The sequence below is a fragment of the Haliotis rubra genome, unplaced genomic scaffold (genome assembly GCF_003918875.1).
Source record: "Haliotis rubra isolate DU_JTF1 unplaced genomic scaffold, ASM391887v1 Scf27, whole genome shotgun sequence".
Lineage (NCBI taxonomy): Eukaryota > Metazoa > Mollusca > Gastropoda > Lepetellida > Haliotidae > Haliotis > Haliotis rubra.
Genome location: NW_025766780.1, coordinates 3,508,065 through 3,580,153, shown reverse-complemented (window position 1 = coordinate 3,580,153; position 72,089 = coordinate 3,508,065). Strand labels below are relative to the sequence as shown.

The 72,089-nt window shown below is 40.5% G+C and overlaps 3 protein-coding genes across 3 annotated transcripts; all 3 read right to left on the bottom strand.

Annotated features, from left to right (window-relative positions):
- Positions 1–16,401: 16,401 nt before the first annotated feature.
- LOC124280605 lies at positions 16,402–42,945 on the bottom strand. Its single transcript, XM_046716585.1, has 6 exons — positions 42,780–42,945; positions 24,843–25,193; positions 22,901–23,269; positions 21,754–21,915; positions 21,129–21,241; positions 16,402–18,711 (listed from the first exon to the last, which is right to left on the bottom strand). Exons 1-6 carry the CDS (start codon positions 42,838–42,840, stop codon positions 18,322–18,324), a joined length of 1,446 nt encoding a protein of 481 aa, XP_046572541.1. The 5' UTR covers positions 42,841–42,945; the 3' UTR covers positions 16,402–18,321.
- A 783-nt stretch (positions 42,946–43,728) lies between these two features.
- Positions 43,729–46,582, bottom strand: LOC124280545. Its single transcript, XM_046716493.1, has 4 exons — positions 45,952–46,582; positions 45,534–45,716; positions 44,995–45,101; positions 43,729–44,598 (listed from the first exon to the last, which is right to left on the bottom strand). The coding sequence occupies exons 2-4, from the start codon at positions 45,694–45,696 to the stop codon at positions 44,065–44,067; spliced, it is 804 nt and encodes a 267-aa protein (XP_046572449.1). The 5' UTR covers positions 45,697–45,716; positions 45,952–46,582; the 3' UTR covers positions 43,729–44,064.
- Positions 46,583–54,893: 8,311 nt separating this feature from the next.
- LOC124280548 lies at positions 54,894–59,176 on the bottom strand. Its single transcript, XM_046716496.1, has 5 exons — positions 58,893–59,176; positions 56,803–57,164; positions 56,214–56,360; positions 55,789–55,901; positions 54,894–55,066 (listed from the first exon to the last, which is right to left on the bottom strand). The coding sequence occupies exons 2-5, from the start codon at positions 56,939–56,941 to the stop codon at positions 55,004–55,006; spliced, it is 462 nt and encodes a 153-aa protein (XP_046572452.1). The 5' UTR covers positions 56,942–57,164; positions 58,893–59,176; the 3' UTR covers positions 54,894–55,003.
- Between the last annotated feature and the right edge of the window lie 12,913 nt (positions 59,177–72,089).

Below are 72,089 nucleotides of genomic sequence, written 5' to 3'. Positions count from 1 at the left end.
GCGCTAATAATTGTTACAGAGAAGTTCCTCCATACTTGGTAAAACATGTTGACAAATCATGTCCCCACAACCCATGCTCCACTATACTGCTTCAGCTGCGTGATAGCCATGTGCATGGAATAAGCAGTCGATATAGAAATGTCTGTGTGATTTCTTGGACAATGTCCAATGCAGGTGTAGGCTGGAGGTGAGTAAGGGAGGGAGCATACCCCATTGTTACATTGTAACTGGGGAAAACATGTGCCTGCAAATATGTAATAAGTCGGATCAACGTCACCATTGCCCTGCAGGCTGACTGTTGTTGATCAGTTGCTACCAGCAGTTAACAACCTTAATATGTTCATTTGTGTTGTAAGCCTATTGCACAAGTAAAACTCAATTACTTGTGAACCTGCACTGTAAAGAATTATGACCAAGACAATATTTCCACATTAGCATATGGCAGTACTTTGAACTTTTAGTTACTTGAACCATGTAGCCCTAGGTTTCGTCCCTTGCTTGTTCCAGAATTCAATGATAGTTTAGCTCCGTTTCATGATTTGCCATCAGTTCGGGTTTCCCATTCACGTAACACTGAAACAGATATATGTGGAATGTTCTTTCAAAACTGCCATATATACAATTGACTGTATTTGTCAAATTTCGCCCTCGACTTGTCATTTTATGCATGCTTTGTGTTATTCGGGTTAAGAATATCTCTCATTGTCAAATGTGCACTATCCAATTGTACGCAAGAAAGATGATTGTCTGTCTACATGCCCCCTACATAGGTACATATACTCCTTACCTTAGTACATTTTTAAAGTTGTGAAAGAAATTACGGTGTCGAGCGGGACAATTCAGTTGCTGAAAACATTCCCCGAGTTTCTATAACTGAAAGAGACGGAGAACTATACCAGCAAACGTCAAAGGAACTACATCACACTACAACACTAAACAGTAGTAAACATGCATTAATGTCTCTTTTTCTGACGTATACTCTCACACAAAATGCCAACTGTACAAGCGTCTCTTATAATGCGTCTGGGAGGTAGGTATAAATGATCTCGTAACTATAACATAACATCTCTTATAATGCGTCAAGGAGGAAGGTTTTAATGATCTCGTAACTATAACATAACATATTATGGTGGTTCCCTGATTTTGAGTATGTATATTCGCCTCAGAGAAGACAGTATCAGTATCCACTGTTACCAGGTCGTAAAACAAGGATCTTCACGGTCAAGTAACCGTTACGCCTTTCTCGCTCATCGCTGACAGCTCGGCCCCCATCAGGAAATCTTTAGGGCTTCATGATGTATTTTGGTGTTCGTAACAGTTTTACTTATGTCCTATGTGTGTGCAAGCTTATTCATGTATTGAAGACACAGCAGCAGGACTATCTGGTACTGTTAGATATTTCTATTGTATTTATACACTGTTACTGTCCGTGTCGTTACTGGGTGGTCAGGTATAATCTCTGTTTCGCAGATAAGTATCGAGGGGTCTTTTTAATCTTGTACTGACTTACTTCTGCTGTTTCTGAGCTCATCGTATTGGCTAGTAATAACCAGTGATCACTGGATAGGTCATGCTCAGGAACCTTTTTATTGTCGCTAGTCAATTTACTCTTCAGCTCAAGAGCATGTGTGCTGTAAAAACGTTATTTGTTCCGTCAAAGTTCTTTTTTCCGTAATACTTGGGTTTCCTTTAGTTGTATACTCCTGACTCAAATAATCCAAAAGATTATGGGCAGGCTGTCAGTACCTGTATTTGTTTCTCCTTAATTACCCGCGCTGAGGTTACTCGCTCTACAAATTAGTAATAAGTGGACCCAGCCGACTGGCTATATATATGGCAAACAATGTACTGTAAATAACGTGGCTACCTATGTAGAAATGTAGGATTCAACTCTGGAGGAAATAAAATAGATAATTTATTCACTCACTGGTCCAAGCTAACTTATATGGCTGTCAATGCATCTTGTCGATTGTCCTGTCAGAGAACGCTTGTAGCCGTCTTTCGTAATAGCGGCTACACCTCCTATTGCTCACTGTTAGCTATAATCAAACTGTGAACCTTTACCACTTTTTCTAGTGTTACTTTATTCGTGTTTAATGACACCTTGGTCTTAGCAACGCAACGCTTTGGACCCCCTGCCTCTCAGAACATGTCGTGAGTTCTTAGGACTACATAACATGAAACACGGTGATATTAATTTGTTAATAACATCGATTACTTGCAATTGCTCCCCCAGCCCGTACCCTCTCTACAGAATCAGAAGTAGGGGTATTGTAAACAACCAACAGCGGTTAGTGACACCTCTGGCAACACACGTCCTGATTGTTAGGCACGAGTCTTTGTTGTGCAGTGTTGGATGTTTTGTGCATTGGACGTTTGGTCGTCAAAAGCTGGGTTTGTAATTATACACAAAAAGAAATATAGATATGTATATAAACAGTTATCTTTGATCATTTTATAACCATTGCTGCATTGTCCTTCTTATTGACCATGTACACGTGTTGTAATATATGACTGTGCACAATCTTACTTCTGTGCAAGGAACAAACATCTGTACCTCCAGGAAATTCTTCCTTATCTGTATTGATTCGATTGACCCATGGATGTTATTACAGAGCTGACAAAGTTACAACGAGAAGTACAGCTGTAATACATGGTGTATGTTTCATGACCAGAATACATTAGTATATTTTGAAACAGAATGTCAAAAGGCATTTAGTGGTGTGTTTACAAACATTTTTGTTTCTATTAAAATAAACTGTACGTGCATATTGTTTCCAGCCAGTCAGAACTTTAAATATCAACAGAGTTAGCTCAACACACGTTATTATCAACAACTACACCAGTGACACACTGCCTCTGTGGTGTAATGATTAGAGCGTCCGCCCTCAGAGCGTCAGGTGGCGGGTTCGATCCCCAACCGCGTCATACCAAAAGACGTTAAAATATGTTACTTGTTGTTCATTAATGGTTATGTAGCAGGTGTATATATTTGTGTATTTTAGTCTTATTTTTGTAAATAAATATATTTCAAGTTTTGTTTCTGTTGAACTTTATTCAACAGAGGTGTGTGTTTGTCATTCTAAGCCCAGGCCTCAGTGATCAATCACAACCCAAGCTCCACTACATTCTTTGTCCAGCCCTCTGCTGATCAATCACACCCCAAGCGATCCTGTGATTGGCCAAATTTAAACTTTACCTTCTTGCTCTGACTAACTCCATATTGCCATTTCACTATGCACTGCACTGGGAGTATTCACAGATCACCACAAAAGGTTAGTTTATAATTCATCTTTATTTCTAAATAGGATTAAATAGTAATCAAAGATTAGGCATTATAAATAAGCATCTAAGAAGTAATTATATTTACATTGAATTATATATTTCTATTAATGTTTTGAATGAATGTGGTTTAGAGGCTGAACTTTAAACCTAAGCAATACTGTATTTTAATATTATCTTGTATACATGCTTAGTTACTAGTATATCTACATTAATGGAATTGCATAAGCTGTGCATTTTGTTATTCAGTGTATTTAGTCACTCTAAGTATTTATTCCTGCTCTTTCTTCTGCAGGACATATCATGAATGGTGACATTTCAAAGGGTATCACGTTTTTCACCTTTGTGCCACACATGGGGTATGTGTAACCATTTTACTTAATATGTACTGTAGGCATTTTCTATCGTATCATCTAATAATACATAGTTGTAAGTAATGTAACAGAAATGATTGTATTGCTTTGATGATGATATGATATATAATATTATATTATGTTTAATATGCATATACTATATTATCTGTTGTTTCTTATTACAGGGTGACTATCGTATATAATAAACGTAAGCCTCACACCCCGTAGCTGTCTTGGTGTCATCTGTCTAAAATAATAGATAAAGCCAAGAAAACCCGGTTACAGTTACAACAAGGACTGGTCGGCTCGGAGTCAGTATAATGAGTCTGGGTGGGTTATATTCATGCTAAACTGCGGCATGGTATCTCAGTGGGCTTAAGTCTGGGCGAGAACAAGCAGCCACACATACACACGCATGCACATCGTCATATGGGCGAGATATACTTAAGTACGACGTTAAACCCCATTTCACCTCACCTCACCAGCTGCAGGGATACAGACAACACGACAACTCAACCAGAGACACAAACAGATGTTTATAGTAAGGCACCCTGTTAAAGTATCGCAGAGTGCGTAAATAAAAGTGAAAGTAATACATTGTAAATTATCCCATTACTCATATGTAATCTTGTATTAATACTTATCAAAGCGAGTATATAAACAATATGCATCTGTTAATGAATGTGTCAAGACCCTTCCCTTTTAAGTAATGTCAGGAAAGTATGTCTTCATGTTGGGAATTCTTCTTTGGGGAATTCTTCTTATTGGGAATATGCTCACATATTCGCCAAAAGAGAGTGTTAACATTTCGCAACAGAATCCATGCATAGAACAGCCATCAATACTGGAAAAGTGGCATAAAATACATTGCTTGCTACAAACTTCGTGTAATATATTTCACGCAAAGTAGATGGATATTTTTGTTAAGGATATTCAATAACAATAAAATGTGATGTGGGTAATGTTTAGACAATCTTGATGTATAAATACACAAACAAAGCATGCTACACAAAGACAAAATAATATGCTTCATGGTACAGCCAGGTGACACATCAAATATAGTTACTCGAATGTAATCACATTATATTTCGCAAATTGGCAACGCGAAGAAAGCTTCTAGAAACAGCCTGATAACAACAGAAACTGATAACAGTGTTCACTGTTGAGGAACTGATTATTATTACGAGGTGAGGTAAGTAATGCATACGTCTTTGTACTTCCCAGTATCTAATTACATAGAGATTATAAATGTACAAAACTGTCGGAGGACAAATCATGCCCATTATTCAAACATGGCCAGTGAGTACATGGGTCAATGTATTTTGTAGAGGGAGATCAATACCCGTTCTGACTATTATATGACATTGATAGTACTTGGTACAAGAATACTGTGCACATCTGTAAATGGTTGCAAGCATTCAGCATATACATAATATGATGATATTCTTCTTTTTTTTTCATGTTGGTTTTACAGAATGTAACTATGCAGATTCTAAATTCAGAAAAACGTTCGGAGAACAACTTAGGTCCTTGCTGCCCACACACTAAGCGAGTCACCAGCTGTTCCGAATAGAATATGACATTGACACACTGTGGTACAGGCACACTGTGCACATCTCTAAATGGTAGCAAGCATTGAGCACACATATCGTATAATGACGAGGAACAGTTAAAGGCTGGAGATATAACTGTTGATGACAACACCAGGTTCATGTTGTGATCATTTACGGATAAATGTACAAATACAATGTAAGACGGCACTACACCTTACTAATATGCATCTCTCCCTAAGTATAAGTGCCTTCCAAACAATCTTTTGAGTTCCAGTTGTAAAACTATTGTCCAGTGTCCGATTATCTAATCACGAAGCCTGTGACATAGTATATTAACAGTGTAAATCGATTCAGTTTGGCGATAGAATCACGCTATCATTTACTCAAATTACCTGTGCAACTTACTAAGATTGGCGCATGTCGACAACATGTGTATGACACAGACGCTAACAAAAGTACAGAACTTGTTATCAAAGATGAATGTCGGTTCCTGGAACCTCTATGGGTGCTAGACGCCGTGGCGGAATAACGGAAGTGGGGGCTGTGCTGCCCATTTGTGTTCCTGGTATGCTAAGGGTGTCAGCAAACTCAGAATCCAGGAGTTCGTCGCCAAGGTTGCCAACTTTCAGCTGCAATCAAAGCATTAATATTGTAAAATAAGACAAAATGTTATGGATGTCAACTTCTTCTTTTTTGTGTACACAACGTTTCTGGGCTATTCCTTGCCCCTTCGTCAGGTGAATACTAGATAACAGATATACAGGATATATATATATATATATATATATATATACTAGTAATGTACATGAAGCCAGGGTGCTTTTAAGCATGTATATACAATAAATAGGGGATTATAAGATGAAAGAGACTAAAATATACAAAAGCAGACCTCCTACTTCGCATATATCAGCAAATTCATGGACTCGCCATGGGTTCACCTCTGTCACCAGCTTTGAAGAGACAGCCTTGGCGACATCCCCTTTTCAACCACTCTGCTTGTACAGAAAGCCGGATGACACATTCACCATCCTAGATCCCGACCACGGCCCTGCCATCTTCCTCGACCATCTCAACAAGCAGCATCTGCGCATTCAGTTCACGATGGCGATAGAAGCTCGTCTGACCCATCCCCGATTAGAGTAAACATCCCTACCAAGGTCAGATCAGCCACCATATCAGCCGACTGCTCAAGAAAACAGCCGGCATAGATGTAACCTTCAGCTCGGACAAAACGCTAAAAACCATTCTGAAGGCCAATGGTAGATGTACCTCAACCAACACCAGTCACAAGCCCAGGGGTTGCATCTACAAGCTAATGTGTGATTGCGGCAGCAGCTATGTTGGAAACATCCCGCCCCATTGACATCAGGCTCAAAGAGCACAGAACCTCGGTAGAGAAATTGGATCTAAAGTCAGCCCTTTCTGAACACATTGTGAACAATCCATCACACTCCATTGACTGGAAAGCAACAACCATCTTAGCATCGAACATCCATGATTGGCGACGACGCAAGATTTCGGAGTCTATCAGCATCAAACGATTAGCGCCACAGATGAACAGGGATCAAGGGGTTTACCTACCCAATGCCTGGGAAATCAATTAGGTTCATGGCTTCACCAATCACCTCTTAATCCACTGTAACAGCATCAACCCTGCCTGTCGTATCTTATCCCAGGTTATGTATATCATTAGACTCTCAGCCACCCTTTTGTACACCAATTAGACTCATTGGCTTCTATCATTTACTCACTTAATCCACTGTAACACCATATCTGCTTTTGTATATTTTAGTCTCTTTCATCTTATAATCCCCTATTTATTGTATATATATGCTTAAAATCACTCTGGCTTCATGTACATTACTAGTATAGTATATATATCCTGTATATCTGTTATTTTGCATTCCATTCATTCATGGGGACCTCGATGGCCAGTCCATGACGTTGATTCCAGCGTTTTGAAGCAAATTTCGTGTCAACATCGCGGTATGCGGCCGAGCATTATCATGCTGGAACTGTAGACCTGGGCCATGAGCCGCCATGAAAGGTACGAGTTCAGGGGTGAGCACCTGGTCGCGGTAAGCAGCAGCTGTGAGGTTTCCACGGATGACCAGAAGTCGGGACCGGTTGTTCCCACAGAAAGCACCCCACACCATGCAACTTCCGCCCCCGAATCTGTCGACTTCCTGGGCATACCGTTCACGACGTCGTCTCCAGACTCTATGCCTGCCGTCCGCCAATCTGAGGATAAACCTGAAGACGACTCGATTCCTGTCTCTCTGGGTCCATCGGAGGTGACGTTGGGCCCACAGCAGACGTTGACGTTGATGAAACGGCGTCAATATTGGCCCTCGATATGGACGTCGAGAATAGAGATTGGCAGCCCGCAACCGATTTCGAATGGTCTGTGAGGACTGTCGACCTCTAAACATCTCAGCCCTGGTTCGTGTAGCCGGCAGAAATCTGTCACGTAGGTGACGTAGGACGATTTGACGGTCTTCTGCTCGTGACGTCACACGTGGACGACCCGACCTTGGGCGATGAGAAGTGGTGCCAGTTTGTTGTAGACGACCTCGCAAGTCATACACAGTACGACGGCTGCATCCCATTGCGCTTGCAACATGCCAACGGCACGTTCACGTTGCACATTTGACAATCGTGGCATTTCAAGTACCGTTAGAACTGTGGTTTTTCAATTCTTGAGGCCAATGCAAACACGTGCATGCGAAGATCACGTGATCGACTGCACGTGCAAAACCTGATTTGGCACTAACGTCATTTGCACGACGAATGGATGGGTTTGAGTGGGTTTTGCTACCGTTTTTCTAGAGTCGAAAGATAGGGATCCCATTTCGGATACATAGATGTATCTCATCAGAGAAAATTTATTCATTAGTTTTCAAGTTATATTTTGTGAAGTTTCTTTTTTGACTCAGTATATTTAGAAATCCATTGCCTCCCTGCTTCACGTATAATATAATATAGGGTAAATGTTCATCGACGGTAAACACATAGCGCATGTTATCCCGCCATAGATAATGCCATTACGTTTTGGGAAGGTTCGGGCTTCACAAACTCGTACTGTGCAATTTGTCTTTCCACACTTCCTTTGCGTTATGCCCAGTCAAGCGAACACGGTAATAATGGTGTGATCTTTGCTGTCAGGTCCATTTTGCGAGATTGCCCTGGACCCCAAACTTGTCATGCAATGGGAACAAATTGGTTTGATGCCCTATAGCGCAAGACAAAACTACCACATCTTTGTATTGTCTATAATGATTGTCAAAAGGTTTTGAATAATATTCTTTCTTTTTTTCTACATTTACAGAGTATGTGTTTGCGTGAGAAATGTACTAGTACATACACTTCGAAAACGTTTACACTTTGTACAAGTATGTTATTTACCAGCTGGTGTTTCTTGTTATACAGAACACACATCGATGCGGTAAGTAGTATGCCGAACGCCAGGACGCCAATACCAATACCTGCTGCTTCGGACGGACTGATGTCGCCTGTAATGGGAAGAGGGAATCATAAAAACTAGAATACATAACACACAGTTGAATTCAGGTGAGCCAGGAATAACTAAGTGAGAGAAATGAGACTGAACATTACACTAAACGCAAGACGTTATAACAAATGCCCATTCACCAAACTAATCAAATATGAGTCAGTATGGCATTTTAATGATAAACATACAACTTGGTGACGTAATCATCAGTGTAGTTGGTGTCCACGTGATTTGAACATTGGAGACTTAATGTGTGAGGTTAAAATATCGCCATCGTCGTCATTGCGGGAATCGGTTCGATCCTCGAAGCTGACGTTTGAGGTATAGGTATATGTGTGGTCGTAGCTATGCTAGAAGCTTTCAAGATTAGCTGTCTCAGTTGTCTTTTTTTGTATTCACCGTTATATTCGGCATGGTGTTATATCAGATTTGGTTGTGCTTTATATCGTAATACTCTTACCGGTAAATGGCTCACCTGACTTGTATTGTCCTGTTGTTTCTGGGGATGCACACAGCAGCTCTAAGTTGGCTTGATAATTTGTGGCTTCATGAAAAAAAGTACACGAGGACTAAGCTCCTTGACCATTCAAGAAATCTGTCTTCCTGGGTTCTAGTCCTTACTCACCCAAGCCATTGCCCCCAGCCCGATAACTGTTCTGATTGAGTCAAATATCTGCATAATTTAGGTCTTCCTCCAACGTAGTGCTCAGTCTTCCCAATATAAACATCACACACATCTTTTAATACATAGCTGGTAACTATGTTTAGCTATTACTAAGTTCAACAATAAACATCCTAAGGTACAGGCCGACAGTCGCCGTCATGATCCAAGCCAGAGTAGCATCTGTCATCTGTATAGCAAACTGTCAAGACCACAGTAGAGTATAACTCTGCATCCGTGTTTAGAAGTACTGTTTTCATGGCTCTAAGTTTTGGGTATAGGTTAACATTTAACATTCAGTTTGTCACATTGCTCTGAACACGTACATAACACATACAGTTTGTTCATTACCTGCAAACTGGATCCATAACCGCCCAGAGGCTGTGAGCTCAGACGTCCAGTTAAGGCTGATGAAATGATTCCTACTTGTGTAAAAGGTTCTAGAGCTGAAGGTGGTGTTGTGTCCACAATCAATTCTTTCACGAACAGTACCATCTAGTATGTCAATGTACTGCTGACAGGTAATATTCAGATGTAGCAATGACACAGCTATTGGTGAATTGTGTGACGCAGTGACGCTGCACATCCCAGCACTGGCATTTAGTCCTGATGTCGGATAGCCCTTATTCCGGATTGAAACTACCGTGTCGTTGGCGCTGTGGTTCGACGGAATGTCTACAATGGCACTGGCTGCAATATTTCAACACGTGACGTAATAATAGTGAGTGAGACAGTTTGTTTTATAGAAGCTATATATTGTATGAAAGCAAGGCAAGGAACACCAGAAATGTTCATCACAATTTGTACCTATATGGGAGTCAAACCCGGGTCTTTGGTTCTTTTTTTCACTAGGCTATCCCACTGTCCCCAACGTAATGGCATACACAAAACATGTTTCCCATGCCCAATTACATGTAGAATACTTACTTGGTACACAGTGATACCCAATTACCATATAGGTTGATGGTGAATGGAAATCGTCCAAACTGCACGTTGTGCTCTGCCACGCAGCTTGACGTCTACACGTATTGTACCCTGAACAAAGTTCATGGTAATCTGGAACACTGTCGCCTGTGTAGTTCATCTTGCAAACATGACCATCGATATCTGTTTCACAACAAGGGGGTGATGCTGTTCCCACAGCAGCCACGTCGTCCGCACCAGTGCCACTGGCAGAACAGTTGGTGGACTTGTCTATCGCAATGGCGTATATGTTGTCTAAAGCGATGACTTGGTTGCTTGAGTCGCATGAGAGGTGTAGTATTTTGCCATGGCAGGCGGTTGCAGCCAGCGATTCTGAAACGTATAACACGTTTACAGCTGTAGCACAACTCGGTGGTCAGAAGCTGAAGCTGTGTAGACAGGCGGGCTTGATTGTTTACACGAAATAGCTGTTCAAACGTTACTAACGATCAATAGAAGTCACTACACCAAGTCAAGATGATCATAATTTGGTGACAACCTAAATTATATCGCCAGTGCCTTACGCCGTGTAGGTCCACTCAAGTCAAGAAGTTAACACAACTTGTTGACAAACCAATGTGAAATATCGTTATCTTTATCGCTCTGGTCACCCCGCTGTTTATTATGTGGGATGGGAAACAGCTGTTGTGTTGCTAAAGGCCAACACAATTGGACTAGCATCCGTCGCACCTGGTCAACACCTGAAACAACCCGTAGCCTCTCTCTAAGTCTCCACCTCGCCCTTTGAGCGTTGAGCTATATTGACTGACTGGCATTCTAAGAGGACAACCTCTTGTATATTACATTCAGCAACGTTTCGGTGTTGATTCTAACATCGTTAATGTACTGTATATTGCGTCGGTTACGTACACATCTTTAGAAAGTACATAACTCTAAACAAAGACCTAATTTCGTGACCCCGAATGTACATAATTATATTCGCTGTGTATAATCTAAGAGCCGTTCCAGGAACAACGTTTTTGCCACTTCGTGTTTTGGTTTTCAACAGTTTGCGTGCCCTAATAAAAGTGAAATGCTGTCTCTGCCCTTGCAAAGAAAGCGCATGGTTGCTTCTTAGCAAATGAGACAAATGAAGTGACTGTTTCGACATCGATAATTTTGTGTGCGAGTTATAATATGACGTCCATGAAATATATACGTGCCCTGGGCCGACTTCTAGCTTTAGCATAATAATGGGTTCAGACAATCTCAGTGCTGTCTTATTGTTTTCGTCATACAAATAAAGTGAAATCGATTTATAAGTATATGCGGGAAATTGACAGTAAAATCCTTCATTGAAGTACTGTTAAATGTACCAGGTTATCACTCTCGTGATTCTGTAATCATACTTTAGTAATTATTAAATCCCTATAGGTGGATATACCCATAAAGTACCCTGGTTATCTCCTGCCCACATATGAGATCATGTTTTCAAAAGTTTCACCGGTATGAATATTAACAAAATACTTCGTCTTATGCTATTAACTATTGTATGACATAAGTAACATATCAGTCATGTGCTAACAATTCAGATGAAGTAGATACACTTTAGCTTACCTGCCAGGTGTAAATATAACGACAGCGCCACACACAAGAGGACGGTAGCCATCATCTCAGCTGTAACTGTTCACGGGCCCTTTCGTATATGAAGTGGCAATGTATTTCTTTGTAAACAATTTATAGCCACAAGAGAGATAGTCACACAATACAAGAGTCATCATGTAATCAAAAAATACTAAACGTGTGGATGACGTGCGTTACTGCAAGACAGTGACAGTTGTATTGCTGTCAGGAAGTGTTGGTGGTGTGGTAAATCACATATATATTCTTCTCATGGATTGCTTAAGACCACGATTAAAAAATATTACCGCAATATGTGTGCATCTGCTGAAACAAAAGCCTAAGAGAAAATGGTTCCACTCCTTCACGAGAGCATTGTAGATTTCCTGTTGATTTGCATGAACGACAGAGATCTGTGATGTGATTTGTAGGTCGTTCAATAAGCATTCAATGTTGTTGAGGTCTGGTGACCGGAATGGCCATTCCAATGGTCTTCTACACTCAGCAAACAACGTTTGTTGTCGTCAATGAGGATGAACTAGCTTCTGATTACGCCAGCATTAGGTCTGACAGAATGACACTTCTCCGTGAGTTTAACAGATAGGTGTCACTAAACTGAGTGCCTGAGCGCACCTGAGAGCAATTCTTGAACCCCCTAAAGTAAAGTGTATTTGAGGACCCCGAATTGTTGTCAATCGTTGGGGTTTTAAATGCCTTGGATACATGGAGGAGAGGCGGACTATGCTGCAAATACACGTTCGTGTGATGCCATGGGATGGAACAAGCTCTGAATGAACAAAATATCACGTTTTTGTACGTTACGAGATGACACAGACACCATATTTCACTAGATACATGAACTATTCATGTTGTATATGCTTTCATGTTATATTTAACTAAATTTAAATAATATTAATAGGATAAAATTCAATTAACGAAATCCAAATTCTTGCATCTGAAGCTAAAGTATGTTTAATTTTTTATTCATGCGGATAGATGAGACATATTTCGGTATTTGAAAATGTAATATAAAGCCACAAAAAAAAACACATTTAAGGAACTGTGTATTTTTTCGGATTTCAGCTTTTTAGGTACATCAGAAAAAGACAGAAATTTGCAGCCAGAAAATATGAGATTGATAAACATTCCAGAAGAAGGAATACATACTGTAGCGTACCGTGCAGGTATGTTGTTTCGTATCGAAAGGTGATTTGAGCGATCCTGCATATGTATGAACGAATGACACGGATAAACAGAGAGGACATTCCCTCGCCTGTAGATGGGATGTTCGGACAGCTCACTCACTCACTCACTCACTCTAGCACTCACTCTAGCACTCACTCTAGCATGCAATTTTGAAATTTTTATTACTATTCAGGGCAATACAGTGTAAGACACGCCCTGTACATCACCAGCAACTGAAGGTAGATGACCATACTAAGGACGAAATCAATGCAATACTAACTCAGAAGACAGGAATTACAATGAACACAAAGAAAATTAAATTACAATTGTATCAATTACTATCCTTTTGTTGTCATTGTATAAACAAGATCGGCACACGTAATAACATCCATTAAAGGATCCTTTTGGTCTTGGGGCGGTGGGGTAGGCTAGAGGTTAAAGCGTCGCTCGTCACTCGGAGAACCCGGGTTCGATTCCCCACATGGGTACAACGTGTGAAGCCCATTTCTGGTGTCCCCCGCCGTGATATTGCTGGAATATTGCTAAAAGCGGCGTAAAACCAAAGCCACTCACTTACTCTTTTTGGTCGTATGGTAAACGTCAAAATAAATAAGAACTACAGAGAAAAAGACAGTAGTTGAGATTCAGATTTATATATAGCATGGATACAGGTAATGACTGTTGTCAATCGAGTGAAATAACTCACTTGTAATAAAAGTGCCAAGTGGACGTTGCCATCTTTTACCTCAAGTGTTCAGAACAGAGGTAAATTCGCATGAAGCGAGGCGTGGACTCGACACAACGTAGCGAGGGACAGTCACTTACAACGGGTATACTGAATTAAACGGCGAGCAGCAGATGTAGTACGAGTTCTTCATTGAAGGTCCGTCATCCATTGCTCATACTTGCTGTGAAATGCATGTGTTTACATTGCAAAGATGCAAGGACAGAAACGTTTGGTTTTTCTTGTTTGTTTGGTTTGTTTGTTTTGGAGTGGTTGGGGTGGGGTGGTGGTGGTTTAGCGGCCTGAAGTGATGTTCAAAGATGCAGCTGTACCGGATGTGGCAGATAACGAGGCCGATGTTTTAACGTTGGAGAGTACGTGTAACACAGACCAACACTTGTCTGTGAATATATATCATTTTATAGCGACAGATAATCCCATTTGAATTGAAGAGGAACCCGAGTGAGTTGGGAAATTCAGAACATGATGAAATCTAGACTTAACTCATTTTGGGCTTTAGCATTGCAGGGATGGCGAGGCAGTAGAGAAATTGATATGGTTCAGGGGCTGTGAGACAACACTACACTCTCTCTGCCATTTAGGCTGCATAACGTAGATATATTTTCCTGTCAAGTTTCCACAGCAGTGAACACATAACATTTCCGTCACTGCAGCGAAAACATCCAAAATAATAATAATACGGTATATGTAATAATTTTGCTGCCCAGGACCAGTCACTTCAGACTCGATAAAATGTGATTCTTAAACAAAATATCAATATGAAATGTCGACTTTGCAATGAATTTACAAAGACTGTCCAGCACCTCATCAGTGGATGCCCTTCCTTGGCACAAACTGCATATCTTAAAATACATAATTGCATGGCTCGTTGCTTCTGCTATCGTCTCCGCCATGTCTGTGGCTTTGACTCCATCCATGGTACGACCCTGAACATGTCCAGGGCGTCATGGAAAATGATGTTTTTAAGCTAAGAATTCCAGCCAACAAACCTGATCTTGTCCTTTTCGATAAAGCTAGTGAATTTATTTATATTATTGAATTTCTGTCCCTTTTGACAGCAATGTGATTGGCAAAAATATGCGGACTCCGCCTTTGAAATGTCTCGCTTGCATCCCAAGCACAGTGTTGTCAGGCTCCTCATTGTTCTCGGTGCCCTTCGCTTGGTACCTCCTGATCTCTTGGCGCAGTTCAGGAGATTGCCCGGGTTCTCCACCGGGAGTACAGCGCTTCGGACACTCTGGGTAATGCCGAAGGCTGCAGTGTTGGGGAATCTACATGTTCTCCGCAAAGTTCTTGGTGGGTTCGACTAGACAGCGTTTCCTGGGAGAAGTCCCATTCGCTGTCTTGGCTGAGTGTACAGGGCGTACAAGGGCCCTGAGCTGATGATGAGCCTTACCAGCCTGACTGTGCCAGGATCACCCGAACCCTCTCCGCTGCATACTATTTTTATTCTGTAAAACATAAAGTATATATAGTAATAATAATACGGTACGAACTTTCAAGACATACAGGAATTAAATAAAAACTTTATAAAAAAAATTGTGTTTAATCTGAATTTTTTGTGGACATGTTTTAAGGTTGGTTGATTGAATTAGATGAATTAGATTTTCATGATCAGTTAAGTCAAGTTGTGATCTTCACCAACGTACAAACATTGTTAATTTTCTCATTGATTTTCCCTCATTCAGAAATTGTATACTATTATTGCATGATTTAAGATTTGGATCTCATCTCTATTGGCCAGGAGATTGGAAGTGAGCGAGACTAGTTAGTTTATTACTACTTCCTTATCACATTTATATCGACCACTGTGTAGAGACAATATCCTTTTATTTAAGTTACAATCAGTTTTTGAATAGGATAGTCTTCTTGCTATATGTATAATATCTTAATCGCCATTCTATAAAATAATTATATAACTATTCTCTAGATCGCGACAACGCCAGTGTGTCCTTTACATTACACCACAATCCTCTCTGTTTGATATTGTTGTATCGATAAGATCACACATGCCTTAACACCACACACAAGAAACCAACTGGTGTGTGTCTAGGCTACAACTGATAGTCTTGTCATTCTGAGATCATCCTACTGACGTACCGTCCTACCGTTAGCGAAGGTGTGTTCAGGTCAGGTTGTTTGTGAGTTTCGCTAAAGGGGCACTGATATATGGCTTCAAGCCGGTAAGCCATCCCACCCAGGCCTCATTAGCTGCTGGTGGGGTAGCATAGTGGTTAAAGCATTCGTTCGTCATGCTAAAGAACAGGGTTCGATTCCCAACATGGTCACAGTGCGTAGAGCCTATTTCTGGTATCCCCCGCCGTGATATTGCTGGAATATTGCTAAAGGCGCCGTGAAGCTTTTCTCCCTGACTCACTCACTCATTAGCTGCCGTGAGACTATTCACACAACAGAGCGTGACATGATACTGGGCTACTGTCTCTGTAGACAGAGGACATGAACTCTGAGACAATGTTTATGCAGTCTCATAAATAATTCCGAGTCAATTTAGCTATATTATTAAATGCACACATTTGGTTTATTTGAAACCGTAAACAAATTCAACCCCACTTGGCCATTGCTATTTTTTAAAAATCCACTTAGGTAAAATAATACACAACGTACACAACACATGCGGTTACATATGATTTATACAACGATACAGTTCGTATACTCAAAACAGCAACAAAACTTCATACAATGCAACGATCACTAACCCCTCTAATTGATTGATTGATTGATTGGTTGGTTGGTTGGTTGGTTGGTTGGTTGGTTACGAGTTGAAATGAGCACCTGTACCGGAAGCTTAGGTTACTGTTACAACACTAGCTAAACACGAATTATTTCCAACATTTAAAGCTCATTTGCTTTACATTCACACGTACAATACATATTTGTCGCCAGAGCCGAATAATTGGGACCAGGTGAACGTGGATGTACGGTTGTAGTTGGTTGTATGTGTGCCGTCATACCTCAATCGTGTGATGCATCTTCATGCTGTCGTCCCCTGGTTTATGTCTTTCAGACGGACGTGAAGTTAAAAAGCCTTCTTTGCATTTAGAAATTATTTCTGACAGTCCTGTAATCTGATTCTACAATTATGCCACATTGGTATAAAACGGTCATCAGATACAGAAAGCAGGGTTATGTGTCTTGTATATACCAGGATCCGAACTCCGGGCTGGTTGTGGGTTTGAACTTAGCTTCGTGAGTACCGAGTGTTTAAGCTCACTGTTTTCAGTTATATGGCTAGTGTACTGCATCCTAACCCTTACCTTGAAGGTATCTCAAGGGGTTGTGGGGGACTTGGTAATCCGTTGACCGCTTTGCATTGTGTCCGTGAAGCTCACGCGATTCACAAATGCTTATTGACATGAATCAATAAAGCGACTCTTTCCATTAAGAAATCTTAATCTCTAACATTAAACCAATATTTCCTCGTAGCCGAACATTTAACAAATGACCATGTCATGATTCATAGCAATTTGCAGCATCCATCCAGGATAGGAGTGAGGGCGCCAGAAAGAGTTTTCAAATGTATCACAGCCAATTGAATCTCGGTCTTCGTGATCACAGGCGAACGCTTTAACCACGTACATAAGGTAGGTCAGAATGTGGTTCTGGGAATGTGGTTTCATAGGGATAACTTAAAAGGCTTCATAAGATCTCGGAATTGTGTCTACCAAAAGGCGTTACGAAAGTTAACGAATATTACGAATATTAAGGCCGTAGAAGAGGTAATCTTAATCAACCAACTTTTCTATTTTTCATAGAAAGAGCATATTTGAATGTACGGAAACAACACGAGCTGTTACCTTTTTTCACCCGCTTTGTGAACATAACACCCTTCCTCACTCCACTGTAAGCACATACGAGTCTATCCAACTGTGTCAACTCTACCTCTTACTGGTATATTTGCTGTTCACCCATAGTGGGTAATACATATGTTCATCTATACCTGGTCAAACATGTTCACAAATTTATTCTCCGACAGCGTTTGCACTGTACTGGATTCAGTTATGTATTCTTGTTTCTATTCAACGTAATACATCTTGACCGATTTCTTTTATATTTTCATGAACACCTTTTCTCACCCCCGACTTACCTCCTAAATCATTGTGTTGCTGTAGAACTTGTATGAAACACATTATGAATGTATGTGATGATCATGATATGAGTGTATAATAACTAAAACGTTATCAGGGAGCCGATTAGATTCAGGAGTTTCACTTTTTTTCTACTCCTTCATAATATGGCACGAGAAGGCTGAATACAGATCCGCTGTACGGATCCACTGCGACTCTAGCATTGAGATCACCATTTGGGATGTATGCATGTGCATAATTACATAGCTATGAATTGTGACAGTATATATTCCTGGAATATCTTTGAGGAATCGTTAATATAAGGCATTAACAAATGTGATTTATCATGAATGTCAAAAGTGAATGTCAAGGGACAGTTTAATCAAAGCCCATGAACTCCATTATTATACTTGATTGTTATTGTCAGTGCGCTCCACTGGCCTCTTTCCATTTTTCCATATTGTGATTGACACTGTAAGAGAGCACCTTTCCGTTTTGTGCCATCACCTCTCTCGATATTTCAAACACACTAGTCTTTGTTGAGTCAGGTTGGGTTGACTTGCTCTCATTTGTTTTACCACCAGCTGATGCCATGTGTTTTACAACAGACAGGGTTGGTGTCATTGAGCTGACGGTGTTCCAAGGTGTCCGCTTATGTTCTTCCTCCGGAGCTCCAATGGGTGTCAGTCGTCGTGGCATCGTGGGCATAAACGAGGTGGCAGGAGCTATGCTGCTGGTATATGTTCCCGTGATACCAAGGGCTGCAGCAAAGTCAGAATCAGGGATATCGTCGATTTTATGTGCTACTTTCATCTGTAACAGAAAATTGGAAAACTTGCATGATCAAAATGACTGAAGAAAAAAGAACAAAAGACAATGGTACAGTTAAAATGAATGAGACTTGCATTACTTGACAACAACAAAAAACACAACAAAAACCTTCCACACGCAGAGGTTAGAGGGAGATAAAAAGCTCTCTGAAAGAGAACTTTTCAAGTGTCTCACGTTCACACCAAAACAGATGTCCTGACTCGGAGCATGTGGCTGGTCGTCCGTTCCATCAATGATTCTCCCGGAACATGACTCTTGACTTTACCAGTTCTCCTGGGAGTGCCAAGGTGCCCCAACTACACGATCCATGCCCCGGGACGTTACCCAATTATTTGTTCAAAGCCGCGTTGAAACCAGCTCAATCACTCACATTAATCCCCTGCTGATATATATCATAACTGGAATGAATCAGGTAGACACACAAATATTCCATATGGAAACATATTCTGCTGCTACGGCATCTATTGGTCTCCTTGTACTTACCAAAAATATTAATTATTGTAATATTCGCATAAAATTAGATGTCCTTTATATGCTAATATGCATGCCAATATTATCGCATTGTGGGTTGCAGTCCTAATGTACCGAATCAATATTGTCTTGTTTTGTACTGTCTTACTGACAATAGCGGTGGTTCTAGATTATTTTTAAAATGGTTAAAAATGTTACAGCCTTGACAGAAAAATATGACTGTCTAAACGATCTGATAAGATATGACAGATAAGACGATCTTCATAGACCCAGTTGCTTCAATAAACTAGCTGCACACCTTTAAATTTTTCTTTAATGTTTATTTGTTCCTGTGTCCAAAGCCACCAAATCTTAGGTCACACCTCCCTAAACTATTGCCTTGAGGACGTCTGAGGTCCCTGGGTATATGGTAAAATATCCACAAGATTCATGCCCTAATCGCCTTCATTGTATTGTCCATACAATCTAGCATAACACATGTATTGAAGGTCGTTTAAGAATTCGTTTCATATAGGTGGAATAGGTGATAGCAATAATAATAATAACAATAATATGTATACCCTCTTTATCCAGGACACATAATAGGTTTTGCAGAGGTCCTTTCATTCCTACACACACTCTCTGTATATAATGTACCTCTCCTTTAAACACAATTCATGAGCGAATACATAGGGTTGTACGCCATGCATTGAGATATTGATTCACGGCATGACTGAAAACCTAGTCAAATATCTGATTATATCTGTAGTTATAACCCTTAAATTGTTGAAAGGAAATCAGCATAACATTTCTCGTCTCGGCACGTGGAAGTGAGATCACGTATAGAGACGCAGCAGTATGTTTGCGGAATGGATTACTCATAACAGGTACACAAAGTCAAAGCACGCATGTACAAGTGCACGTCATTATTTAATGGGTTTACTGCGTTCACTAAGCATACGGCCATGTTTAAAACGTCAGTTTACTAGCCTCTATTGGTGTTATCGCTATTACTCATCGTGAGTTGTACACGCAACCACACACTCATGCCAAAGTGAACACACAGACAGGGTTTTTTATTCTGAAGTATTATTTTGTTTTCAAAATATCACTTGATTCCCAAATATTATTTGATTTATTCTGGGGATATATGTTTTTTTCAAAATATATCTTGATTCCTCTCATTTTAATCTAACAGAAACGTCTTTTCTCGATATGAGGATATGCTTGATAAGATATGTACAAAACAGCAAAATGTATTCTTAAATTTGCCGTAAGTGCAAATCGACAAGTTCGAAACAGTGTTTCTCTATCCCCGATCGATCTGTCGAAATAGTCACAGGGTATCCGTGAGCTCACATGGATCCAGTTCAGTTATACACATTACAGTATATATATATATATCCTCATGAATACTGAATAAACAATATTCGCGTAACTTCTTTGAGTCGCATTTAGAAGTCGGTGTGCATTTGACTACAAATGTGTCCCTGGGAGATCTAGACACAGATCTGGGGAATGTCATTGGATCGCTAAGGCAATTGGGAAGATAATTCATTTTTTTTAAATATATGCTACAAAGCGACAAGAGAGAGAGAGAGAGAGAGAGAGAGAGAGAGGGGGGGGGAAGACGGGTTGAACTGTTGGAGAGAGGACAAGAAGAGGTAGACGTGTTGTTTAAACTGTAACACAGCCAGGCCATTTTCTCAAAAAGTTTTCATTATCTTCACCGAATATATACTTTTCAACATTATAATGAAGTTATATAATTTGTAGGAGATGGTTACAATTTAACTGTTTAGGCATGCATTTACATTTTTTTCATGATAGTGCATAGGTTGTTGACAAGGATGCTTTCATTGGGGTCTCCCAGAAGAAATTAAGAGAGACTGAAATCAATACTACGACTGGTTTCATTTTCGAACCAACTCGAAAACTGGTATCCGTACCTCATTTTTCTTCTGCTTCTTCTTACAGAAAACACACAATAGTATCATCAACAGGAGCACGAGCAGCACAATACCTATGGTGAGGCCGACTGCTGCCCCGCGACTCAAGCCACCTGGAAATGTGGAAGAAATATCGAGTAGCAACAGCACCTCTTGTGAAGGTTTACTCTTCACATAAATATCCACCGGCTGTTCATTTATAGCTTATGATACTGTGATTATTCATTTTCTGTAATTGCTTACAAGTTTAACATTCCTTCTCCCTTGTTACATAAGTACAAAATTGCCATATACAATATGTCACCAAATGCACGGAATATCTTGAAGGCGTTACCAATCATGATTAGCAGTGAGTGAGTTTAGTTTTACGCCGCATTCAGCAATATTCCAGCTGTATGGCGGCCATGGTTAACAATGACTATCATCTGACTCCTGGAACGTTCATCAGATCAACACCTGTAATCAGAGTCAGTGAAGAACGAATGTAGGATTTTTGAAAATAAAATACGTTGTGAGAGCCCTACGTTTGGCAACCCTTCAGTACGAAGAACACATTGGTTTGTTTGGCTTGTAAACACATTAAAGTATGCAATGCAAACGTTTGGCAACCTCCTTTGCTACCTACCACCACCCGACTCATCGTCATCATCCTTTCCCCTCCTCCGCTTTCTTGAAGATGGTGTGGTAGTGCTAATTGTAGTCGTTTCCGGACACGTTGGGACAGTCGGGGCTGCTGTTACTGCTGACGTCCCACATTGAACTACAATGCTGGCTTGATAGTGTGTGGCTGTATATAATGACAGTTATATGTAAATTGACTGCTAGTTACATTTCCTATACCATTTTACAAAATCATCCGCTCATATCAAAAAGGTAAGTTTATATACTTAACATATGATGCATCAAACGGATTGTCTTTAATATTTTCCAATTCATCAAAATGGACTATATATCGCCAGCAACTGAAGGTAGATCACTACACTAGGGACTTCGGATCTACGTTCAGTTGATATGCCCCAGAAAGCAAATATTTAAGGAATGAAAAACACCATGCAGCTTTCCGATTCTGAGCCAGTGGACCTGATCATTCCGTCGTGATTCTATACTTGACTATAGACATCATCGTCTTAAAGACGCCTGAATTGTTTTGTATGTTTCCCACCACGATGCCAATTGTTTAAGATACGTCAACGCTGTTCATTGGTTCAAGCCTACGTCTCTGAGCTTCAGGGTGAGGGCACTATCATGCTGTCGCAAATGCCGATGGTCAAATCTGAGAACATCTTACAAAATCTGCCAGGGATGAGATCTCGAATCTTTTCATTGTGTTTTCCAGCAAATCGTTAGCTGTCATGGTAATCTTTTTCAAGCAATCTACATGTAATTAGATGCCACAATTTCAACACAATTAAGTCAACGCGTTTTCTACGCGGGGTAGAGCCACGATCGAGACAGGAAAAGTAGGCTTGAGATGACAAAGGTGGCAACTAACCTCTGATATTGTCTAACGGCACGGGAACATTGATGGGGAAGGTGTGAATGATAAATCAAGAGTGGGGGTAAAGCAGAGGTAAACTGTTTTGTTTGTTATTTGACTGGGGAAGAAAAGAATGGTACTTCATCGCTACCTAGGTTACCACCTACAAGTATTTATTCTTTGGTTTAAAGTCAAAACTTATTCTCTTTATGTGAAGCATATATGACTTATCTGATTATCTCCAATCAAAATCTTAATAGACGAAGTACATATACAAACACATTCTATACCTTACCTTGAAAGTGCATCCATAGACGCCCGCTGTTAGTAGGTAAGTTACTTCTTAAGTTGACTGTCATGAAATGTGATCTGCTGGTGTACAATATACCAGAACGGTAGTTCGTGTTGTTGGCACAATCTATTCTCAACCTGTTGGCATTGTCACCGTCCACGATGTCTACGTATTGAGTACACGTGCCACTGGCGTCTTGTATAAAATCCTGATGAAGTGACGTCACAGCTATGGATGAGTTGCACGACGCTGTAACGCTGCATGTAGTGTCTGTGTTTGGATCTATGCCTGAAGTCGGATAACCCGCATTCTGGATCGTAACAGTCTTTCCGCTTTTAGATCCATTAGTCGGAATCGATATGATGTCGGATTCTGAAATAAATAGCGTGTATGTGTCATTTAATATACATTGACAGCGGGCACTCAATCTATCTCATATTTTAGTCTAAAACCATTTACAAAATTTAACATAATGCACATATATAGTATGGCCAGAAATTATTGAGAATTTTAGGAATATGTTTAATTGGATTTCTAGTATAAACAACCTTGACCAGCTATCAAGTGCTTGGTTTCATTCAAGAGCGACAACTCCGTTAATCCTTTTTCATTAGTTTGTGAAGATTTGTGCCCCTTTGTTTACTTGCTAGCAGATGACATTTTCAGTGATCCTCAGTATGGATGATTTAGAGAAGATGAAGTATGATAACAAGAACATCAGACCAGCTATAGTGATTTCAAGTAGAACAGGTATCCTTTTATCCACTGTTTATCGTGTTTTGAAAAATATTGCAAATGGATATGGCATTGAGCACCAGGGAGGCGCAGGGGCAGGACACAGGCGCGGGACACAGATATGCTCGAGGGACATTTACTTCCATCTGCTCACGTGTTCTATGGAAATCTTTGGATTTTCCAGCAGGACAACGACTCAAAACATCGTTCAAAGCATTCACAGGCCTGGTTTCGGACCCCAAATATGACATTATTAGATTGGCCAAGCTAAAGCCCTGACCTAAATCTAATAGAAAATGTTTGGGGACTTGTCAATAAGAAAAATCTGACAAATATTGCTGAAATGAAAGAAGAGTTTGTCCGATATTGGGACAGCATGGACCACGACTTTCTAACTTCTTTGATCAGTAGTATGCCCCGCCGCATTGAAGCCTGCTTGCTGCCCATGGTGACTTGACAAAATACTAACTGTTCACCTGTCTTTGAATCTGGAGTTATGTTCTGCTAATATTCACATTTAATACGTGAGTAATGAGTGAAAAAAAATATAAAAATTACAATCTTTAAATTCTCAATGATTTCTGGTTGTACTCTATATATATGCTAATGGATAATATTTCATAACATATATATGTACACAGAGCCATAGCTTCGATACATGTATTACAGTTCCGTGAATGGATCACGCGTCGATAAGCAATATTCAAACAGTATATGACGGCAGGGGACGCCACAAGGAGTTTCACACAAGGTACGCATACCCAACGTAGGTAATCAGGTAAGATCAGGCCTTAAGCGTGACTAGTCTAGGCCACAGTCCATATTCTTCTAAACATATAGTAGGGTATTTAGGAATACAGTTAATTCTTTGCGTAAAGCACCATGACGCCATATGTGTGTGTGCGTGTGTGTGCGTGTGTGTGTGTGGTACGCGTGTATGTGTATATAAGGTTTTAAGTTGGTAGGTATGTGTGAATGTTGGTAGGTAGGTATGTACATATATCTGATATTATATTAAAATGTTCGATACTTGTGTTATTCTGGCATCTCCGCTGGAAAAGAACACGTGCATGCTGTATGCATCAACTAATCGGTATATTCCTAATACTCATATATTTTCTGTGTTTGATGTTTTTTCAGGAGCAGCTTGTAACAGTCAATACTTCGTCTGTTTCCATACGTTCAAACCTTCTGTTGTATTCACACTTACTTGACATACACTGATAACTCATCAGCATGTAATTCGACAATGACAGATATCCAGCCTCACTGCATGTTGTAGGCTGCCAAGCGACCTTCTTGATACAAGTGGACACCCCTACACAGATCGTGTGGAAGTCACTGTCGCCGGTGTAGGGCATCACACAGTCTTCATTGTTCTTGGAGCAACATAGCTGCCTGCTCGCAACGTCACCGGTTGTGAACTCTTGCGGACAGCTGGAAGATACTTTCTTGGCTATAGCATATAGGTTATCTATGGCGATAACTTGGTCAGAATCACATCTGGGAATTATAAAATCGTTTGCCGTGTTGCCATAACAACCAACTGCATCGAGGGACACTGAAAAGAAGAATTACCGAAATTGTTTTATTTATAGTCACACCAAAATGACAGTGAAGAAAATATGCATCTTGATGGGTATACATAGCTTCTTACTAATATAAGCGAAGTGTATGGGTGATGGTGTTTAGTGTATCGGTGATGGTGAGTGTTTATTGTAAGGTGATGGTGAGTGTTTAGTGTAAGGTGATGGTGAGTGTTTAGTGTATGGTGATGGTGTTTAGTGTATAGTGATGGTGTTTAGTGTATGGTGATGGTGTTTAGTGTATAGTGATGGTGTTTAGTGTATGGTGATGGTGAGTGTTTAGTGCATGGTGATGGTGAGTGTTTAGTGTACAGGTGATGGCGGTTAGTGTATGGTCATGGTGAGTGTTTAGTGTAAGGTGATGGTGAGTGTTTAGTGTATGGGTGATGGTGAGTGCTTAGTGTATGGGTGATGGTGAGTGTTTAGTGGATGGGTGATGGTGTTTAGTGTATGGGTGATGGTGAGTGTTTAGTGTAAGGTGATGGAGGGTGTTTAGTGTATGGTGATGGTGTTTCGTGTAAGTGTAGTGTATGGTGATGGTGTTTAGTGTATGGGTGATGGTGTATAGTGTATGGTGATGGTGTTTAGTGTATGCTGATGGTGTTTAGTGCATTGATGATGGTGAGTGTTTAGTGTATGGTGATGGTGAGTGTTTAGTGTATTGGTGATGGTGAGTGTTTAGTGTATTGATGATGGTGAGTGTTTAGTGTATGGTGATGGTGAGTGTTTAGTGTATGGGTGATGGTGTTTAGTGTATGGTGATGGTGTTTAGTGTATGGTGATGGTGAGTGTTTAGTGTATGGTGATGGTGGTGAGTGTTTAGTGTATGGGTGATGGTGTTTAGTGTATATGGTGAGTGTTTAGTGTATGAGTGTTTAGTGATGGGGATGGTGAGTGTTTAGTGTGTATGGTGATGGTGAGTGTTTAGTGTATGGTGATGGTGAGTGTTTTGAGTGTATGGGTGATGGTGAGTGTTTAGTGTATATGGTGATGGAGTGTTTAGTGTATGTGTGATGGTGAGTGTTTAGTGTGGGTGTGATGGTGATGTGTGATTGAGTAGTGTATGGTGATGGTGAGTGGTAGTGTTTAGTATATGGTGATGGTGAGTGTTTAGTGTATGGTGATGGTGAGTGTTTAGTGTATGGTGATGGTGAGTGTTTAGTGTATGGTGATGGTGAGTGTTTAGTGTATGGTGATGGTGAGTGTTTAGTGTATGGTGATGGTGAGTGTTTAGTGTATGGTGATGGTGAGTGTTTAGTGTATGGTGATGGTGTTTAGTGTATGAGTGATGGTGTTTAGTGTATGGTGATGGTGTGTTTAGTGTATGGTGATGGTGAGTGTTTAGTGTATGGTGATGGTGAGTGTTTAGTGTAAGGTGATGGTGAGTGTTTAGTGTATGGGTGATGGTGAGTGTTTAGTGTATGGTGATGGTGAGTGTTTAGTGTATGGGTGATGGTGTTTAGTGTATGGGTGATGGTGAGTGTTTAGTGGATGGTGATGGTGTTTAGTGTATAGGGTGATATGGTGGTGAGTGTTTAGTGTATGGTGTGATGGTGTAGTGTATGGTGTATGGTGATGGTGTTTAGTGTTTAGTGATGATGATGAGTGTTTAGTGTATGGTGATGGTGTTGAGTGTTTAGTGTATGGGTGATGGTGTTTAGTGTTTAGTGATGGTGAGTGTTTAGTGTATTGTGTTTAGTGTATGAGTGATAGTGTTTAGTGTAGTGATGATGGTAGTGAGTGTTTAGTGTAGTGGTGATGGTGTTTAGTGTATGGTGATGGTGAGTGTTTAGTGTATGGTGATGGTGAGTGTTTAGTGTATGGGTGATGGTGAGTGTTTAGTGTATGGTGATGGTGAGTGTTTAGTGTATGGGTGATGGTGAGTGTTTAGTGTGTGGGTGATGGTGAGTGTTTAGTGTATTGATGATGGTGAGTGTTTAGTGTATGGTGAGTGTTTAGTGTATTAGTGATGGTGAGTGTTTAGTGTATATGATAGTGATGGTGTTGAGTGTATGGTGGATGGGTGCTAGTGTTTAGTGTATGGGTGATGGTGAGTGTTTAGTGTATGGTGATGGTGTTTAGTGTATGGTGATGCTGAGTGTTTAGTGTATGGTGATGGTGAGTGTTTAGTGTATGGGTGATGGTGAGTGTTTAGTGTATATGGTGATGGTGAGTGTTTGAGATGGGTGATGATGAGTGTTTAGTGTATGGATGGTGAGTGTTTAGTGTAAGGTGATGCAGGTGTTTAGTGTATGGTGGTGGTGTTTGAGTGTATGGTGATGGATGGTGTTTAGTGTATGGTGATGGTGTTTAGTGTATTGGTGATGGTGAGTGTTTAGTGTATATGGTGATGGTGAGTGTTTAGTATATGGTGTTTAGTGGGATGATAGTGTTTAGTGTATGGGTGATGGTGAGTGTGTAGTGTATGGTGATGGTGTTTAGTGTATGGTGTGATGGTGTTTAGTGTATGGTGATGGTGAGTGTTTAGTGTATGGGTGATGGTGAGTGTTTAGTGTATGGTGATGGTGATGGTGTTTAGTGTATAGGTAGTGTAATGGTGAGTGTGCTTAGTGTATGGTGATGGTGTTTAGTGTATGGTGATAGTGAGTGTTTAGTGTATGGTGATGATGAGTGTTTAGTGCATTGGTGATGGTGAGTGTTTAGTGTATGGTGATGGTGATGGTGAGTGTTTAGTGTTTAGTGATGGTGAAGTGTTTAGTGTATGGTGTTTAGTGTATTGGTGATGGTGAGTGTTTAGTGTATGGTGATGGTGAGTGTTTAGTGTATGGGTGATGGTGTTTAGTGTATGGTGATGAGTGTTTAGTGTATGGTGATGGTGAGTGTTTAGTGTATGGTGATGGTGAGTGTTTAGTGTATGGGTGATGGTGAGTGTTTAGTGTATTGGTAATGGTGAGTGTTTAGTGTATATGGTGATGGTGAGTGTTTAGTGTATGGTGATGGTGAGTGTTTAGTGTATGGGTAATGGTGAGTGTTTAGTGTATGGGTGATGGTGTTTAGTGTATGGTGATGGTGAGTGTTTAGTGTATGGTGGTGATGAGTGTTTAGTGTATGGTGATAGTGAGTGTTTAGTGTATGGTGATGGTGAGTGTTTAGTGTATGGTGATGGTGAGTGTTTAGTGTTTAGTGTATGGGTGATGGTGAGTGTTTAGTGTATGGGTGATGGTGAGTGTTTAGTGTATCGATGGTGATGGTGAGTGTTTAGTGTATGGTGATGGTGAGTGTTTAGTGTATGGTGATGGTGAGTGTTTAGTGTATGGTGATGGTGAGTGTTTAGTGTATGGGTGATGGTGAGTGTTTAGTGTATGGTGATGGTGAGTGTTTAGTGTATGGTGATGGTGTTTAGTGTATGGTGATGGTGGTGTTTAGTGTATGGTGATATGGTGAGTGTTTAGTGTATGGGTGATGGTGTTTAGTGTATGGTCATGAGTGAGTGTTTAGTGTGTATGGTGATGGTGAGTGTTTAGTGTATGGTGATGGTGAGTGTTTAGTGTATAGGTATGGTGATAGTGTTTAGTGTATTGGTGATGGTGTTTAGTGTATGGGTGATGGTGAGTGTTTAGTGATATGGGTGATGGTAGTGTTTAGTGTATAGGTGATGGTGAGTGTTTAGTGTATTAGTGATGGTGATGGTGAGTGTTTAGTGTATTGGTGATGGTGAGTGTTTAGTGTATAATGGTACTGGTGAGTGTTTGAGTGTAAAGGTGATTGTGAGTGTTTAGTGCATAGTGGTGATGGTGAGTGTTTAGTGTATGGTGATGGTGAGTGTTTAGTGTATGGGTGATGGTGAGTGTTTAGTGTGTGGGTGATGGTGTTTAGTGTATTATGGTGAGTGTATTGATGATGATGATGGTGAGTGTTTAGTGTATAGGTGATGGTGAGTGTTTAGTGTTTGGGTAATGGTGAGTGTTTGGTGGATGGGTGCTGGTGTTTAGTGTATGTGTGATGAGTGTTTAGAGTGTATGGTGATGGTGTTTAGTGTATGTATGATGGTGATAAGTGTATGGTGATGGTGAGTCTTTAGTGTATGAGTGATGGTGAGTGTTTAGTGTATATGGTGAGTGTGTTTAGTGTATAGGTAATGGTGAGTGTTTAGTGTATGGTGATTGCTGAGTGTTTAGTGTATGGGTGATGGTGTTTAGTGTATGGTGAGTGGTGTTTAGTGTTTGGTATATGGTGATAGGTATGAGTGTTTAGTGTAGGGGTGATGGTGAGTGTTTAGTGTATGGTGATGGTGAGTGTTTAGTGTGTATGGTGATAGTGTTTAGTGTATGGTGATGGTGAGTGTTTAGTGTATGGTGATGGTGAGAGTGTTTAGTGTATGGGTGATGGTGTTTAGTGTATGGTCATGGTGAGTGTTTAGTGTATCGATGGTGATGGTGAGTGTTTAGTGTAAGGTGATTGTGTTTAGTGTATGGTGATGGTGTTTAGTGTATTGATGATGGTGAGTGTTTAGTGTATTGGTGATGGTGTTTAGTGTATGGTGATGGTGAGTGTTTAGTGTATGGTGATGGTGAGTGTTTAGTGTAAGGGTGATGGTGAGTGTTTAGTGTATGGTGATGGTGAGTGTTTAGTGTATGGTGACTAGTGGTGTTTTAGTGTGTGTTTAGTGTATGGTGATGGTGAGTGTTTAGTGTATGGTGATGGTGAGTGTTTAGTGTATTGGTGATGGTGAGTGTTTAGTGTATGGGTGATGGTGAGTGTTTAGTGTATTGGTGATAGTGAAGTGTTTAGTGTATGGTGATGGTGAGTGTTTAGTGTATGGGTGATGATGGTGTTTAGTATATGTATGATGGTGAGTGTTTAGTGTATAGGTGATGGTGTTTAGTGTAGTGTATGGTGATGGTGAGTGTTTAGTGTATGGTGATGGTGAGTGTTTAGTGTATGGTGATGGTGAGTGTTTAGTGTATGGTGATGGTGAGTGTTTAGTGTATGGTGATGGTGAGTGTTTAGTGTATGGTGATGGTGAGTGTTTAGTGTATGGTGATGGTGAGTGTTTAGTGTATGGTGATGGTGAGTGTTTAGTGTTTAGTGTATGTTTAGGTGATGGTGAGTGTTGAGTGTTTAGTGTATGAGAGTGTTTAGTGTATGGTGGTGGTGAGTGTTTAGTGTATGGTGATGGTGGTGTTTAGTGTATGGTGATGGTGTTTAGTGTATGGTGTTGGTGTTTAGTGTATGTGATGGTGAGTGTTTAGTGTATGGTGATGGTGAGTGTTTAGTGTATGGGTGATGAGTGTTTAGTGTATGGTCATGGTGAGTGTTTAGTGTATCGATGGTGATGGTGAGTGTTTAGTGTAGGTGAAGGTGATGGTGATGTGTTTAGTGTATGGTGATGGGTGTTTAGTGTATTATTGTGATGGTGAGTGTTTAGTGTATTGGTGATGGTGTTTGAGTGTATGGTGATGGTGAGTGTTTAGTGTATGATGTGATGGTGAGTGTTTAGTGTAAGGTACTGGTGAGTGTTTAGTGTATGGTGATTGTGAGTGTTTAGTGCATGGTGATGGTGAGTGTTTAGTGTATGGTGATGGTGAGTGTTTAGTGTATGGTGATGCTGAGTGTTTAGTGTATGGGTGATGGTGAGTGTTTAGTGTATGGTGATGGTGAGTGTTTAGTGTATGGTGATGGTGAGTGTTTAGTGTATGGTGATGGTGAGTGTTTAGTGTATTGGTGATGGTGAGTGTTTAGTGTATGATGGTGAGTGTATAGGTGGTGAGTGTTTAGTGTATGGGTAATGGTGAGTGTTTGATTGATGGGTGCTGGTGTTTAGTGTATGGGTGATGGTGTTTAGTGTATGGTGATGGTGTTTAGTGTATGGTGATTATGTTTAGTGTATTGGTGATGGTGAGTATTTAGTGGATGGGTGATGGTGTTGAGTGTATGGTGATGGTGAGTGTTTAGATTGCTGATGATGAGTGTTTAGTGTATGGTGAGTGTTTAGTGCTGATGTTTAGTGTATGGTGATGGTGTTTAGTGTATGGTAATGGTGTATAGTGTATGGTGATGGTGATAAGTGTATGGTGATGGTGAGTGTTTAGTGTATGGTGATGGTGAGTGTTTAGTGTATGGTGATGGTGAGTGTTTAGTGTATGGGTAATGGTGAGTGTTTAGTGTATGGTGATGGTGAGTGTTTAGTGTATGGGTGATGGTGTTTAGTGTATGGTGATTGTGAGTGTTTAGTGTATGGTGATGGTGAGTGTTTAGTGTAGGGGTGATGGTGAGTGTTTAGTGTATGGTGATGGTGAGTGTTTAGTGTATGGTGATGGTGAGTGTATGGTGATAGTGTATGGTGATGGTGAGTGTTTAGTGTATGGTGATGGTGAGTGTTTAGTGTATGTAGGGGTAATGGTGTTTAGTGTATGGTCATGGTGAGTGTTTAGTGTATCGATGGTGATGGTGAGTGTTTAGTGTAAGGTGATTGTGTTTAGTGTATGGTGATGGTGTTTAGTGTATTGATGATGGTGAGTGTTTAGTGTATTGGTGATGGTGTTTAGTGTATGGGGATGCTGAGTGTTTAGTGTATGGTGATGGTGAGTGTTTAGTGTATTGATGATGGTGAGTGTTTAGTGTAAGGTACTGGTGAGTGTTTAGTGTAAGGTGATTGTGAGTGTTTAGTGCATGGTGATGGTGAGTGTTTAGTGTATATGGGTGATGGTGAGTGTTTATGGGTGAAGGTGATGTTTAATGTGTGTGATGGTGAGTGTTTTAGTGTATGGGTGATGATGGTGAGTGTTTAGTGTATGGGTGATGGTGAGTGTTTAGTGTATGGTGATGGTGAGTGTTCAGTGTATGGTGATGGTGAGTGTTTAGTGTATGGGTGAAGGTGAGTGTTTAGTGTATGGGTGATGGTGTTTAGTGTATGGTGATGGTGAGTGTTTAGTGTATGGTGATGGTGAGTGTTTAGTGTATGGTGATGGTGAGTGTTTAGTGTATAGTGTGGTGAGTGTTTAGTGTATAGTAGTGATTGTGAGTGTTTAGTATATGGTGATGGTGAGTGTTTAGTATGGTGATGGTGGTGTTTGGTGATGGTGAGTGTTTAGTGTATGGTGAATGGTGTTTAGTGTATGGTGTGGTGAGTGTTTAGTGTATGGGTGAGTGATGTTTAGTGTGAGTGTGTAGTGTATATGGTGATGGTGAGTGTTTAGTGTATGGGTGATGGTGAGTGTTTAGTGTATTAGTGATGATGGTTAGTGTTTAGTGTATTGATGATGGTGAGTGTTTAGTGTGTATAGGTGATGGTGAGTGTTTGAGTGTATATGGTGTTTAGTGTATGGTGATAGTGTTTAGTGTATGGTGATGGTGAGTGTTTAGTGTATGGGTGATGGTAGTGTTTAGTGTATTGGTGATGGTGTAGTGTTTAGTGTATGGGTGATGGTGAGTGTTGAGTGTATGGGTGATGGTGAGTGTTTAGTGTATGTTGCTGATGGTGAGTGTTTAGTGTATGGTGATGGTGTTTAGTGTATTGTATATGGTGTATAGTGTATGGTGATGGTGATTTAAGTGTATGGTGATGGTGGTGAGTGTTTAGTGTATGGTGATGGTGAGTGTTTAGTGTATGGTGATGGTGAGTGTTTAGTGTATGGGTGATGGTGAGTGTTTAGTGTATGGTGATGGTGAGTGTTTAGTGTATTGGTGATGGTGAGTGTTTAGTGTATGGTGATTGTGAGTGTTTAGTGTATATGGTGATGGTGTTTAGTGTATGGGTGGTGGTGTTTAGTGTATGGTGATGGTGAGTGTTTAGTGTATGATAGTGATGGTGAGTGTTTGTGTGTATGGTGATGGTGTTTAGTGTATGGTGATGGTGAGTGTTTAGTGTATGGTGATGGTGTGAGTGTTTAGTGTAGGATGGTAATGGTGTTTAGTGTATGGTGAGTGTTTAGTGTATGGTGATGGTGTGTTTAGTGTATCGATGGTGATGGTGAGTGTATAGTGTGAAGGTGATTGTGTTTAGTGTGTGTAGTGTATGGTGATGGTGTTTAGTGTATTGATGATGGTGAGTGTTTAGTGTATTGGTGATGGTGTGTTTAGTGTATGGGGATGCTGAGTGTTTAGTGTATGGTGATGGTGAGTGTTTAGTGTATTGATGATGATGTGAGTGTTTAGTCTAAGGTACTGAGTGAGTGTTTAGTGTAAAGGTGATTGTGAGTGTTTAGTGCATGGTGATGAGTGATTAGTGAGTGTGATTGAGTGTATATGGTGATGGTGAGTGTTTAGTGTATGGGTGAAGGTGAGTGTTTAGTGTGTGGGTGATAGTGAGTGTTTAGTGTATTGATGATGGTGAGTGTTTAGTGTATGGGTGATGGTGAGTGTTTAGTGTATGGGTAATGGTGAGTGTTTGGTGGATGGGTGCTGGTGTTTAGTGTATGGGTGATGGTGTTTAGTGTATGGTGATGGTGTTTAGTGTATGGTGATTATGTTTAGTGTATGGGTGATGGTGAGTGTTTGGTGGATGGGTGCTGGTGTTTAGTGTATGGGTGATGGTGTTTAGTGTATGGTGATGGTGTTTAGTGTATGTATGGTGAGTGTTTAGTGTATTGGTGATGGTGAGTGTTTAGTGGATGGGTGATGGTGTTTAGTGTATGGTGATGGTGAGTGTTTAGAGGATTGGGTGATGGTGTTTAGTGTATGGGGATGGCGAGTATTTAGAGGATTGCTGATGGTGTTTAGTGTATGGTGATGGTGTTTAGTGTATGGTGATGATGTTTAGTGTATGGTGATGATGTTTAGTGTATTCGTGATGGTGAGTGTTTAGTTGGTGGGTGATGGTGAGTGTTTAGTGTATGGTGATGGTGAGTGTTTAGAGTATTTGGTGTATTGGGATGGTGTTTAGTGGATGGGTGATGGTGAGTGTGTATTGTATGGTGATGGTGTTTAGTGGATGGGTGATGGTGTTTAGTGTATGGGTGATGGTGAGTGTTTAGTGTAAGGTGATGGAGAGTGTTTAGTGTATGGTGATGGCGTTGAGTGTAAGGGTAGTGTACGGTGACGGTGTTTAGTGTATGGTGATGGTGTTTAGTGTATGGTGATGGTGTTTAGTGTATGCTGATGGTGTTTAGTGCATTGATGATGGTGAGTGTTTAGTGTATGGTGATGGTGAGTGTTTAGTGTATTGGTGATGGTGAGTGTTTAGTGTATTGATGATGGTGAGTGTTTAGTGTATGGTGATGGTGAGTGTTTAGTGTATGGGTGATGGTGTTTAGTGTATAGTGATGGTGTTTAGTGTATGGTGATGGTGAGTGTTTAGTGTATGGTGGTAATGGTGAGTGTTAATGAGTGGTAGTGTATGGGTGATGAAGTGTTTAGTGTATGGTAATGGTGAGTGTTTAGTGTATGGGTGATGGTGTTTAGTGTTGGTGATGGTATGGTGATGGTGAGTGTTTAGTGTAAGGTGATGGTGAGTGTTTAGTGTATGGTGATGGTGATAGTGTTTAGTGTAGTGTATAGTGATGTATGTGAGTGTTTAGTGTATGGTGATAGTGAGAGTGTTTAGTGTATGGTGATGGTGTTTAGTGTATGTATGGTGATGGTGTTTAGTGTATTGATGATGGTGAGTGTTTGAGTGTATATGGTGATGGTGAGTGTTTAGTGTATTGATGGTGATGGTGAGTGTTTAGTGTATTGGTGATGGTGAGTGTTTAGTGTATAGTGATGGTGAGTGTTTATGTGTATGGGTGATGTGAGTGTTTAGTGTATATAGTGATGGTGTTTAGTGTATGGTGATGGTGAGTGTTTAGTGTATTGGTGATGGTGAGTGTTTGGTATATGGTGATGATGAGTGTTTAGTGTATGGTAATGGTGAGTGTTTAGTGTATGGTGTAAGTGATGGTGAGTGTTTAGTGTATGGTGATGGTGAGTGTTTAGTGTATAGGTGATGGTGTTTAGTGTATGGTGATGGTAATAATTATGGTGATGGTGAGTGTTTAGTGTATTGGTGATGGTGAGTGTTTAGTGTATGGTGATGGTGAGTGTTTAGTGTATGGTGATGTGAGTGTTTAGTGTATGGTGATGGTGAGTGTTTAGTGTATGGTATGGGTGATGGTGAGTGTTTAGTGTATGGTGATGGTGTTTAGTGTATGGTGATGGTGTTTAGTGTATGGTGATGGTGAGTGTTTAGTGTATGGTGATGGTGAGTGTTTAGTGTATGGGTATTGGTGAGTGTTTAGTGTATGGGTGATGGTGAGTGTTTAGTGCATGGTGATGGTGAGTGTTTAGTGTATGGTGATGGTGAGTGTTTAGTGTATGGGTGATGGTGAGTGTTTAGTGTATGGTGATGGTGAGTGTTTAGTGTATATGGTGATGAAGTGTTTAGTGTATGGTGATGGTGTTTAGTGTATGGTGATGGTGAGTGTTTAGTGTATGGTGGGTGATGAGTGTTTAGTGTATAGTGATGGTGTTTAGTGTATGGTGATGGTGAGTGTTTAGTGTATGGGTAATGGTGAGTGTTTGGTATATGGGTGATGGTGTTTAGTGTATGGTAATGGTGAGTGTTTAGTGTATTGGTGATGGTGTTTAGTGTATGGTGATGGTGAGTGTTTAGTGTATGGGTAATGGTGAGTGTTTAGTGTATGGGTGATGGTGAGTGTTTAGTGTATGGGTGATGGTGAGTGTTTAGTGTATGGTGATGGTGAGTGTTTAGTGTATTGGTGATGGTGTTTAGTGTATGGTGATGGTGAGTGTTTAGTGTATGGTGATGGTGAGTGTTTAGTGTATGGGTGATGGTGAGTGTTTAGTGTATGGGTGATGGTGAGTGTGTGGTGATGTATAGTGATGGTAGTGTTTGTGTGAGTGTTTAGTGTATGTGGTGATGGTGTGTTTAGTGTATGGTGATGGTGATGTTAGTGTATGGTGATGGTGAGTGTTTAGTGTATGGTGTAATGGTGTTTAGTGTGTGGTGAGTGTTTAGTGTATATGGGTGATGGTGAGTGTTTAGTGTATGGGTGATGGTGGTGTTTAGTTCATGGTGATGGTGAGTGTTTAGTGTATGGTGATGGTGAGTGTTTAGTGTATGGTGATGTGGTGAGTGTTTAGTGTATATGGTGATGGTGAGTGTTTAGTGTATGGTGATGGTGTGTTTAGTGTATGGTGATGGTGTTTAGTGTATGGTGATGGTGAGTGTTTAGTGTATTGGTGATGGTGTTTAGTGTATGGTCATGGTGAGTGTTTAGTGTATCGATGGTGATGGTGAGTGTTTAGTGTAAGGTGATTGTGTTTAGTGTATGGTGATGGTGTTTAGTGTATTGATGATGGTGAGTGTTTAGTGTATTGGTGATGGTGTTTAGTGTATGGGGATGAGTGAGTGTATGGTAGTGAGTGTTTAGTGTATTGATGATGGTGAGTGTTTAGTCTAAGGTACTGGTGAGTGTTTAGTGTCAGGTGATTGTGAGTGTTTAGTGCATGGTGATTGTGAGTGTTTAGTGTATGGGTGATGGTGAGTGTTTAGTGTATGGGTGAAGGTGAGTGTTTAATGTGTGGTGTGATGGTGGTGAAGTGTTTAGTGTATTGATGATGAGTGTTTAGTGTATGGTGAGGTGGTGAGTGTTTAGTGTATGGGTAATGGTGAGTGTTTGGTGGATCGATGCTGTGGTTTAGTGTATGGGTGATGAGTGTTTAGTGTATGGTGATGGTGTTTAGTGTATGGTGATTATGTTTAGTGTATGGGTGATGGTGAGTGTTTGATGGATGGGTGCTGGTGTTTAGTGTATGGGTGATGGTGAGTGTTTTAGTGTATAGTGATGGTGTTTAGTGTATGGTGATGGTGATGTTTAGTGTATTGGTGATGGTGAGTGTTTAGTGTATGATGATGGTGATGGTGTTTAGTGTATAGTGATGGTGAGTGTTTAGTGTATAGTGATGGTGAGTGTTTAGTGTATGGTGATGGGATGAGTGATTTAGTGGATTGCTGATGGTGTTTAGTGTTTGGTGATGGTGTTTAGTGTATGGTGATGGTGTTTAGTGTATATGATGATGAGTGTTTAGTGTAAAGGGTGATGGTGTGTTTAGTGTATGGTGGTGTTTAGTGTATGGTGATGGTGAGTGTTTAGTGTATAGTGATGATGGTGAAGTGTATAGTGATGATGGTTTAAGTGTGTGATGGTGATGGTGAGTGTTTAGTGTATGGTGATGGTGTTTAGTGTATGGTGATAGTGAGTGTTTATTGTGTATGGTGATGGTGAGTGTTTAGTGGATGGGTGATGGTAGTGTTTAGTGTATATGGGTGATGGTGAGTGTTAAGTGTATGGGTGAGTGTTTAGTGTATGTATGGGTGATGGTGAGTGTTTAGTGTGTATAGTGATGGTGGTGTTCAGTGTATGGTGTATGGTGAGTGTTTAGTGTATGGTGATGGTGTTTAGTGTTTAGTGTATGGTGATGGTGAGTGTTTAGTGTATTGATGATGGTGAGTGTTTAGTGTATGGTGATGGTGAGTGTTTAGTGTATTGGTGATGGTGAGTGTTTAGTGTATTGGTGATGGTGAGTGTTTAGTGTATGGTGATGGTGAGTGTTTAGTGTATGGGTGATGGTGTTTAGTGTATAGTGATGGTGTTTAGTGTATGGTGATGGTGAGTGTTTAGTGTTTGGGTAATGGTGAGTGTTTGGTATATGGGTGATGGTGTTTAGTGTATGGTAATGGTGAGTGTTTGTTTAGTGTATGGTGATGGTGTTTAGTGTATGGTGATGGTGAGTGTTTAGTGTAAAGTGATGGAGAGGTGTTTAGTGTATGGTGAGTAGTGTTTAGTGTAAGGGTAATGTATATGGTGATAGTAGTGTTTAGTGTATGGTATGGTGTTTAGTGTGTATGGTGATGGTGTTTAGTGTATGAGTGATGGTGTTTAGTGCATTATGGTGATGATGGTAGTGTTTAGTGTATGGTGATGGTGAGTGTTTAGTGTATTTAGTGATGGTGAGTGTTTAGTGTAGTAATGATGGTGAGTGTTTAGTGTATGGGTAATGAGTGAGTGTTTAGTGTGTATGGTGATGGTGAGTGTTTAGTGTATGGGTGATGGTGTTTAGTGTATGGTGATGGTGTTTAGTGTATTGGTGATGGTGAGTGTTTAGTGTATTAGTGTGAGTGTATGATGTGAGTGTTTGGTATATAGGTGGTGAGTGTTTAGTGTTTATGTGTATGGTAATGGTGAGTGTTTAGTGTATTGGTGATGGTGTTTAGTGTATGGTGATGGTGAGTGTTTGAGTGTATTAGTGTGTTTGGTGATGGTGAGTGTTTGGTGTATAGTGAGTGTTTAGTGTATATGGTGATGGTGAGTGTTTGAGAGTAATTTAGTGATGGTGAGTGTTTAGTGTATGGTGATTTGAGAGTGTTTAGTGTATAGTCATTAGTCAGTGTATGGTGGGTGAGTGTTTGTTGTACAATAGTGTGTGGTGATGGTGTTTAGTGTATGGTGATGAGTGTTTAGTGTATGGTGATAGTGAAGTGTTAAGTGTATGATGTGATGCTGAGTGTTTAGTGTTGGTGTATGGTAGTGAAAGGTAGTGTTTAGTGTACTGAGTGTATGTGGTAAGGTGTTTAAGTATGGTGATGGTGTTTAGTGTCATGTATGGTGAGTGAGTGTTTAGTGTATGGTGATGGTGAGTGTTTGATGTATGAGTGATGGTGAGTGTTTAGTGTATAGGGTGATGGTGAGTGTTTAGTGTATGGTGATGGTTGAGTGTTTAGTGTATGGTGATGGTGAGTGTTTGAGTGTATGGTGATGGTGTTTAGTGTATGGTGTGGTGAGTGTTTAGTGAGTGGTGTTTAGTGTAGTGATAGTGTATGGTGAGTGTTTAATTTAGTGTAGGTGGGTGATGGTGAGTGTTTAGTGGTGAGTGATTTGTGTAGTGTGTGGATGATGATGGTGTCTAGTGTATGGTAATGGTGAGTGTTTAGTGTATTGGTGATGGTTTAGTGTTTAGTGATGGTGAGTGTTTAGTGTATAGTGGTAATGGTGAGTGTTTAGTATATGGGTGATGGTGTTTTAGTTTAGTGTGGTGAGTGTATAGTGATGTGAGTGTTTAGTGTATGGTGATGTGTGAGTGTTTAGTGTATGGTGATGGTGATGGTGAGTGTTTTAGTGTATGGGTGATGGTGAGTGTTTAGTGTATGGGTGATGGTGAGTGTTTAGTGTATGGTGATGGTTAGTGTTTAGTGTATGGTGATGGTGTTTAGTGTATGGTGATGGTGTTTAGTGTATGGTGATGGTGATTGAGTGTATATGGTGATGGTGAGTGTTTAGTGTATGGTGATGGTGAGTGTTTAGTGTATGGGTAATGGTGAGTGTTTAGTGTATGGGTGATGGTGTTTAGTGTATGGTGATGGTGAGTGTTTAGTGTATGGTGATGGTGAGTGTTTAGTGTATGGGGTGATGGTGAGTGTTTAGTGTATGGTGATGGTGAGTGTTTAGTGTATGGTGATGGTGTTTAGTGTATGGTGATGGTGAGTGTTTAGTGAATATGGTGATGGTGAGTGTTTAGTGTATGGGTGATGGTGTTTAGTGTATGGTCATGGTGAGTGTTTAGTGTATCGATGGTGATGGTGAGTGTTTAGTGTAAGGTGATTGTGTTTAGTGTATGGTGATGGTGTTTAGTGTATTGATGATGGTGAGTGTTTAGTGTATTGGTGATGGTGTTTAGTGTATGGGGATGGTGAGTGTTTAGTGTATGGTGATGGTGAGTGTTTAGTGTATTGATGATGGTGAGTGTTTAGTGTAAGGTACTAGTGAGTGTTTAGTGTAAGGTGATTGTGAGTGTTTAGTGTATGGTGATGGTGAGTGTTTAGTGTATGGTGATGGTGAGTGTTTAGTGTATGGTGATAGGTGAGTGTTTAGTGTGTGGGTGATGGTGAGTGTTTAGTGTATTGATGATGGTGAGTGTTTAGTGTATGGGTGATGGTGAGTGTTTAGTGTATGGGTAATGGTGAGTGTTTGGTGGATGGGTGCTGGTGTTTAGTGTATGGGTGATGGTGTTTAGTGTATGGTAATGGTGTTTAGTGTTTGGTGATGGTGATAAGTGTATGGTGATGGTGAGTGTTTAGTGTATGGTGATGGTGAGTGTTTAGTGTATGGTGATGGTGAGTGTTTAGTGTATGGGTGATGGTGATTGTTTAGTGTATGGTGATGGTGAGTGTTTAGTGTATGGTGATGGTGAGTGTTTAGTGTATGGTGATGATGGTGTTTAGTGTATGGTGATGTGTGAGTGTTTAGTGTATGGTGAGTGTTGAGTGTTTAAGTGTGTAGTGAGTGTATGGTGATGGTGAGTGTTTAGTGTATGGTGATGGTGAGTGTTTAGTGTATGGTGATGGTGAGTGTATGGTGATGAGTGTTTAGTGTATGATGATGAGTGTTTAGTGTGTATGGTGTATGGTGAGTGTTTAGTGTATGGTGATGGTGAGTGTTTAGTGTATGGTGATGAGTGTTTAGTGATGGTGAGTTTAGTGTATGGTCATGGTGAGTGTTTAGTGTATCGATGGTGATGGTGAGTGTTTAGTGTAAGGTGATGGTGAGTGTTTAGTGTATGGTGATGTTTAGTGTTTAGTGTATGACGGTGATGGTGAGTGTTTAGTGTATTGGTGATGGTGAGTGTTTAGTGTATGGGTGATGGTGAGTGTTTAGTGTATATGGTGATGGTGAGTGTTTAGTGTATTGGTGATGATGTGAGTGTTTAGTGTAAGGTAATGTGTAGTGTTTAGTGTAATGGTGATTATGTGAGTGTTTAGTGTATGGTGATGGTGAGTGTTTAGTGTATGGTGATGGTGAGTGTTTGTGTTTAGTGTATGGTGATGTTTAGTGTATAGTGTGATGGTGAGTGTTGTTTAGTGTGTATGGTGATGGTGAGTGTTTAGTGTATGATGATGGTGAGTGTTTAGTGTATGGGTGATGGTGAGTGTTTAGTGTATGTGGTAATGGTGAGTGTTTGGTGTATGGGTGATAGTGGTGTTTAGTGTATGGGTGATGGTGTTTAGTGTATGGTGTATGGTGTGAGAGTGTTTAGTGTATGGTGATTATGTTTAGTGTGTAGTTGGTGGTGATGGTGAGTGTTTAGTGGATGGGTGATGGTGTTTAGTGTATGGTGATGGTGAGTGTTTAGTGTTGGTGATGGTGTTTAGTGTATATGGGATAGTGAGTGTTTAGTATGTATAGTGTCATGGTGATAGTGTTTAGTCGATGGTGATGGTGTTTAGTGTATGGAGGTGGTGAGTGTTTAGTGTATGGTGATGGTGTTTAGTGTATTGATGATGGTGAGTGTTTAGTGTATTGGTGATGGTGTTTAGTGTATGGGGATGCTGAGTGTTTAGTGTATGGTGATGGTGAGTGTTTAGTGTATTGGTGATGCTGAGTGTTTAGTGTAAGGTACTGGTGAGTGTTTAGTTTAAGGTGATTGTGAGTGTTTAGTGCGTGGTGATGGTGAGTGTTTAGTGTATGGTGGTGGTGTGTGTTTAGTGTATGGTGATGCTGAGTGTTTAGTGTGTGGGTGATGGTGAGTGTTTAGTGTATTGATGATGGTGAGTGTTTAGTGTATGGGTGATGGTGAGTGTTTAGTGTGTGGGTAATGGTGAGTGTTTGGTGGATGGGTGCTGGTGTTTAGTGTATGGGTGATGGTGTTTAGTGTATGGTGATGGTGTTTAGTGTATGGTGATTATGTTTAGTGTATTGGTGATGGTGAGTGTTTAGTGGATGGGTGATGGTGTTTAGTGTATGGTGATGGTGAGTGTTTAGAGGATTGGTGATGGTGTTTAGTGTATGGGGATGGCGAGTATTTAGAGGATTGCTGATGGTGTTTAGTGCATGGTGATGGTGTTTAGTGTATGGTGATGATGTTTAGTGTATGGTGATGATGTTTAGTGTATTCGTGATGGTGAGTGTTTAGTTGGTGGGTGATGGTGAGTGTTTAGTGTATGGTGATGGTGAGTGTTTAGAGTGTTTAGTGTATGGGGATGGTGTTTAGTGGATGGGTGATGGTGAGTGTGTAATGTATGGTGATGGTGTTTAGTGGATGGGTGATGGTGAGTGTTTAGTGTATGGTGATGGTGAGTGTTTAGTGTGTGGGTGAAGGTGAGTGTTTAATGGATGGGTGAAGGTGAGTGTTTAGTGTGTGGGTGAAGGTGAGTGTTTAGCGTATGGGTGATGGTGAGGCAAATCGTGAGTTGGGAGTTTTTTTTATCTTCCCAACATTAAGCATTATCCCAACTGCATGATGTTGACCATTACATAACACCTTGAGACAATACGTTGCCTAATATTAGAGCCACGATTACGTCGGGGTAAAAGGTCAAGCAACCTACCAAGGATGACAACCCGGTACGACCTAGTGTTTCACGGGTACCTATTCTAACCTTTTTCACTTAGTAATGACAAGTGTTCCGAAATGTTACAAAACCTATTTGTTACAACGGGGTCGGTATGATTGTTCATCTGTGCAATGTATTTATGTTACATGTATCGCTTGGTTCAAAACAGTCTCAGATAAGGTTACAGAGGATATAACACACTCGTGGTTCTACACAAATGCCGTATGAATGATAGGTTACATCAGGTCACATATAATCAAGAAGCACATACCTGCACAATGTAAGTAGGAAGACAAGGTCACCACACAAAGACAAAAGGTATTCATTATCATTTGTATGTCTATCAGCAAGAAAAACCTGGCACCCTTCAGGGAGGTCTATCGGTGAAGTAATCACGCCGTGAGCGTCTTTATCAACGCATGGTCACCCATGTATGCACGTTTGCCATACTACTTCATTCAATCAATATTCTATGCTCCATGTAATCACAATAAGCAGTATTGATAGATTATAGATATGCGTGACACAGCCAACAAACGAGCTATATATACTGGGACAACTCTACAATGTGGTGGGGAACTTTGGTCTCGTCAGTTAACATCCAATAGTCAGTTGCCAGGTACTGGATGGTATACGTTTACATGAACTCGTCACTGAAGATTGCATTCAATGTGTTTTTTAACGTTCCAATATCGATTAAATGATTAATATGGATATATTGGCCAGTTACTTATGTCACATGGTTAGAGTTGGATATTGCGTTTATGACATCGGGTATATTAATGTTTATGTGTATCAACTCATGGGTAAAATTTCAAGTACAACGGGAATTGTCTGCATGTAGTTGTATGGACCTTGATGAGCACGCGCCTGGTTATAACCACATTTCAAGACGCCAGAGTGCAATGAATACTACCATGACTTTGTACATTTTGTATCCTATATACATGTACTGTTAGAGTGATTGAAACGAGTACCATTTGTTGTGCGTATGCAATGTTTTATGTACATTAGACTACTTTATATTCATCCTAAGTATTATAGTATTGAACCTTTGGTAAATCTGATGTCTTAGAAATGTAACAATTGTACAAACATAGATCTCATAAGCAATGAAATATATATTGGGAAGTGACTTCGTGTACCCTGTGTTTGTACCTGTTCGTGTAGTGATATTTTGTTCTATCTCTGGCACAGAAAAATAAAACTGAACCACATCAAACGTCAAATATATAATTATTTATGTAGATACAACAAATAATAATGCATGGAAAATGACTTACTGGAGGAAAAGCTATGCATTGTCAGTGTGATGATTAGAATATTGTCATTGTTACATGATTCATAAAAGTGCTGGAATTGTTTCAAGCAGTAACGTGGGTTTCTCACATTGACTGTTATACAGGGTCGGCAAAACGGATTTGTTGTATGACGACACATGAAAGACATGTGGTGAAAGACACTCGATGTTGGAGCGTCTGTACCAGGTATAACCTGGGCCAACCAAAACATTATTGGTTTTACCTGTTAATAATTATTTTATTATTAATCCGATTTCACAATTCTTTCTCTGCATCATGATCAGTTGTCTTCTTTGTCTTTTTCTTCTTCCTTTTCCTTGTTTCACCTTCTGTACCTCTGCCCTCATCTTCACTCGTTTTGTCTTTCTTTCTCTTCTTTTTTTTCCTGTTCCTCTCTGTCTGCATGTATTCACTCTGGCCCGCATCTTCCACAACGATGTTGTTGCCAACGTGACCATTTAGCGCTCCTGCAGATGCTGACACAGTTGGAGATTGTGAAGATAATGTGGGCACGTCTACTGACCGAGGAGGCTGTGGAGACCTGACTGGAGGAAGTGTCTGACCAGCACTCGGTATAGTCTGCAATTTGGTATCGCCGAACTTCCTCAGTTCCGGTGGAACAGAGTCACTTGAGGAGGTGCGTTTATGTACGGTTTGTCTTGATGACTGTTGCGGAGACAGTATTCCTCGGGTTGGCGCTATCTGTGTAATTGTCTCCGGTTTCGGGCCAAAAGCATAGAGAGGCAGTCCATGATGGTCGCTGGCCTGTGTGTTACCGGATGGATGTACCTGTACAACATGCCAAGTTGTCAGGGTGATTCACTATCAATTTTACCTTATGAAATAACACACTAATAATGCAACTTGGAAAAAAACATTCCACGACGTAATGTATTGTGCAATTGATATTGCTCCGAAAACTAAATATGGCTAATGCTGAGAACAACGGACCATGAAGGCGGGGTCACTGAGAGGTGACCAACCCATGTGAACAAGCATTAAGAAACTTTATGACCACCGACCTTTGTCCGCAAGGAGTGAGTTAAAGGGTTCACAACGTGGTATGTTAAGACTAAGAAGAAAACTATGGTCATACCTACGCAATAAGCATTCAAACTCTGAAACTCATGAATAGTACACTGGAACAATGTGATACAAATGGTACATCAAGACATGGAATAATACCTTGTTCGCTCTCTTCTGTCTCCGAGATCTACATTCAAGTATTCCCGAAAACACAATCATCATGGTTAAGAGTATCCCAACGACAATCAATACGTTTATCCAGTTTTCTGAAAGTAAAGGGGAATACATATTTATGTGAAATCAATGAAACTGGACCAAAGTGAAGCTGATTTCCTCAAAAGTTGCCTTTCTTTAATCTGAGCTACTTGTATACAATGATATATTCATTTTTGCGTATCTGCTGATACTTCAAAACCTATCCCTATATACTGAGAATTAATACCCGTCATATCTCACAACATATTGGTTTAATTTGACAAATGACATTGTTCCTTGCTGTTTAGTTTCCAAATACGTCAATGAAATGAAGTTACACTCCTGAGGAAGTTCATCAGTACGAGGTTTAAAGTTAAGTTCCGAATACAGCACATATCAATTAGATATATGACTTACATATTAACTGCTGGTAATGTAGAGCATGCATGTATTGGTGTTTGACAATTAAATAACTATATATATCCAACCCAATCAATGCTAACGTGAAGTGTTTCTGAGGATGGTAGACGTCCTTTCCGACACCATGTGTGATAATGGTGTTGTCGTGGACGCTGTTGTTGTTGTTGTTGTTGTTGTTGTGTTAACGGGGCATTCGTCAACAGCCAAAGGTTCAGAAATTGCTGACGATCCACATCGAAGGTCCATGGTCGAATATGGATTTGAACCTTACGAAAGGAAGCGTATTGGGGCCGTCAGCTGAACGTTGTAAACGTTTGCAGTTAATAATATTAACATTGATAAAGACACTGATAAATGGTTTTGCTATGATACTCATGCAATTTAATCCCAACGTGCTCTGTGTCCGAGGGTATATTACAGGCTTTGAACGTCAAACTTCTATTTCAAAAGTATTTCGAATTTTTGAACAGACGTTTTTTTACCTCCTGCGCTACCTATTACCTCTAATTTCTATCCACAACTGTCCCTTGGCGCCAGTCACGACAGTAGTAAAATCCAGCACAAGGAAATAGCCGATGCTTGTGTAGACATCTGTAATAGGAAAGTGATCTCCATGGTTGTTATGGGAACAGTTAATGCTGAGATTGTCGCTTCCATCAGTGATGTTCACATGTTGATTACATGCGTTGGAGCTGTTGTTAAGGTTGAGGTGTATGACACTCAATACTATTGTTGTATTGCAGGAGGAGGAAACACTGCAAGACCCTCCTATTTCTGACGACTTAGGGTAACCTTGATTTTGTACATACACAGCGGTCCCTCTCGTTGTACCTGCTTCAGTGCTGCTTGCATTGAGGATGAGGGACCCTGGCGAGAAATGATATTAAACAAGTCAATCAATAGTTAAATTCGAACGAAAGTAAGCCACTAATATTTGATGATTAACTGCGTTTGTTCATCAGAAGATATCCTAAGATGCTCTTAACCTTCAGGAAGATAGTTGTCACTACGTCCTCTTTGGTCTTCTAAAGCTCCTGCCCCTAAGATCGTAACCCGATAGTGATATTTCTTCACCAATAATTTTCTTTACAATAACTAGGCCCAGTACGTAATCTGACGGATATGAAGTGTCGGTGAAAACCGAATCAGTACATTCACATGAAAACCGTGGTCTCATCCGAGGCAAGAAAGTTAGTTCAATAAAGCCTCTGTTCACCTACATTAACATCTAGTCCCAGGAGTAAGTCTGTCTCATTTAATAATATATATCTGCCAACAAATAAAATACAATGCCAACTTTCAGTAGCTGAGGCGATACAGACTTGCCACATCATTCTAGACTAGCGTGATATTTCTTGACTTGTCCATCCATCAGGATATAAGATATATGGAAGTAAAACATCTAGTGTCCCAGCAGCATGTGTTGTATATAGTCCCTAGGGAATTGTGAATGGTAACTTGAATGCACACGGATCTACTGGTCAGGGCACATATAACCTCATTCAGAGTCAGAAAAGAAGACCTTGATGCGTGTATATAAATGAATAGATGTATAAGAAAATATATTTACATTTCTTTCTCGTATCATATGTTATGTATTCTTATCGTAACAGATATTTTGCCCGGATACCTAAAGAAATAGGGGGAATATGTTTAATGAATCGACAATGTCATTTAGAAAGTGGTCAAATGTAAGATATGTTATATATTTTCTGACAAGGTGTAATCCTAAACACATGCAATGTATTATATTCTATTACGCTTATATACACCGTGCGTATATACAGAATGGCGCTTTGTTAATACATATGCATGAAAACAAGTATTATAACAGAATAAGGAATGCATGCTTGACATACTTGTGATACAGTAGAATTCCATCAGCATATAATTTGATGTGTCAAGAAAGTTGGTATCATTGCATGTGGTGACAGCTTTAGCAACGTTAGACACGCAAGTCTCCAACCCACTGCATTCTGAATAATATGGCATGTCCGAGACCGTGCAGACCATTTTACAGTCCTCTGGTGCTACACGACAGCACTTCTCCTCATCTCTGTTACTGGACTCCGCTTCTTCTGGACAATTTGTTGTCCGTTCTTTGACCATTGCAAACACCCCACTGATAGCCATAACATGTGAAGTATTGCAAGAAGGAGTAAGGAAGTCATCAAAGGTGTTTCCAAAACACCCGGTGGCTGTCTGCAGAGGCCATGGAATGCAATCTGGAAATAGCAGAAGAATATATTTACACATATAAATATATATATATATACAGAGAGATAGAATAGAGAGAGAGAGAGAGAGAGAGAGAGAGAGAGAGAGAGAGAGAGAGATTGAGAGAGAGAGGGAGGGAGAATTAAGGGAAGGTAAGAATTAAACCCATGTACTTACGCAAATTCTGTAAGCACAAAAGAATCGCAATCACAACGACCAGCATGTCTAACGGTTATAGTAGACGTTCTGATTGTCTGTGCGTAACGACTTGGAGTGATTATCAAGAAATGAGATCGTAACGTATGACACGAGTTTCTTGTTACGGTAGGTGAGTAGAGAGTCCTTCGTATACGAACGCAAACAGGGTGCGCGTCACGGACATCTTGTGTATAGTGAAGCAACATATGGGGAAGGCTCGTCACGGACTTATTTGTAGTGAAGCAGTATGTAGGGGAGGCTCGTCACGGACTTGTTCAAAGTGAAGGAATATACAGGAGAGGCTCGTCACGGACTTGTTTAGAGTGAAGCAATATGTAGGGGAGGCTCGTCACGGACATCTTGTTCAAGTGAGTGAGTGAGTGAGTTAATATTTAACGTCACATCGGCAATATCTCAGCCATATCGTGACGAAAACAATTTATACAATATAAAGAGAGAACATTTTTAAGATTAAAACCTGTCGACGATGGACAGTAAAAATACTAGAGAATCACAGATATGAATACAACTAGCGAACAAAGCTAAAACATTTCAATTAAAGAGGACAATACAGTATAAAACACGGGCTATAGATCGCCAACAACTGATGGTAGATCACCATACTAGGAACCATGGGGACTTACATTACTTTTGCTACCTGCATGGACCCTAGCTGGATTTACACCATCCCGTCAGCCGCTGGCGATTGTAGGAAAACGGACTTGTTTAAAGTGAAGCAATATTTAGGGGAGGCTCGTTACGGATATCTTGTTCAAAGTGAAGCAATATATAGGGGAGGCTCGTCACGGAAATCTTGTTTAAAGTGAAGCAATATATAGGGGAGGTTCGTCACATCATCTTGTTTAAAGTGAAGCAATATATAGGGAGGCTCGTCACGGACATCTTTTGTGAAGCAATATATAGGGAGGCTCGTCACGGAAATCTTGTTCAAAGTGAAGCAATATATAGGGGAGGCTCGTCACGGACATCTTGTTCAAAGTGAAGCAATATATAGGGGAGGCTCGTCACGGAAATCTTGTTCAAAGTGAAGCAATATATAGGGGAGGCTCGTCACGGACATCTTGTTCAAAGTGAAGCAATATATAGGGGAGGCTCGTCACGGACATCTTGTTCAAAGTGAAGCAATATATAGGGGAGGCTCGTCACGGACATCTTGTTCAAAGTGAAGCACTTTATAGGGGGATGCAAGCTACAACCATGTGGAACAGAACAACAATGAATACATGTGAATAATATACTTTCATCTCCTGTGATTTTCTTTTCAAACTTGCTGCGAAAAGAACCGGAATAAATCTGAGAGTCAGTTAATTTTGCATAACGCCATGAAATTCTGCCTAGCAGGCCATATTACCAACCCGACCGAATAGAGGTGGTGAGGTGAGGTGAGGTGAAATTGGGTTTAACGTCGTGCTTGAGAATATTTCGCTCATATGGCGACGTGCATGTGTGTGTATGTGTATGTGCGGCTGCTTGTACTAGCCCAGACTGAAGCTTGTTTTATAGTGCTAGCTCACTGAGATACCATGCCGCAGTGAAGCATGAATATCCCACTCAGACACATTATACTAACTCCGAGCCGACCAGTCCTTGTTGTACCCATTAATGCCGAGCGCCAGGCAGGGACCAACAAGTACCATATTTTAACGTCTTTTGGTATGACGCGGTCCGGGATTGAACCCGCGACCTTCCGCTCTCCGGGCGGACGCTCTAACCACTACACCACGGAGGCGGTCGAATAGAGGTGGAGGTCAGTGAACGGTGTCAAGCATCACGCCCCACAATCCTTGGACTGGATCATGGGGACCAGTAAACGAGTGAATTGCACCCAATCAGTGGTTGAAATTTTGACACACAATTGTTCATTGAGTATGGGATGTGCAGGGTCTTATAATAATTTCCCTCGTTTACACACACACACACACACACACACATATATATATATATATATACATACATACATATGTATATATATATATACTATGTAACTGCAATATTTGAACTGCGCATTTTGTCTTTGATCGTATATCTAATGGGATTTTTATGAAGTGTTTAATATCGAAAACAGGACAAAGTTCGCTTGGTTGTCGAAGAGGGCACAATCACTGTGCAAAAGTATCCACTAGTTTCTTCGGGATGCGGTATCCATAGATTTGAACCATAGAGCTGACGTTATTTTAATTATCGCCGGATCCTTGTACGTGAGGAGCTGGGGAGCTGTGTTGTCAGCGAGGAGCTGTGTTGTCAGCGAGGAGCTGTGTTGTCAGCGAGTATCTGTGTTGTCAGCGAGGAGCTGTGTTGTCAGCGAGGAGCTGTGTTGTCAGCGCCGTCAACCTAAACGCATTCGCTCGCCCACTGTCCATAAATGTCAATGTTTCTCTGCAAGGTCAGGAAACTTACTCACAGATATAAAGTACATGGTTATCCTAAACCATTGTATGCGGTACCTGCTTTCAGATATTCCCCATGTGTTTCGATAATAGTGGAGTTTGTTACCGATCACACAATATGTCCAAGATACAGGGTTTTGCCACTCTGACAGATGAATACCCTAAGATTTCAGGGTGGAACTGCTGCTGGGCAGCTAACACAAGCAATGCCAGGTCATGTATCTCATAGGTTAACTTCTTTGAGTGGCATTGCTTCATGCCCTGCATTGAGGGTATATGGTCGTGTGGCTTTGTCCAGTCGCCTTGCTAGACTTAAACGGGTGGTCTGACCCTTGGCCCTCTGTATGATGTTAACACAATTAAGGAATAGAAAACACGTTTACAAAATGGATATAACAACTGTACATGTGACACTCTCACTCTGAAATTGTCCAATTACCACTTTGAAATTCATGTAATTGTATTCTGCAATGTCAGACGCTTCACCTTGATCAAGAAGATCTAAAAGTAGTGTACATGTGTACCCAGTATATATCTATGAAACAGCAACAGTTTCGTTTTTTAGATGTTTTTCGACAATCTGATGCTTTTGTGACCGCCTAAAGAAAAGAACTCACCCTTAATTAAATATGATGCCAATGGTAGAATGAAATGTATTGAATGATATTGAAGAGCCCACTTTTATGAAAAATCCCACACACAGCTGTTTCTTAAAACAGGTGGTCATGGTGACTTCGGTAGTCCCGTGACTCTTGAAGATCCGGATTAGAATCAATCTTCAGCAACCCATGCTTGTCGTAAGAGGCGACTAACGGGATCGGGCGGTCAGGCCACAGGTCATCGTATCCCAGTTGCATAGATCGATGCTCATGCTGCTGATCACTTGACTGTCTGGTCCACACTCGATTATATTTACAGATCACCGCCATATAGCTGGAATTTTGCTGGGTCCGGAGTTTAATAACAAGCAAACAACCGTACAGTAGGCCTGTGGAGCTGTACACTGCAACATCTCTGCTCTTCGGTGGATAATCAACTCAAGCTGGACGCTATTATGTTTACAAAACACTAGAGAAGCATGAATCTTCAGAAACAGTACTGATATATTTCTCTTGAACATGTCAAGTCCGCCAGTGTCTGCGGCAGAGCATTCGAAGCCATACGCGTACAATAGAGTGTCACTTTTGTTGTAGTTAAAGCAATATTGACTTATAGATGGTATGGACAACTTTTCATGTCCAAAGATCCCCATAACACTTATCGCTGCGTATACTTAGGGGCTCATCATTATAAACACATAACAAAAATTCGTCGAACGTCTCTCGGATAAAATAGTACATGTATTCTGTCAATACAGAGTGTATGTCCTACACAGTCCTACGTTTCAACGAACACTCAAGCACCCATGAGTTGACTCCCCTTAACGAATAAAGAATCGATTTACGTATGATAAGAAACAAATAGCTCGATTCTTTCCCTGAGGTCATGACAAGTCTTCTTTGATGTCAAATCATTAACAGTGTTAGGCTTATAAGCAGTACACAAGAAAGAATCCTGAACTTTGTGTGAAATGGATGGAAGGGTGTTAATAACACTACATATGTAAGAATATTTACATGTACATTTGTAAGAAGAAAACACCTTTAGCCATGTTGACATAATAACGGTAAAATGCTATGAAACAACGCCAATATTTCGACGGCTTTGTCGAGCACCACAGGAACAAATGGGTAACGGACCAGTTCTATTCAATCAATTGAATCAATGTCAGTAGCTACAAATTGTAATATATAAAGAGGTTGACACAATGTTGAAACTTCAACCTTCGGCGCGTGGACGTTGCAAATTAGCAAGCCATGGCATTGTGTAACCGTTATGGTTAGATAAAAGTGTTATTATGAGCACCTTACAGCTAAACACTCATTGTGTGTTATTCACATTAACAAACAACACGTATGGTGTAGCATGCATAATGACGAAGGAATGTGTATTTAAAGTTGCATTACTTCAGAGTAGATCATTTAGTTAACTTTATATGAAGCACAATCAGTACATTTTACTTGCCTATATGACACTATTTGAGAGGCCAATCAAACCCAGGTTACAGAAGAATCAGAGAGTGGTAAAGGCTTGAAACAAAAGTATTCAGGCTCAAATAAGATGATTATATACACCGCGCATTCAATCAGCACACAAAACCTTCTTGTGTAACACGCCCAGGAGAATAGATGCTTCACTCGACACATCGTAATGTTGTAACCGGCGAATACGTAGTATACGCTCTATGTGTTTTGTATATTACGCTATTATAAAATATATGAGTTATATACGCTTCTGGGTACAAAAACGTATTGAAAACAAGTTCCTGTATGGTTTAAATGATTTTCAAATAATCTTATGATATCATTCTATCAACCAAACAATCATCAAATGCTATCATTCTATTAACCACACAACCATCACCGTTCAATGTCGTTCTGACGTTAAAATCACCTTATTAACGAGTCAGAGGTTGTAAGCATCGACTTGTCAATACGCTAGACGTCCTGTCAATTAGAGTTTGCATGTGTTACAATAGATCCGGGAACTCTACGTTAAGCAGCAAGGTGCGGTTAAGTTTGATCCGTTTCAGTGGCTTGCTTGTTGATTGCGTGACGAGGTGTGCGGTATGTGAAAACAGGATCATAAATAGAGGCACCAAGGACAGTTTGCAAGTACTTTCTGGATGTATATTGTATTGTTCGTGATTGTGTGATCCGTTTGGAGGCGGGGATCAATTCCCACTGTGGTTGCAGTTAAATGTTGTACTGTACATGCATGAATACATGTTACCACCTCACGTCGATACTTAAGCGGCCTTCACACGGACAACTAAAGTTTGACAACACATGCTGTTAAAATTTTAGAAACTGTCAAACTCGCGTTTCCACACGTCAAACACATGTTGTCAAACTTTCGTGTCATTTGAGCGGCAAGTCTCTATCGGTGCGGTCACGTGACAAGTTCGTTGACTGCGATTGGTTGTTCCTGAACAAAACGAGTTTGACAACACATCACACGTCAAATCGAGTTTGTGCACACCGAAAGTTTGATGGAAAGGTTGGTGAGAATAGAGACCGATCCTATTTCTCGACAACAGTTTGACAATTGTAATTTTTTTTAAAATTTCACTCATTACTTACGTATTAAATGTGAAAATTAGCAGAACATAACTCCAGCTTCAAAGACAGGTTAACAGTTAGTATTTTGTCAAGTCACCATGGGCAGCAATGCAGGCTTCAATGCGGCGGGGCATACTACTGATCAAAGAAGTTAGAAAGCCGTGGTCCATGCTGTCCCAATATCGGACCAACTCTTCTTTCATTTCAGCAATATTAGTCAGATTTTTGTTATTGACACTTTCCTTCATAAGTCCCCAAACATTTTCTATTGGATTTAAGTCAGGGCTATAGCTTGGCCAATCTAATAATGTCATATTTGGGTCCGAAACCAGGCCTGTGAATGCTTTGAACGATGTTTTGGGTCGTTGTCCTGCTGGAAAATCAAAAAATTTCCATAGAACACGTGAGCAGATGGAAGTAAATGTCCCTCGAGAATATCTGTGTACCGCTCACTGTGCATATTCCCTTCAAATACACAGAGGGGCGTTGCCCCTAACACAGATATGCCCCCCCACACGTTAAATTTCGGACTGTACTTTGGGCGCTGATACAAAGGTGTTTCAGTTTGTTTGGTCCAGAATTTCAGTGTATTAGGAAACAGCCACACAGAACTTTCATCTGAGAAAATCACATTGTCCCAGTTATAATTTCTATGCTGTAAGCACCAGTTCAACCTTCGCTCCTTTTGTTCAGGTTTCATGATCGGTGATGGAATTCCTCGACTTTTCTGCCAACCCATTGCATGCAGCTCAGTTCTAATTGTCTCCTTACAGACAGCCACAGTTCCTCTATCAATCATATCCAGCCTTAAGTTTTCTAAACTCCTTCGTTTGTTTTTAGAAACAAGAATACCAAGCCGCCTCCTGTCACCGACAGTCAATTTTCTGGGCCTACCTGCGCCTCCCTGGTGCTCAATGCCATATCCATTTGCAATATTTTTCAAAACACGATAAACAGTGGACAAAGGGATGCCTGTTCTACTTGAAATCACTTTAGCTGATCTGATGTCTTTGTTATAATACTCTAAAATTAACGTCCTCTTCTCTAAATCATCCATACTGAGGATCTCTGAAAATGTCGTCTGCTAGCAAGTAAACAAAGGGGGATAACTCTTCACAAACTAATGATAAAGGATTAACGGAGTTGTTTCTATTGAATGAAACCAAGCACTTGATAGCAGGTCAAGGTTGTTTATACTAGAAATCCAATTAAACATATTCCTAAAATTCTCAAATATTTCTGGTCATACTATTGGACCCCAACCCCACAAACACCCCACACCCACAACCCACAACCCACAACCCCACAACCCCTCTCCAATGAAAAATATTGAAGGGGATGACAACCATTATTGGCATGAGTATATATTGTTACTCAAGGAAGTAATTTAATGTTGCAGATTAAAAAATATTCAATAAATAAATGATCTTTTGAACATTCAAGCAACCAATGTTGAGGATTTAAGTATGGGAGTAAGGTTATTAGGTAATTGATATCCTGATTTGTCTGTAACAGATAACAGCGCTTCAAGATGTGTACACAAAGAAGGTTGTCGACGCATACTAGTAGTTAACTTTTTACCTGCTGGTCACCAAACCCATCGGATCTCTTGGTGATGGGCTTGACTTTTGTCTGAAAATCAGTACGGTTTACAATAAATGAAAGCAATTCTTTCACCACGTTTGCAAGTATACATCGTGACTATACCAGTTACATATTTGGACAGGTATATCGTATTGCTGTGAGTGAAAAGGGAAAGTGATACCAATTAGGATATATTTATAGAAGAAAGAGTAATTAGATACAGGTGCTACAGGTGCTACGTTCCTTACATATCATTGGCCATATGTGTGCAGAAATGATAATGGAATAATTTGTTTGTTGAAAACAGGCTGCCGTATTGGGTAAATGATTGCTGTGAAGCTGACATCACGGAGATACATGGCAGTAGCACAAATGGCCAGGTGTTTAAGTTTAAGTTAAAGTTGCTACTTACCTCAATAAAATAATGAGTGTGGTAGCAATCATGTTATCCATTTACTTCCGTTTTCAGTTCACATATTTGACTGACTGACTGACTGAGTATGGTTTTACGCCGTTTTTAGCAACATTCCAGCAATATCACTGCGGGGGACACCAGAAATGGGCTTCACAAATTTTACCCATGTGGAGAATCGAACCCGGGCCTTCGGCGTGACGAACGAACGCGTTAACCACTAGGCTACCCTACCGCCCCCCACATATTTGAAATAGAGGGTACGGTTTGAGATGGTCTTGAAGATCTTTGAAAATTATATGAGACATCAAAAACATAATTATGTTGACTTCAAAGGCCTGATGCTGAATTGCCTTACCTTATTAGACTGCTTTAAGGCCTTCAGACATTTGACGAGGAACCCACACACTATGACAGTGACGAACATAGCTACGGCAACACCTAGACCAATCGTAGCATACTTATATTTGTCTGAAATTAGAAGAATAATTATTTAAAATGTTTGAAACAAATTGAAGATAAATGTCCATGTTAATGTGTGTGTTGCCTTTGGTATGAAATGTACATGCATAGCACCTACTAATCTCACGTTCTGAATCAATTGATGAACTGGCTGATAGAATATGACCACAAGACTAGAAGGCATCTAATAAAATAATTGTATTGAGTTTACAGTTCCAGAATTCTATAACTGTCAAATAATATGGGCATTTCTTCCCAGGAGAAAACACATCAACCACCTTCTCTTCGTAGTAGAAAATGAGCTATGAATCTAGTTCTTACTTAATTCTGACATGACGGGATCCTCTGTGACAGTAGCAGGCCCTTTAGAATGATCAGTACTGTTATCTGTACACTTGTCAACAGTTGGAGGGGTAGATGCTGCGTCATTTCCACACGTCATTTCCACAGTTGCACCATTTGCTTCAGCTGAAATGAAAGTATGGAACGAAGTAATTTAAATTACCAACTGTAGCCATACGTCTTCATGTAAATTATAATGGAAATATTATTGAAAATCCACTTTGTAGTGAAAGCAATGTCAGAAAGGAAATGACCACCTATTCCGCGGAGTATACTTTCTTCAGAATAAGCATGTTAGGTATTATATCTGATGTACTTTCGTAACTAATAATGTTTATGCATTCTATATGTAATGTAAAAACAAAACTGATATACGACTACCAAAATATTAATAAATTCTAATTAGTTTCGGACAAAACCGGCAATGTGTTGACTGCGTCGAACTTTGGAGCGAAACAAACCCGTGTACTCTGATATTTGAAAGGGATCGCTATATGTCTGAAACAATACCTATACAAAACTAACCTCACTTCTACTCAACACACACAAAGATAATAACACAACATACACTTTATTTCAAGCCAGTAGCGTCCAGTATTTCCACTGTTGTTATTCAAGAAGGTGATCACCAGAAAATGAGATTTGCTCTTGAAGGCCTCAGTTATCTTAAAGGTGTCCCCGTTGTTGCTGCCGCAATCTATTTGCATTTCTTCATCGTTGTCTTTAATGTTGAGACGCTGCTGACACGATCCACTGCTATCGTTCTGAAGATCCAAGATCCACGTGGATTGCGGTGATGGCGACAGGATGCGGCTACGGAACAGCTTACCTCAGTACCAGCTGGGATACCAGCAGGATAATCCTTGCTTTTGAGATACACCGACGTGCCGGAGACACTTGCATCTTCCACTCCCTCCAACGTCAGAGATCCTACCAAATATGATATCATTTTATATAATTTGATATCAACAGAGAAGATGAGTACACGTGTTGTCTATGTCGACACAAAACGAAAGTGGTTAATGAACCTTAACTAGAAATCAGAACAGAGTTGACATCAATTGACATCAATTGAACTCGAACTCGGACCTCGTTTTTATCCTTTTAAAACCAAGATAAGCCTTAAATTAGTTTAAAACGTATGACCATGTTGCCAAATAGTACAAATACACGATTACGCGTGTCATACTGTTTCAGCATGTCCGGGTATAGTAACTAAGTTTCATACCATTGATTATGTGATAATATACGTTGGTACTCGTGAAGATCCGGGTTAGAACTGGTCGTCAGTAACCCATCGTTACAGTCGTAAGGGTGGTTATTATGTTCAGGCTTGTTGACTTGGTTGACACATGTCATCTTATCCCAGATAGATACTCGTTATGTCAACCCCTGGATTGCATGGCCCAAACTCGATTATTTACAGACCGGCGTCATATAGCTGGAATATTGCTGAGTGCGGCGTTAAACAACGGACAAACATATATATACTTATATATACGTACGTACGCACGCACGCACGCACGCACGCACACGCACGCACACACACACACACACACACATACATACATACATACATACATACATACATACATACATGTAGAGGAAGGTCACGAACAGTCACTCCTAGAACGAGGGGAGATCACATTGAGCTCTTTAAAATGACCATTTTTGCATAATTATATATTTTGGTTGACCATAACGGGCGATCTTTCTCTATTTATCTTCCCGTCATTAAACCCTGACGTGCGCTGACCCGGATTGTCCAATCTTAAACTGATAGCGCATCTGGATTGCACGAGACGAGCCGTCCGTGTAACTATCACATGTACATACAGTTAACCAGTACCACAATCAACCTTGCAGGCAACATTCAGGCTGGTGTACAGACAGGGTATCTTTTATTTCATCTATGCGATATGAGTTACTAGGGACTCAATGTGCCTCGTTTTCAGACGTAGGAAATCCTGTGATAAGCTACCGTTTTTCATGTCGTTTTTTCTTCAACCTGACTAAATCCCCTTCAAAGACTTCAGTCGTGTTTTAATTGAACACGAAAAACCTATACCTATAAGGCTGACAGATCATGGTGGAGTTGGAATAATAAACTGAGTTACATCAAATTAACACAGTCACGCTTGTCGCGAAGCACGCGTACACACCATGATGATGATAATATAACTGAGGGTACTTATACCGCGCAATACTCTACACCACAAAAGGGCGTGCTCAAAGCGCGCACAAACATCACAACATTATTACCCCTGTTAACCCAAGCTGCCTTTTAGGCGCTAGAAGCTTAAGGTTATAGTCACATGACTTATCCCACCGGGTACCCATTCTCTGCTGGATGAACAGAGGCAATTTTGAACAAACTAACTTGCCTAAGGTGAGACCACATGTATCACATGTGTTTCGTTGTGGGGCAGGACTGAAGTACTGGAGACTCTCAGGAGTCAAGCTGCCAAACACGGTTACCCACCCCAAAAGGACTCTCTGAGCTCAATGCTGCTTAACTTCAACTGAATTGTGACCTGAGCCCTATGCACAGGACCACCATTTGAGTTTAAATGTAGAAATCTTCTACGAAGTTCTACCTCCGTAATGACGAAGACATATTGAATATTAAAAGTAAGAAGAGGTTAAGATGGTACGTACTTGGTATACAGAGATATTCCATCATCATGTAGTTGGATCTTAAGAAGTATCCAACATCGTTACAACCCTGGGTCAGCTGTGTAGCTACCTTCATCTTGCACGTGTAAACTCCCGTGCAATCTTCATAGAAGGACATTTCTGAAGCCAGATACAACAGCTTACAGTCTCTGGAGTCGTAGGTACAACACTTTGCTTCATCCCTGTTTGTTTCTGTTGCAGCCTCAGGACACCCGGTGTCTTCCTTCTTCACCATAGCATAAACACCAGCCACTGCAATGATAGTCTGGTTTGCACATGCAGGGATAAGAAAATCACCATGTGTGTTCCCATGGCAACCTGTACTGACTTGAGCCGGAACCGATAATCCTGCTGGAAACAAAATTTTTAGATCATGCATTCATAAGTTTAAGATTATAAAATCTCAAAAATATGCCAAGAACGTTATATTTCAATTTTACATGGGATATATCAAAAACAGATTTAATATTAAGTTGATTTTCGTACACTTACCAGTTTTAGCTGCATGTTGTGGTAGAAATAATATGGAAAACCATAATGCATATTGGCACATTAGGGTATGCATTGTTACATGAGTTTCTTTTCTCCTTCTAGTAAGTAAACGTAAGCATTTATGCATGCCACTTGGACAGTTATTTTGCTAAGAGCTCATAGACGTTTCATTAACGTACTCTATACACCCAAAACGTCCTGGTTGAAAACAACCAATGAGCTGAGCCAAGAACGTTTTCTGGGTATTCTGGGCCACAGTAATTACTAAGAATTGAGCTAATCGGGTCATTTAACAATTACGCTTCGTGTGATCTATTCAAGAAGGTCAGTTGAATGATTCACGCTTTGCAGGACATAAAACAGAAGGTCTGAGTGTCACAAGATATGCAATTTTGTTTTATTTTCTCGCCATGGGTAGCGCATAATCATCACACGGAAGTATGCATGCTAAATGGTAGAGCCGTTAAAATGGTATAATATTGTGTGACACTAATGTGAAATGGTATACGTTCTATTTACAATTGCTGCCACATGGCACTTGTTGCAAAAAAGGATTTTAAAAGCACCAGATGATATACCCGGGTTCGATTCCCGACATGGGTACAATGTGTGAAGCCCATTTCTGGTGTACCCTACCGTTGTATTGTTGGTGCATTGCTAAAAAGAGGCTTAAGATATAAGTCAGTCACTTACTCTAGGCAAAGAGACCAACATATTAAACCTTACGTAAGTTACGCATGTCATGTATTCCGGTATTCCATGTACCTGGCTTAGTGTATAGTGAACAACTTAAAGCACACTTTATGTCAAGGGTAATCAAATAGATCACGCCAAGCTCCAGTAGTTCTATATTCTGATGTGTCAGAAAAGTAGGGGACAGGTGCCTTGAGGTATACTCCAGTAGATACCCCCCCTGGGTTGCGTCAAATTACCTTCAACTGGTCAATAATCTTGTGCTCAAAGTGCAGAATGACACGCGATATTTCGGCATTGATTTCGTTACAGACAGCTTGAATGTTCAGCAAAACATAACGCAGTGATATGCTAGTTACATTTGTGCAATGTATTTCAATTTCAAACTGTTGTATCGGTTCGATTGAGTTAACACCACTCTCTGTGCAGGCTTAACACAGTTACCAAATAGACAACACAGACCACTCTCAACTGTCAAATGGTAGACATAAAACAACATCTGTCCGTCCCTATTACCCCACTTGGGCAGCTATTCAGCGCATTGACTATGCTTCTAAAAAAATGTTTATATTATGTAGGGAACAGCCCACAGTTAATCACGACTTTCCGATTGAATAACGCGGATTCGTCACTCATATAACAAATGTGACAGACAGATAATTTATTCAAGTCTCACCTCAATTTATACATAAAATACATATGGTACAAAAACATAAAATCTTATGTATACACACACACACACACACACACACACACACACACACACATATATATATATATATAAAAGTGAACCACCCAAAATGGGTTATGAGAGACTATAAAATGATAAATTGTATAAAATTATACATCAAATCAAATAAATGAAATACACAATACAAATATGATGAATACTGATATATTAGTTGTCAAACAATAAAGCTTAGCAATCCTAAGGGTGGTGTTGAACATGGATCCCGTCAGAGATCACTAAGACCTTGAAGGTAATTCGATTTTGTTTACCTCTTAGATATTAAACAGTACATTGCTTAAAACCTGTTAGTCCGAAAATATCGTCTTCCCGACATGCTTGTCTGGAAAATCAACATAGCTCAACAACCGTTCCTTGTCTGGGAAATCAACATAGCTCATATTCCTTGTCTGGGAAATCAACATAGCTGAACAATAAGTGTTCCTTGTCTGTGAAATCAACATAGCTCAACAACCGTTCCTTGTCTGGCAAATCAACATAGCTCAGCAATTGTTCTTTGTCTGGCAAATCAACACAGATAGCTTAACAATTGGTAGAACAAACAAACCAGAAAACAATAAGACGTAACAGTTCCGTCTATCTAGTTGCAAGTTAGTTACAGACAACCCTCATGACGACCTACGAGGAACCCACACATGTGATCCGGTGTTTTACGTCATATGTCAAAGCTATTCATATTTTGCTCATCTTCAACCTCCTAGACAGGATCAACCGGCGCAGATGTTTCCTCTTCTTGTTTACGTTTCTTGTGTTTTCTTTTCGTTTTCTTTTGCCCGGTTGTATTGTCCAGTGAGTCAACATGATCTAGAACATTCTCACCAGATGGACGATGCGACACAGGTGAAGTTTCCGCTATTGTTTTATTCTTTAATATGTTCTCGCTTCTACTTTTCTTAAGTTTCCTCTTTTTCCTCTTCTTCGTCTTTTTCTTCGCAGCCTCTTCTTCCATTACACGGCTCGAATCGAGTGGTGTTACATCTGCATACATCCCCAGCTCTTCAACTTGCTGAGATAAACATTCTGTATCAGGGTTGATATTGGGAGGTGTATCTCGTAGGATTCTTAATGTCGGCAGTGTTCCTGTTCGTGGGGTAAATGTAGATGCAGATGCTGAAGAAATAGTTTGACTGCTATGTCCAAGAGGCTGTATCAGACTCTCGGTGTTCAAGGTGTTCAGTAGTCCTCGTGAAGGTACTGCTCCTTGTAATGGCGGAAGTTGTGTTACCCGATTACCTCCGCCAACATGATTCCGGGGTATCTGCAACTGTTGTGTCACGAGGGGTGGAATCTGTGTTTTAGGCAAAAATCGTTTCCCTGAAAAAGATTCGTCGATTCTGAGACATCATTTTGCCCCTGAGATCCCTCTTGTACACCGTCGTCAACTCCCTCCACGTCTTTCGCTGAAGCAACCTGCAGGAACAATATGGAGAATTCGGGTAATAAAGAAAGATATATTTCCGTAAATGTGCATCACACCAGGTTATCATTATGGGTGATATATTCACATTTTCACATCAACCGTGAGTACTTAATTCGATTTACGGAGTAATGGTGACCCATGCCTTTGCTTGTTTAGTGACGGGTTGGTGTGTAACTAATAGAAGACAGATGACATGTACTCTGAGAAGGAACATCACTAAAACACATTGCATATGATACAGGTTTATGTGCTAGCTTAATGTTGGCTTTAGTGTGTGCAACTAATTTTGCCCCCACGCCGATCTGTTCTTAGTAAATGCCTTTTTAGGCAATATTCTCTACCAAATAGGAAAACACAAGTAACTCCCGTAAATCACTGCATGCCTTAATACGAGTAAGTGAATGAGTGAGTTTAGTTTGACGCCGCACACAGCAATATTCCAGCTGTATGGCGGCGGTCTGTACATAATCGAGTCTGGACCAGACAATCCAGTGATCAACAGCATGAGCATCGATCTGTGCAATTGGGAACCGATGACATGTGTCAACCAAGTCAGCGAGCCTCTTACGACAAGCATAGTCGCCTTTTGTGGCAAGCATGGGTTGCTGAAGACCTATTCTACCCCGGATCTTCATGGGTCCCTTAATACGAACATGAAGCTAGGTGTAACGTCAATAAAGACGTAGTGTATCAATATAGTGTATCCTTTGTATTGGACAAAACTTTAGATTGGACTTTTATCGTTAAAGAACTTTATATATGAATTATTTTGTATACATCAACTATCAGTGGCGAATTGAAGTGATGAACCAGTTCCTGCAGATTGCTCTAGCATATTAACAAAGGTCGCGTTGGTTCCCGTCATACTTTGGTTACCGGTACACTAGCCCGGGTGTGTATTGTGTTACCTTGATAAAGATTTTAGTGCTCACAACCAAGTTTATTTTACTATTATATGCTTTGCCAAAAAATTATTTGTGAAAAAACGATGCTATCACTGTATGACATGAATTAACGGTAAATGGTCTAATCAAAATATGCCGAGAAATATTGCCGTTGTGACTTTAAGCATAATTATGTCCGGATGACAATACTTACTTTGTTGTTGCAAATCTTTCTTCTGAAGATAAAACCGAGGACGATTATGACTCCAATGATACTTCCAAATACCCCTCCGAGTATTGCTGCAGACAAAAAAGATATCCTGGGGTCTTTTTTCAAATAATAGTCTTAGCTGTGGATTGGAATGATAATTTATATCATTCAACCAAATTATGTTCCTGATTGCAATTCGATAGACGCATACTTTATATGTGTTTCCATCAATGAAACATGTCTGCTGATAGGTTGTGTTTTGGAGGATTTCTACCGACACCGTTCTTTAATCAGTCACTGATATGAAACAGAGTAGTAAAAAGTCGGGTTCTAAAACATTGAAAATTGAACTTGAAAGCGCAAATGAGACTATTGACGTAAAGTTCCGAAAGTCTGACGTAACTCTCTGTATGGCGTTCTCTCGAAAACTATCGTAACAGAACAGCATCTAAATATCAGATCAAATATACCAATTTTACTCAAAACTAGTTGGTCAAAAGTAAAAGGGACAATAAGACAAGGATAAAAATCACAAAACTCAAGCCATATATCTTATACAGAATGAACCAGTTCGTGAGATAAGGATGAAAGTTCGTCATTTGCTTAAACCTTAACATTATACTCTAGAACGTTGATGTTTTGTAATAAATTGAAGAATTACCCAAATGTGGTTTGAATACTTGCAAAGATGTTTTTCAGAGTGTTTAACTACGACATATCTATCCAAAACAGATCCGTGAAGTTCCGGGTTAGAATTAATCTTCAGTAACCCATGTCGTAAGAGGCGACAAACGGGATCGGGTTGTCTGGTTGACCCAGGCTATCCTATCCCAAATGCGTAGATCGATGCTAATGCTGTTGATTGTCTGGTCCACACTCAATTATTTACAGGCTGCCACCATATTGCTAGAATACTGCTTAGTGCGGCGTAAAACCAAACTCGGTCACTCCAAAACTCTTGACATGAGTGCATCTCCACAGTATTAGGCGTAATATGTGTCCATATTAGGATTCTGGGTAACCGTAGGACCTATATCAACATAAGTTGAGTGTACAAGGAATCTGTTGCTCCTAATATCAACTAATATTTTGTCTGGTCCAGTGTCGAATATATTCAAGCACCCGTTATCCAGTTGGACTGTTGCAGCATTAAACAAAATGGTCGGGGTAAACTACTAAGTCCAATATATCGTACCAATGCTTATTAAACTAAACTAAATTCTATATGAGCGTCTTGAAAACCTTACCTTATATGTTTAGACTCACCACTTGTACCTCCCAAACAGACTAAGTTATTGTACACTCAGGATGTGAGCTTGTTTAAAGATAACGTTACCTGAAATGTGTCCTGGGGACCCGGATGTAGCAGGTAAGGTGGAACTAAAGGGGCCAGTGGTCAATGATTGTGTGACGTCAGTAGGTAAGGCTGATGGCAGGGTTTCATATCGACTTAAGAGTCGATCGAAAACTGGATGCACATGAGACGGTGCATTAAAGCTGGATGTATCTAACACATATATGGTTTTCGTTACAGTTATCGTCGAATATGTTGCTATACAGGGTGAATCTGAACAACGTTCAGGAAGGTAACTTGTTTTGTAGAAGTTGGAATCGTCCCACAGTCTGTCTGTTTCATCAACGCCAATGGCGCTGGCGATCATAATATCAACAGACGTAGTCTGTGTCATGGTAATCGTCTTCGTGTGCAAATCTGTTGAAGGAATCGGTAAATGACCACTGCTTTCAGATACAACTCCATACACATTAGAACCACTACCTCGAACACTTGCATCAAATCCTGGATGAAGCATGGTTTCCTGAATAAAAACATCACTTGGTTTATATGATGATACTATTCCAAACTCAAAAGTGTCTCTATCGTTGGTAGAAAGACTAGTTATGTCATCACTCTCAGTCAAGCTAAAATCAGTCTCCAAGTCACTGGTAAGATCATTTTTGAAACTGTTCTGCGCTGTATCCGTCCACATAGTTAAAGAAAAAGACGGTTCCAGTTCTCTCTGTGATGGGGAGTAGGTGTCTAACCCTGATTCAACCTCAAGGCTCCTGGTCTGCAACTGGTCGTATGTTGACACGTATGTGCCCCGTGACACATCCGCATACACATCGCTTGAAATGCCCATGGTGGAGCTAGAGCATACACTGTGTGTATTACCCACGTCCACTTGGCCGCAAGTCACTGTCACACTGCTGTTTGGACTAGAAGCTAAGAAAACAGGAATTTTATAAATTATAAATATCTACACTTTACTTAAAAATATTATTATCTTGATGCCGTTGACAGTATACATAACTGCGCTGTCTTTGATTGTCACTGTTAAGTATCTTCACCCGACATCTTTGGTAACATTTGTAAAACTGTTAAAAAGAGATCCAATATTCCAGCTATTATAACACATATACCAACCATTCACCATGTGAACATCTCCCCTCTATGGCCCCAAGTCTTCGGTAATATTATTTTGTAAAACTATTAAAAAGGCCTTCAGTATTAACTAGTTCCAGCTACTAAAACATCTCTATCAACCATTCACTCTATGCGTCCATCTCCCTACTTCATCAAGTGAGTTACCTTGAATGTGCAACCAGAATCGAAGCGGTCCGACTCCCACGGTTCTGATGGTAACCGCGCTAGAGAAGCTTGTGTATATTGTTCTCATGTAGTAATCATTGTTGGCGTTGCAGGACAAGTTCGTCACTGTACCGTCGTCCGAGAGTTCCATCCAATTACTGCAGTTCAAGTGAAGATCTATAGCCATGATCTGGATTACATCTTCACAAGATGTACTGATGTAGCAAGTATGTGTAGTCGTCAACTGTGCAACAGCCGGGTACGTCGTGTGTGCAAGGTATAATGATGTCCGAGTACGTTCAGTTGTGTCGTCCATGTAAACCATGGACGATTCTGAAAACAACAAACGTATTGGGTGAATGAGTTAATGATTGTTCAGTGCCCAACAATACAACATCATATTCTCTGTTCTCTAGATGAATTACCTTTTATATATCCTATCTACACAGAAGACGTCTCGTCAACGTCGGAGTACAGCATCACTGGAAGTAGGATTCATTAACTATATGTCAAAGCATAGTACTTTCTTACTTGAGGGTTGGTTGGTTTGCTGTTCAATGCCGCACGCAGCAATATTCCAGCCATATGGCTTGGTCTGTAAGTAATCGAGTCTGGACCAGACAATCCAGTGATCAACAGCATGAGCATCGATCTGCGCAACTGGGGTACGATGACTTGTGTCAACCAAGTCATCGAGCCTGACCACCATATCCCGTTAGTCGCCTCTTACGACAAGCATGAGTTACTGAAGACCAATTCTAACCCGGATCTTCACGGGCTCAGACTTGAAGGGCATGTACACAATCATCTATGTAGATGGTAAGTAGATGCATTATCGTTCTTATCTTCTAGTCATACCAGGTCGACGTGTATTTCGTTGGAAGCCCTTTTGTTACCTGCTATGCAGTAAAAGTTAGCTATCATGTAGTTGGAGTATTCCAGATGTTGGGTGGTGCTACAGGTGGGTGATGTAACCAGCCGGGACCTGGAGATGCGGACTGGTTTATTGCAGCGTCTGTATCCTGTACAGCTGGTGAAGAAGTCCCTCGTGTTGTTGTGAGGCAGACGGAAGGCACAGGCCCCGATCTCCGGCACGCAGCAATCCTGTAGGGTCCCGTTCAACATCTCGGTGGGACATGCTGTCGATCTGGGTTTCGAAGCATGTTGTATGGTGTACATTGCTACCCGCTCACCACTGACACTCTGCATTTATGAAATCACGTTGTAGATCCCCGTTACCATAACAACCAGATGTTTGATGTGATTGCAACGGCAGTGGACCTAAAACATGAGCACACCTTTCATGCTTTGACATAACTTGTTATGACTTGATCACTAATTATTTTGTATGTATGAAAAATCAAGTTTCAAGTGTCTCGATCGGTAAAATATGCGTAAACTATATTCTACCATGTGTTTAGAAATTACTCTATTCTGATCAGTCAATCACAGATATCAAATCAACATGCACTGATTGAAACAGCCGATTTCAGCCCTGGAGCTAGTCTTTATAGCAAACTTACTGTTTCTCAGTCATCGTCGGTGGGCATTGTTACTTTATTACTTGCAGAATTATAGTAAGGTGACAAAATGTAGATTTTCAAATCGATAGTTCTAATCAACCACGAATTTGTGTTTGAAAAGTAATGGAAGGCAACCCTTGACGATATGAGAGATTCTATATAACATACATACCTCCTGCGTGACAATGGGCTGTGTGACAGTATGACAGTGGCTTTTTAAGTCGTACTACTCACTTCCAATGTCATATTTATCATATTATGCACACAATGCTACGGAGCTAACGCTACAAGTATGTCCTTACTCCCGACAAGCAGTGCATGCTTCAAGAAACTGACGTCTTCGTTTATGATGAGAACACGTTCACACGCTCAACAAGACATATGAATTAGCTGACACCGATAGTACAGTGAAGTACCCCTACCTTCAGCTCTGCCAGTGGATTCCTGCCAGGCAAACTGGACGAAGAAAACAATAAAGAGCAATGTGTAACTCATGTCCTCATCCTTCGCTGTTCTGCTCGAGATCACGTTAGGTTGGCTTCAGATTGGTGTCTCATCATTGCTTTATTTGCTTACAAGTCGTGTTGAAATAATAGGATTGTAAGCTTAATCGCTTCTCAAAACATAGCCTTTCCGTTTCAACAGCAAAGATGACCTTTCTCTCCAGGGAGTATTATCTCCAAGGAGAAATGTTTTAATCTCTATATCAAACAAGGACGTACAGCCTGGCGGTAAATATTATTGTTCTAATGCGGGTGGTATATCCTTCTTTGCCTGGTTGTTGCTGAGCTATTCTTGATATGTGTGTGTGTGTGTGTTTTCCATCCGGTAATAGGCGGTAGGACGGATTTTCAGTTACTTCATGTCCTGGAGATATCAAGACACGGATTACGTACAAGGCTCTAGTATGTGTTTGGTAAATGCTATGTACACACATAGTTGGGAAAGAAATGCTGTACTAAGGTGCAGAGATCTGTTAAGTTCCCATCTATTACCCACCAACTAGATGACTGCTGGTCACCGTGGTAGCTAATACATTTTAGATCAACACTCTTTTATTCCTCGGTAAGTCAGTATCAGTTGTCCTTTTTAAATAGTTAATATATATACTGTGATTAGGTTACAATAGATAGATCGTGCATATATATTTAAAGTAAGTGTTACAGCAAATATGGCGGAAACACCACATAATAAGAGCGTATCGTTCAAGCATCAGATGGAATTTCGAACAGAGAGCCTGAATTACACACCGAACAATCTTGCCAATCAATGTGTATGACCAACTGTTGACCTGCAAACTTAAGACTAACTGTTAATTGAAATACTGATCTGTGACAATGGACTAGTAAAACAAGCACATGTGATGTTCTTGGCTGGCCACTTGTGACAGATCGGAGGGTGTGTTTGACGACGCACCACCTATGCCAGCTTAGTGCCAACTGTTGGAGATTCTACAAACGTGTCCTACCGTCGGCCTCGCTAATGTCTGAGTCACTGTCCAGCTGTGAAGATAGAAGTTAGTGACGTAACAGGTGCCTTCAGACAATCTCCGCGAAACCGAGTTTGACTTTGCTGCAAATATGCACCTGCCTTATATAACACCCTGTGAATTCAGACCAGGGCACTTGCATATTAAATACAACAATAAATGCTGATTAATTACTGTCAGTGATGTTGCGTGTGAGAGTACACCAGTAAGATGTATCTCACGCTGTGTCAACTAGCATCTATCTGCCTACATAAAGTCACACTGCACCATATTGGATTCAATACTTAAGCTTCGGTTTGTTTTGATGTGATGGAGGTAACTTGTAATTTCCTTAGAGGAATTAGAGGGTCTACTTGATACGGATGATCTGTGACGACCCAGATACTATAATGAATGACAGTGTAAGCTTGCAGTTCAGTGTGTCTGCCGATCCAGCGAAATTAGCTCCGACAAAAGAAAACAATTTATCAACATAGTGTTTGCTCGTCAAGTGTCGGTGGAGGTAGGGTAGCCTGTGTTTAAAGTGTTCGCTCGTCACGCCGAAGGCACGAGTTCGATTCCCCACATGAGTGCAATGTATGAAGCCCATTTCTGCTCTCCCCTGCCGTGATATTGCTGGAATAGTGCTAAAAGCGGCGTACAACACAATTCACTCGCTCGTCAAATGTCATATCAATCAAATCGATCTGCATGTCATGTGTGTTGATGCCCCACACCACGACGCCACCACCCCATTGGTCTCGGATGCATTTTAAGCATGTGATTTGCTGTACTTCCTTCCCCATTAATAGACATACACAGTTTCACTTCTGTTGGGAAGTGCCTTGCGAGCCTTTCATGAATATATAATGTGAAATTTCATTGTGATTAGATGTTGCGTTCGGTATGCAAACTCCAACGATAGCTGCATTGAAATCATCCGCTCCTTCATTTTCTGTCGGTAGCATATATTTACAATAAAAAACAAATTCAGGACATTGTTTATCAGTTAATAATCACTGTTATCAACACAGACATTCCAACAGCCCTGCACGTTCACTGTGACATTCGGACCACGAGATAGTCACGGCACGTAGCTGACATCTAGCTTCGAGCACAGTCCTCTAGGGGCAGAGGTAGCCTAGTGGATAAAGTGTCCGCTCGTCACGCCGAAGACCCGGGTCCGAGTTCCCCCATGGGTACAATGTGTGAAGCCCATTTCTGGTGTCCGTCGCCGCGATTTTGCTGGATATTGCTTTTTAAAAGCGGCGTAAAACCATAGTCACTCACTCACAGTCCTCTAGCCATTGTGTTAAGAACGATTGCAGATACGTGTGTACGGTGATAATGCAGTATTTGTCGTTGCTTGTCTGTCTGTCACTGTACCCTATCTTTATTAGCAAAAAATAAGGTTATCATCCAGGACCTCCTCTGCGCACACCCCCTACCAACTTCCTTCATATGGATTACCGTAAACATATTGCCAAGGGTTACTGTGTACTGACAAAAGGGATTCTCCTTGTCGAGGCCTTTTCCAAATGACATGCACAGGACCAAAAGCCGGATAGTAAACCATTGAAATAAACGTAAATACAGTAGGACATACATGCCATGACCGGATTTACGTATGTTTTCAGATATTTCCTAACTTCGGGCATATATTTCATATGAATCTATACCTTTGAAACATAAGCTCATCGTAGATTTTCGTATGCACAAGTACCTCGTTCATGCCAATGACCGGATTGTCAAGTATTTCCAAACATGAATTGCAAAACAGATACCCCAGTAAATACATGATCATACAGTATTTCCGTGCATTCCTTTGAATTTCAATGGGTGCTGAAATTTCCGATTTCGTTCTAAGTTTACTCAGGTTGGAAACATGTAAATTTACGTAGGTGGGGAAACACATGTACATTTTCAAATTTGCAAATGTTTACACACCTTAGATATTTATGTATCATACCGGATTTCAGGGGTATGTATATGAACGGTTCATACACCTTCATGCGACCTGTGCTCAAGCAAGATGATCATTTGTTTCCATCATGTGAATTACTTGGTTCATGTAATTTCATTTTCACACATTTAGTACGTTTGAAATTAACGTTCACGTGACCTCATTATTCTTATCATCAAAAGAGCCTGACTAAGAAAGCAATATTACGCAAGCTAACATGGCTTATTAAGCTGCGCTCGCTCTTGCTACCAGTATCAGTTACGCTTTGTCTGCGGTGTTGGCAAATCTTGTGAGTGGTAAACAAAAGGGCGATGAGTGCCCCTTTGTCCTTGCAAGTGTCCCTAGCTGTCCCAACAGAATAGCACTTTATCTCTCTTGGAGAGCGGCCAAATACTCTACACGAACCAACTCGTAATTTCTTAAGTCTCTTCAGCTCGCGCATCAGTACTGTAAAATAGTTTTGGCAGTACATAATTGGAATATTATTGCACTGCATGTGACCTTTAATAGTCTCACAGTGCCTGAACCATGTTATTTCTCCTTCCGCTCAGCCTTTGCTGTAATAACGCCATACATGAACTAAATATTGTCCAAATTTGTTTCATTAATACAAACGTATATGATAACAAACATTGCCATATCAAATAATATATTCTGTGAGACATGAAATGAAAAATACTTTTTATCGTGTAGCGATCATGACCGGATAGCACAGGCGGGTGCGTTCTCTGAGTATACCATAGGCATGTTGGACCTCCGTGTCTTTTGTGAAATTCGTCTTGATTGTCCTTTTTAAATTGACGATTCATAAACCAGATTCCGAAAGCAAATGTCACAAGTAAATGTGATGTTGCATTGCTGTAATTTTCCCTGTCGGAGAAGTCCTTCTCACAAGATATATATTCCGTTGTTTGGAGCAGGCCCATGACTCTTACGCCCCAGTGTTGCTAAACATCTTGCAGACCTTTAGCCTGACAGCCGCAGACCACGCATGTTCAAGTTCAGATCTGAAAGGTACCGAAAATATTGATTAGTGAAGTGCTTTCTACAACATTGGAGATAATTGTATCGCTGTCCTTCTAATGTTCCCCCGAATGGAAGCTGTACCCATTTAGGGTACAATGTGTATGTTACAGATTTGTAGGGGATAGTCTTAAGACTTGTCTAATTTGACCAGGATTCTTCGA

What these genes read in the sequence shown, in the direction of transcription:
- LOC124280605 (XM_046716585.1), bottom strand. Translation starts at nt 42,840, where the DNA reads ATGATAATGAATACCTTTTGTCTTTGTGTGGTGACCTTGTCTTCCTAC. An exon ending in TGACGATGAGTCGGGTGGTG is followed by an intron (nt 21,242 to 21,753) that starts GTAGGTAGCAAA and finishes CCACATTTCCAG; the next exon opens with GTGGCTTGAGTCGCGGGGCA. An exon ending in AGAAGCAGAAGAAAAATGAG is followed by an intron (nt 18,712 to 21,128) that starts GTACGGATACCA and finishes TTTCTGTTACAG; the next exon opens with ATGAAAGTAGCACATAAAAT.
- LOC124280545 (XM_046716493.1), bottom strand. Translation starts at nt 45,696, where the DNA reads ATGGACCTTCGATGTGGATCGTCAGCAATTTCTGAACCTTTGGCTGTT. An exon ending in CATCCTCAGAAACACTTCAC is followed by an intron (nt 45,102 to 45,533) that starts GTTAGCATTGAT and finishes CTTTACTTTCAG; the next exon opens with AAAACTGGATAAACGTATTG. An exon ending in GACAGAAGAGAGCGAACAAG is followed by an intron (nt 44,599 to 44,994) that starts GTATTATTCCAT and finishes CATGTTGTACAG; the next exon opens with GTACATCCATCCGGTAACAC.
- LOC124280548 (XM_046716496.1), bottom strand. Translation starts at nt 56,941, where the DNA reads ATGCAAATAGATTGCGGCAGCAACAACGGGGACACCTTTAAGATAACT. An exon ending in CTACTGGCTTGAAATAAAGT is followed by an intron (nt 56,361 to 56,802) that starts GTATGTTGTGTT and finishes CTTTCATTTCAG; the next exon opens with CTGAAGCAAATGGTGCAACT. An exon ending in TCCCGTCATGTCAGAATTAA is followed by an intron (nt 55,902 to 56,213) that starts GTAAGAACTAGA and finishes TTCTAATTTCAG; the next exon opens with ACAAATATAAGTATGCTACG.